Here is a 72,089-nt window from a genome sequence, read left to right as displayed (position 1 = left end):
TGTAGTTTCTGATTAGGGAATAATGAAATTAACCCTATAGTGAAGATTGCTAAACTTGATGGTTACCGAGTGAGATATGAAAACCTAAAGATGGAAGAAGATGAAAGGATTACTGCATTCATGGAAAGGGTAAATGAGATTGTTATGGGAATTCAATGTTATGGTGGAACTTAGAGCAAAGATGAAATTGTTTTTAAAGTCCTGAGAGCCCTACCACTGGCTTACAAAATGAAGGCTACAGCTATTAATGAGTTGAGAATAATGGCTAATACATCTGTCAACATAGATACTTTGGTTGGGAAACTATTTGCTTTTGAGCTTGAAGAATTTGGACCTTCTGGAGCTGTGAAGACTGAACCTTCTCTTCATTCATCTACATCTGCAACTGATAAGAAATACTAGAAAGATTTGTATGCAAAGGAATTGGAAGATATGAAGAGAGAAGATGATGAGTTTGAGCAAATTGAAGCACTATTTGCTAGAAGAGTACCTAAAGGACTGGTAGGAAGTAAGTATGAAGAAAAAGAACCTTTTAAATGTTTTGCATGTAATAAGATTGGTCATTTTGCATCTAGATGTCCTAAAAGGAATTCAAGATTTGAAGAAAGAGTTAGAAGATCATTTAAGCCTAACCCTTGATATCAGAACAAGTATAAATACAAGAAAAATAGAGACAATTCATGCTACATAGCAGATGAGGAAGGCATTACTGATTCAGATGATGAACCGACAGAAGACTCTACTAGTGTATTCAACAATGCGAAGGAATGGGTATTCCTGGCTATCAAGGAAGATGCTCTGGCACTGGAAGAGAATGTACTTGAAGAGAAGGATGAATGGGTAATTGACAATAGTTGTTCACATCATATGACTGGAGATAAAGGGAAGTTTTTGTCTTTGCATGAATTTGATGGTGGTCTAGTCAGATTTGGAGATGACAAGGCATGTATGATCAAAGGAAAAAGAACTATATGATTGGATGGTAAGAATAATACTGAAAATATTTATTATGTTGAAGGTTTTAAGAATAATATTTTGAGTGTAGGACAATTGGTAGATAAGGGATTTCAATTATAGTTCAAGGATGGGAAATGCAAAATCATTAATAGATCTGGCTTGGAGATTGCAATCGGTACATAGACAAAAGGTAATATATTTCATTTGAATTCCAGTGAGAAGACATGTTTGATTATGTGGATTGATGAGAGTTGGCTATGGCATAAAAGGTTGTGTCATGTGAATTTTGATTTCATTGTGAAGATCAGTTCAACTAAGGCAGTGAGGGATATACCTAAGATTATGAAGCCCTATAATCTGGTATGTAAAGAATGTCGGATGAGGAAGGCATTACTGATTCTGATGATAAACTGACAAAAGAATCTACTAGTGGATCTGGCAATGGGAAGGAATGGGTGTTCATGGCTATCAAGGAAGATGATCCGACACTGGAAGAGAATATACTTGAAGATAAGGCACTTGATGCTAAAATTGAAGACAAGGATGAATGGGTAATTGATTGTGGTTGTTCAAATCATATGACTGGAGATAAAGGGAAGTTTCTATCTTTGCAAAATTTGATGGTGGTCTAGTTAGATTTGGAGATGACAAAGCATGTATGACCAAAGGAAAAGGAACTATATTATTGGATGGTAAGAACAATACTGACAATGTTTATTATTTTGAAGGTTTGAGGCATAATATTTTGAGTGTAGGACAATTGGTAGATAAGGGATTTCAATTATAGTTCAAGGATGGAAAATGCAAAATCATTAAGAGATCTAGTTTGGAGATTGCAACTGGTACATAGACAAAAGATAATATATTTCATTTGCACTATGGTGAGAAGACATGTTTGATTACACAGATTGATGAGAGTTGGCTATGGCATAAAGGCTATGTCATGTGAATTTTGATTGCATTGTGAAGATCAGTTCAACTAAGGCAGTGAGGGATATACCTAAGATTATGAAGCCCTATAATTTGGTATGTAAAGAATGTCAAATGGGTAAATAGGTTAGAACCTCTTTTAGAAGTATACAAGATAAATCAAATGATGTTCTTGATCTTATTCATATTGATTTGTGTGGCCCTTCTAGAGTTAAATTTTTTCAAGGTGATAGATATGTCATGCTAATCATTGATGATTATTCTAGAATTATGTGGGTTACTTTTCTGAAAGAAAAATCTAAAGCATTTGAGAAGTTTAAAATCTTTAAGGCTAAGGTGGAAACTAAGACAGGATTGTAGATTAAATGTTTGAGATTAGATCATGGTGGAGAATTCACATCCAGTGAGTTTACTAACTTTTGTGAGAAGCATGGTATTAAAAGACAATTTTCTGCTCCCTGGACACCCCAGTAGAATGGAGCCATGGAAAGGAAGAATAGAAATATCTTGGATGCCACTAGAAAAATGATGATGAAAGATAGTCTACCTCATATCTACTGGAGAGAAGCAATAAGTATAGCGATTTATACATTCAATAAAGCACACATCAAAGGAGAAACGAGTAAGACACCTTATTATGTATTATGGTTTGGCAATACACCTACAGTTAAATATTTCAAAATATTTGGTAGTAAATGTTATATCAGGAGAGATGATATTATTAATAAATTTGATCCTAGATGTGATGAAGGCATATTTCTTGGTTATTCTAATGAAAGCAAAGCATATAGATGGTATAACAAGAGATTGCAGAGAATTGTGGAGAGTGCTAATGCCAAAGTAGATGAGCTGAACAAAAGTCAAATTAGAGTTTATGAGAAGGAACCGACAATGAAAATGATTATATCTGAACCGGTAGAACCTTTACTGGAACAAAGTATTGAACTAGTCACTCCAGCAACATCAAAGAATTCTATAGTAACTGAAGAATAGGGAAAAGGTACAGAAAGTCATAAGAATCCTACGTATGTGAGATTAAATCATTTTGAAGATCATATCATTGGGGATAAGAGCAATGGTGTGATGACAAGAAGAAGACTGGCAACTAATGATGTATGTTTCATTTCACAAGTTGAATCAGTATCAGTAATTGAGGAATGTAAAGATGAATATTGGTTGAAAGCTATGGAATAAGAATTAGATTAGATTGAGAAAAATAAAATATGGACCTTGGTTCCCCGACCTAAAAATAAAAATGTTATTGGAACTAAATGGGTTTTTAGGAATAAATTGAATGAGGATGGTCAAGTTGTTAGGTCCCAGAGACAACTCAGAAGGGGGGGTGGTGAATCAGTTGTCTAATAAATTCAAACCAAAAACCAATTAACCAATTTAATGCTTAATACCGATAAACTAGTTAAGTATGCTGGTAGATAGTGTTAACAATAAATTGCTATACCGGTAAAGATTAATGCATGAAACATAAACATAAAGTCATCCACAACACATAACACCAATATTTGTACGTGGAAACCCTGTAAGGGGAAAAACCACGGTGGGAAACCTTACCCACAATCAGATGATACTACTGCATATAGTAAGTGTACATAAATGGGGTTTGCACATGCAGAAAGGCCAACAGCCTAGAGCTCACTGCTCAATTACAAAATGGGAGTCACACTGACTACAGTTGGATGGTTAAATCCAATAGGAATGTACTGCACAAAATGACATCTTCATATGCTGGATTCAGTACTGGTGTAATGCTGATATGCTTATACAAAAACCTAGTTTCACCTTCAAATGATATCTTCGTGTATACCTCTTCTTGATCTTGCATATACCTTCACTCAATTCTTTTTCGCATTCCACACATGATCTTATAAATAAGATCTTACATTTATACCATACCCGAAGACCAATTTTAGTAGGTCGACTCTACAAGATATTACAATAAAATCATTTTACAAAAAATATAATATCCGATGCAATAACTGATTAAACATGTTGGCTTAATGCATTTACATCAATAATAAATCATCTTCATAGCATGCCATGTTGATCTGGAAAAGATAAACCTGCCGGTGTAACCCTAGATAGCCTCGACCTATTTGCCGGTAAAAGCAAATATGCAAATATGAATATACCAATGATTAATTCTTCAAAACAAAGTGTCCACACGATGTCTTCGACATTACCGAGTGTCTTCCATATCATTCCAAATACCGGTGAACATTATATCCTACCAATGAACCATATACCAGTAACTGTTGCACAGTTTACTTGCTTGCCGGTGAATGTTGCTGGATCTCCAAAGTAGGTGTTGACATCAATGAAAAAACGTACCAAAATACCAACAATCTCCCCCTTTGGCATTGATGGCAACACAAGATGGAAAAACCATCAAAGTGCCAAAATAGAAATGCCAAATACCAAAAACCAACAATCTCCATTTCTCCATTTCTCCCCCTGGGAGCAACATGTGTTTATCCAAAGATTTATTTTCAATACCAAATCTCCTTAAAAGATAATGTGTTTTTCCATAGATATCTCTCCCCCTTTGACATCAAATGCCAAAGCTACAAAATTTAAGTCCATACAAAAATACCAACTACTCCCCCTGAGAAGTAGCTTCCTCATCAAATATCGGAGTAAAAGATTTATTTTTTTAATTCTGCCGGTTGATGACAATCATCAATTGTCTAAGTCTCTTCTGGTGGTGGTATGACTCCAAGATGATCTCTAAGATATTCAAAAGTCTCCTTAGGCAAAGGTTTTGTAAAAATATCTGCAAGTTGTTCTTTAGTATTCACATAAACCAGTTTTATCTCCTTTTCTTCAACTTTTTCCCTTAGAAAATTCAGTTTGATAGAAACATGTTTTGTTTTAGAATGTAATACCAGGTTCTTAGATATATCAATTGCTATAGTGTTATCACAATATATAGTAATGGGTTCCTTGCATTTTACCTTTATGTCTTTTAACATTTGCTTAAGCCATAATACCTGTTTACAGTTAGTTGCTGTTGCAACATATCCTGATTCTGCTGTTGATAAAGATGTACAACTCTGTTTCTTACTCAACCAAGAAACTAATCTCTTTCCAAGAAAGAATTCTCCTCCAGTGGTACTCTTTCTATCATCTCCATCTCTTGCCCAATTTGCATCTATGTATGCACATAAGTCAAAATTTTCATCTCTAGGATACCATAATCCAAGATTTGTTGTGCCTTGTAAGTACCAGAAAATCCTTTTCACTACTGATTCATGATTTTCTCTAAGATTACTTTGAAATCTAGAAACAATACATACTACATTCATAATATCAGGCTTGGTTTGTGTCAAATACAGTAAACCTCCTATCATAGATTTGTGTCTAGTTGGATAAACAGGTGTAGATTCATCCCTTTGAGATAATTTGTCATTTGTAGTCATAGGTGTGCTTACCAGTTTAGAGTTCTCCATCCCAAATTTCTTTAGCAATTCTCTCAAGTACTTGGATTGACTCAAAAATATTCCTTTATTAGTCTATAAAATCTACAAACCTAAAAAGAATTTTATTTCTCCAATCATAAACATTTCAAATTCTTGCTGCATTTTAAGAGAAAATTCCTTACATAATCCATCTTCTCCTCCAAAGATTATATCATCAACAAATACTTCAATAATTAAGATGTCATCATTAGTTATTTTGTAATATAAATTGCTATCTGCATTTCCTTTAGTAAAACCAATCTTTAAAAGATACTTATCCAACCTTGCATACCAAACTCTTGGGGCTTGTTTCAATCCATATAGAGCTTTTCTTAACCTGCAAACCATATCATTGTCATCTGTTAAAGAAAATCCATCAGGTTGTTCAATATATACTTCCTCTTCAATATCTCCATTCAAAAATGCACATTTAATATCCATTTGATAAACTTTGTAGTCCTTGTGAGCTGCAAAAGCCAAGAATAATCTAACTGCCTCAATTATAGCTACTGGTGCAAAGGTTTCATTGTAATCAATTCCTTCTTTCTGAGAATATCCCTTACACACTAGTCTTGCTTTATTTCTGACAACCTTACCATCTTCATTAAGTTTATTTCTAAATACCCATTTGGTTCCAATTACATTTTTATCTTGAGGCCAAGGAACTAATGTCCAAGTATTATTTTTCTCAATTTGTCCTAATTCTTCTTCCATAGCTTTAATCCAAAATTTATCTTCACATGCCTCATTGATAGATGATGGTTCAATTTGAGAAATAAGACATACATCTTCATTTGCCAATCTTCCTCTTGTCATAACTCCTTTGAATTTGTTTCCAATTATCTGATCTTCAGAATGATTCAATCTTACATACTGGGGTGTCTTTGTTTGCTGTTGTTCTTCAATTACTGTGGAATCTTTTGATGGTACCAGAGTAACTGGATCTTCATTCTGTACTGGGGGATTCAGTATAGGTTCATTTGTCACAATTTTTGTTGCCGGTTCAGAGTCTATATACCTTGAAGTTCCTCTAAATTGTTCATCAATCTCTACATTTGTACTCTCAACAATTTTCTGCAATCTCTTATTAAAACATCTATATGCCTTGCTTTTAGATGAATAACCAAGAAATATTCCTTCATCACTTCTAGGACCAAATTTGCCAATATACTCATCTCTTCTAATATAACATTTACTTCCAAAAATTCTGAAATACTTAAGAGTAGGAGTATTACCAAACCATAGTTCATGAGGGGTTTTACCGGTTTCACCTTTGATGTGAACTTTGTTGAATGCATAGACAACAGTGTTAACTGCCTCTCTCCAATACACATGTGGTAGATTTTCTTCTGATAACATACTTCTTACTACATCCAAGATAGTTTTGTTTTTCCTTTCGACAACTCCATTTTGCTATGGTGTTTAAGGTGCTGATAACTGTCTTTTGATTCCATTCACTTCACATAATGTATTAAATTCCTTAGATGTGAATTCTCCTCCTTGATCTGATCTTAAACATTTGATTTTCTTACCGGTTTCATTTTCAACCATTTCTTTGAATGGTTTGAACTTCCCAAGAGCTTCTGATTTCTCTCTGAGAAAAGTAACCCAACACATTCTAGAATAATCATCAATAATTAGCATGAAATATCTATCACCTTGTAAGCTTCTAGTGCTAGCTGGACCACATAAATCAATGTGAATTAAATCAAGAGCATTATTGGATTTTTCTAGAATACTTTTGAAACTAGTTCTAACTTGTTTTCCAAATTGACATTCCTTACAAATTGTATTTTGAGGTTTCACAATTTTAGGTAGATCTCTAACTGCCTTAGAAGTATTGATTTTTATCATAAAATCAAAGTTTACATGACATAGTCTCTTATGCCGTAACCAACTTTCATCTATATGTGCAATTAAGCATGCCTTTTCACTGTTATTCAAATGAAAGATATTGCCTCTAGTCTAATTACCGGTTGCAATTTCTAAACCAGTTCTATTCATGATTTTGCATTTTCCATTTTTAAATTGTAACTAAAATCCCTTCTCAACTAATTGACCAACACTTAAAACATTATGCTTTAATCCTTCAACATAGTAGACATTGTCAGTGTTATGCTTACCATTGAGAGATATTGAACCCTTACCTTTGATTGAACAGGCTTTGTCATCTCCAAATCTTACTAAACCTCCATTGTATTCTTGAAAGTTCAAGAATTTACCTTTGTCTCCATTCATGTGATGTGAGCATCCTAAATCAATGATCCAATCATCCTTTTTTTCAACTTTAGCTACTAGGGCTTGTTCTACTGGTTGAGAAATAAGTGCTGGTTGATCTTCTATTATAGCAACAAAAACCCATCCATTGTCTACTAGATCCTCATCAGAATCATCAGTCACACCTTCATTAGTAATGTAACAAGATTTGTCTTTGTTCTTCTTAAATCTGTATCTCTGATATTCAGGATTAGGCTTGTATGTTCTTCTAGCTTCTTCTCTTAGTCTAGCATGTCTATTAGGGCATCTTGAAGCCATATGACCAATCTTATTGCAGTTAAAACATTTAAAGGGTGCTTTACCTTTATACTTACTTCCAATTGGACCTTTTGGCATTTTTCTTGCAAATAGTGCTTCAAGTTCTTCAAGCTCTTCATTCTCCTTCCTGGTTTCTTCAAGTTCTCTTGCATAAAAGGCTCTCCAATCTGATTTGTCAAATGATGGAGAAGATGATGTTGATTCTTTAAAGGCTAAATCAATTTTTATAGTAGCAACAGGACCAAATTCCTCAATTTCAAAGGCTGAAAGTTTTCCAATCAATGTATCCCTAGTTACTGATGTATTAGGCATTGTTCTCAACTCATTTATAGTAGTAACCTTCATTTTATATGCCAGTGGAAAACCTCTTAAGATTTTTGAAACAATTTCATCCTCACTCAAAGTTCCTCCACAACATTTAATACCCAAAACAATTTCATTTACTCTTTCCATAAAAGCAGAAATCCTTTCATCTTCTTCCATTTTCAGATGTTCATACCTGACTCAGAAGCTTTCAAGTTTTGCAATCTTGACTATGGAATTTCCTTCATTCAGTGTTTCCAAATGATCCCAAATAGCTTTAGCAGTAGACCTATTTGATAATTCCATGAATTGTTGATCTGATAATACACTCAAAATTGCTTCTCTTGCTTTGCAATCATTCTCTTCATCTTTGGCTAAGGTAGTTGGAGCAGTCTGACTAGCTACAATAGTAGTATAACCATTCTTTGTAACTTCCCAGATGTCTTTACCAATGCAATTCAAATGTGTCTCCACTCTGATCTTCCATATCCCATAGTTGGTTCTATCAAGTTTAGGACTGTCCTTCCTGAAGTAATTTGTAGACATTGGATCTCCTCAAGTTGTTAAACTTCTGCAAAAGAGGACTAAGCTCTGATACCAATTGTTAGGTCCCGGAGACAACTAAGAGGGGGGGGTGAATCAGTTGTCTAATAAATTCAAACCAAAAACCAATTAACCAACTTAATTCTTAATACCAGTAAACTAGTTAAGTATGTCGGTAGACAGTGTTAATAGTAAATTGCTATACCGGTAAAGATTAATGCATGAAACATAAACATAAAGTCATCCACAACACATAACACCAATATTTGTATGTGGAAACCCTATAAGGGGAAAAACCACAGTGGGAAACCTTACCCACAATTAGATGATACTACTATAGATAGTAAGTGTACATAAATGGGGTCTATACATGCAGAAAGGCCAACAGCCTAGAGCTCATTGCTCAATAACAAAATGGGAGTCACACTAACTACAGTTGGATGGTTAAATCCAATAAGAATGTACTACACAAAATGGCATCTTCATATGCTAGATTCAGTACCGGTGTAATGCTGATATGCTTATACAAAAACCTAGTTTCACCTTCAAATGATGTCTTTGTGTATACCTCTACTTGATCTCACATATACCTTCACTCAATTCTTTTTCGCATTCCACACTTGATCTTATAAATAAGATCTTACATTTATACCATACCCTAAGACCAATTTTAGTAGGTCGGCTCTACAAGATATTACAATAAAATCATTTTACAAAAAATGTAATATTTGATGCAATAATCAATTAAACATGTCAGCTTAATGCATTTACATCAATAATAAATCATCTTCATAGCATGCCATGCTGATCTGGAAAAGATAAACCTGCCGATGTAACCCTAGATAACCTGGACCTATTTGCCAGTAAAAGCAAATATGCAAATATGAATATACCAATGATTAATTCTTCAAAACAAAGTGTCCACACAATGTCTTTGACATTACCAAGTGTCTTCCATATCATTCCAAATACCGGTGAACATTATATCTTGCCAGTGAACCATATACTAGTAATTGTTGCACAGTTTACTTGCTTGTCAGTGAATGTTGCTGGATCTCGAAAGTAGGTGTGACATCAATGACAAAACCATACCAAAATACCAACACAAGTTATAAGGAATAAGGATAGATTGGTTTGTATAGGATATTCTTAGAAGGAAGGAATTTATTATGGAGAAACGTTTGCACCTGTAGCTAGGATTGAAGCTGTAAGATTATTTCTTGCCTATGCTGCTTATAAAAACTACAAGGTTTATTAGATGGATGTTAAATGTGCATTTTTGAATGGGGATCTTGATGAGGAAGTTTACATTGAGCAACTTGATGGTTTTTCACTATCAGATGATACAAATATGGTTTGTAGGTTAAAGAAAGCTTTATATGGATTGAAACAAGCACCTAGAGCTTGGTATGCAAGGTTGGATAAATATCTTTTGAAGATTGGTTTTACTAAGGGTAGTGTTGACAATAATTTATATTATAAGATCACAGATGATGATATACTGATTATTGAAGTATTTGTTGATGACATTATTTTTGGAGGCAAAGATAAGCTATGCATAAAATTTTCCAAGAATATGGAGAAAGAATTTTAGATGTCTATGATTGGTGAGTTGAAATTTTTCTTAGGTTCGCAGATTACTCAGATTGACAAAGGTATTTTCATTTGTCAAACTAAATATGCTAAGGATTTATTTAAGAAATTTGGCATGAGAGATTCTAAACGGGTAAGTATTCCTATGGTTATAAGTGATAAATTAACAAGAAAAGATATTTTTGCACCGGTAAATCCTACAAGATACAAATCTATGATTGGAGGTCCACTTTATTTGACTCAGACTAGGCTTGACATTATGAAAGTTTGTTTGTATTGTTTCAAGATTTAGAGTGATCCTAGAGAAAATCATGAGATGGTGGTGAAAAGGATTTTTAGATACCTACAAGGTGTTACTACTTATCAAATTGCCATTAGTTTTATATTCAAAGTCATACTATATATTCTAGTTGATTAGTATTACCGAATCATGTAGTCGGTACACACAGAGAAGTCGGTATGAACAGTCTAGTCGGTTATAGAAGAAAGTAGTCATAGAACACAATATTCACCGAGTTGTTTACCGAGTATTGTTTCATGGCTATCGAGCAGTAAAGTTAACTCACCAAGTTGATATTCACTGAGTGAAACGTTTTACCAGATACATTGAACCTGGACATGCACATGAAAAAGTGTTACAAGATCGAGGCACATCTAACCATTATTACATTGGAAATTGCACTAGAAGATTGTGTATGATTGCAAGGTCAATCTAACCAATGAAATATCTTGTTTAGTTATTCATTCGAGGAATCTTTTTGTAAGATCGAAGCAATGAATTAGATCACCGCTGTAAGAGATCTATTTATACAACATGGGAAGAAAGAAGTGTATGAATGTATGAATGAATGTGTGTATGTGTGAAGGAAGACTATTATAGAGACACAAAGAGGTCACCAAGGAGGTTTTCAAAGAATAGTCGAAGAACAGAGTAAATAGAAAGGTTTACCAAGTTACAATATGGGTTACCGAGGTATGCTATAAGCAAGGTAATCTTATTCTGAGCACATAGAATCTGCTATAACATTTTAGATGTAAAGTTGCAGATATTTGTAATGATTTTATTATAATATTGTGAAGTTGAAAGAGAAACCTTTAACAGGGTAAAAGACTCTAATCAAGTCTATAAAATGTAAAGCCTCTAACTAGATGTAACATTTATATAAAGTGTTGTAAAATCCTTTAGCAAGGTAGATCTAACAGATCTTGTTACTTCTAATAGGGTAAGCTATCAGAAATAGCTAAATGTAGCTCTAACCGAGCAATCTTTATTATTGCAGTAGTGAAGTTGTGGGTGCCATCCCCACCGCAGTTTTTCTCTTTAACCAAGAGTTTCTGCGTGACCAAAATATATGTGTTATGGAGTAAATCATGTATGATTGTTATCTATTTGTTTTAACTTTGTTTTATGTTACTGCACTATTTTGTTTTTGCATAACAGTAAGGTTATTATTGAAGAAAAGTTTTGGAGTACTGATTCACCCCTCCCCTCTCAGTACATTAGCTTTCCATATTGGGCCTAACACAAGGTACATCAGAATATGGCTTGTGGTACCCTAAGAATGATAACTTTACTTTATGTGCATATACAGATGTTGATTGGGCCGAAGATGTTGATGATTGGAAAAGAACTTCCGGTCGAGCTTTCTTTCTTGGAAATAAGTTGGTTTCATGGATCAGCAACAAGTAGTCATGTACTTCTTTATCTACTGTTGAAGCTGAGTATGTTGCTACTGCTACTAACTATACACAAGTTTTATGGATGAAGCAAATATTGAAGGATATAAAGGTGGATTGTGATGCACCAGTATTTATTCACTATGATAACTCTGCTACTATTGATATATCAAAGAATCCGGTATTTCATTCTAAAATAAAGTACATATCTATCAAGTATAACTTTCTGAAGGAAAAGGTGGAAGCAAATGAAGTTAGACTGGTTTATGTGAACACTAAAGAGCATATTGCAGATATTTTCACTAACCTTTACCCAAGGAATCATTTGAGTATTTGAGAGATAGATTGAGAGTTTCTACCCCTCCAGTTTAGACTTGATTGATGTGGTTTGGAATCAGTCCAACATGCATTATCATAGATACTATTCATTCTGACACTGATGTGGAATTCTACTACTCAGGGGGAGTAGTCAGCTTTATTATTCAGTGGTTTATGTTCTTGCTTTGATATTTTTGTCAAATTTATGGCATTGATGTCAAAGGGGGAGTGATATTGATGTGAAAAATAAAAAGAGAAAGAAAGAGAAATTCAGAGCTTTATAGAGATATTATTCATAGGGGGAGAGATATTGATATTTAGAGTTGTATGTGGGAGATTGTTGGTTGTCTTCCATTGGGGGAGACTTGTTTGGCATTTCTTGGTACTTAGATATTTTTCACATCTAGTGCTGCCATCAATGCCAAAGGGGGAGATTGTTGGCCATTTGGTGGAATTGATTATGTGTTGTATTGATGTTTTTTCATTGATGCCAACACTAGCTGTTTGAATGCTTTATGGACACCCTTCTAGTCTGGATAGGTTGAATGGTTTCTAGTTGATTTGGATCCGGCATGATTTGGTAGGCTCTAATATAGTCTGGTGATGGAATTGGATTATTCATGATACTCATACTCATATTTGGTCAGTTGGTTTTGGTCTAATGATCAGGTGCTATCCTTCTTAGAAGCTTGGTTTTTGGTTTTGGCCAGGCTTTCATCGACAAAGCTTTTGGTGAAGATCTTTGATGAATTGCATAAGTGGTGTTGGTGCAGCTTCTGGTGGAGTTTCAGGATGTTGTTGGTGATCATGTTTGAGACTTGGAGATTGGAGATCATTACTGTAGTGTGTGGACCTATACTTGGTCTCGGTTGATCCAGGTTATGGACCGACTTTAATGTAACATGTGGATTGGAACCATTGATGTATTTCCAAGATTTTTTATGTGTTGATATTATTTGTTTGGTATTAGGCCAACATAGTTTGTAATTATGTAATTGGTTTATTCTCTGGTGGTTGACTTGATTGTTTATGGTCGAGGGTTTGTATATATAGATATAAAATATCATTGTAGATCATCATGGTTGTTGTTAGAGGTCATGGTCAAGGAATGTAATGTGCGAATAATATAATATCATTTAGGCAAAGGAGTTGGTTGATCATTGGAGATCGAATTGGGTTTATGCAGAGGATTTAGTCCTTAGGCATAGGAGATGCTATCTTTTGCAGTTCAACACTTCTCCGAATTGTAGTTTGGATTTATATGTAGTCAGTGAGGCTCTTTTTTGTGATGAGCAGTGCGCTCTAGGCTGTTGGCCTTCCTACAAGTGCAGGCTCCTCAATTGTAATTCACATACTTACTACAAAAGTATTATCTGACTATGGGTAGGCTTCCCACCATGGTTTTTTCCTTTATCGGGGTTTCCATGTATAAATCTTGGTGTTATGTTGATGTATTTTATTTTGTGATTATTGTTTATGCTTAATTGGATTAACTACTATTTTGGTATTAATGTTTTGGGTTCTAGTAATCCATGACAACTAATTCAACCCCCCCTCTCAGTTGTCTTTTGGTTATTTGAATTGTCTAATAGTTAAGACATGACACAAACTCAAGTGATGCAGTGCACAACACAAGGAAACCAAGGGCGCACACCTTGCAACAATCCCCAATGATCTGATCTTTAGAATGATTTGGTTTCACATGCCTGGGAGTCTTTTAATTTTCTTGATTTACTAACTCTTTTTTTTGTTCGTCTGTCATAGCTGAGTTTTATGATGTTACCGGAGTGACAGGTTCACTATTCTGAGCAACTTCATGTATTACTGGTTTAGGTCTAACAAATTCATCTTCTGGTCCATAGTCATATGATCTGATCATATTACTGCCATGTTCATCTACCTTATTTATTCTCTCCTTTATCCTATTCAATATTTTATTATTAATATCTATATGCTTTTCTCTTGGTAGAATAACCCAAAAATATTCCTTCATCACTTCTAGGATCAAATTTTCCCAATACATCATCTCTTCTAATGTAACATTTACTTCCAAAAATTCTGAAATATCTGACAGTAGGAGTATGACCAAACCATAATTTATAAGGAGGCTTACTGGTATCACCTTTTATGTGTACTTTATTGAAAGTGTATACATCTGTATTGACAACTTCCCTCTAACAAATATCAGACAATTTAGCTTTTGTCATCATAGTCCTTGCCACATCCAATATGGTTATGTTCTTCCTTTCCTCCAATCCATTCTGCTATGGAGTCTTAGGTAAAGAAATTTGTCTTTTGATCCCATTCTTCTCACAAAAGTTGTTGAATTCACTGGATTTAAACTCATTGCCTTGATATGATCTCAAACACTTTATCTCCAGTCCTGTCTCAGTCTCAACCATAGCTTTAAAGATTTTGAATTTCTCAAAAGTTTCATATTCTTTTTTAAAAAATGCTACCCATATCATTCTAGAATAATCATCAATAAGTAACATGAAGTATCTATCACCTTGAAAATTTTTTGTCCTTTCCCATCCACACATATCAATATGAATAAGATCAAGAATTTCATTATATTTATCATGTATGCTTCTAAAAGAAGTTTTGACTTGCTTACCCATTTGACATTCTCTACATACTAGATTATGAGGTTTGACAATTTTGGGCAAATCTCTAACAACCCGTGTTGAACTGATCATCACTATGCAATCAAAATTTACATGACACATACTCTTATGCCATAACTAGCTTTCATCAATCTGAGTAATCAATCAAACTTTTTCACCAGAGTTCAAATGAAATATGTTTTCATTGATCTGAGTTCCAAAAGATATTTCCAATCCAATCGATTGATGATCTTACATTTTCCATCCTTGAATTATAAATGAAATCCTTTATCCACCATCTGACCTACACTTAAAAGATTATGCTTTAAGCATTCAACATAATAAACATTATCAGTGCTAGTCTTACCATCTAATGATATTGTTCCCTCGCCTTTGATCTTACATGCCTTGTTGTCTCCAACTTTGACTAATCTGCAATCAAATTCTTGTAGTGATAGAAATTTTCTCTTGTCACCAGTCATGTGATGTGAGCATCACTGTCTATAACCCATTCATCATTTTCTTCAATTTTAGCAGCTAAAGCCTTTTCCTCAGTATAAGTTGCTTCAATGATAGGTTTCAAAGAATCATCCTTGATAGAAATAAAAACCCAATCCTTACCAGAGGTAGCTCCATTACCGATTCCACTCATAGGTTCATCATCATCATCATCATCATCATCATCATCATCACAAGTAATACCAAAATCATCATCACCAACATAATAACATGATTTATCCTTATTCCTTGTGAATCTAGGTATGTTCTGATATTCTGGATTAGGCTTATAACTTTTCACAAATCTTTCATGATTCCTAGCAGCTCTTTCAAGGCATCTAGAAGAAAAATGACCAATATTATTGCATGAACAACATTTAAAAGGGAATTTTCCTTCATACTTACTTCTAGTTGGTCCTTTAGGAATTCTTCTAGCAATCAGGGCTTCCATCTCTTCAAGTTATTTTTCTTCTCTTTCAATATCCTCCATATCTTTAGCATACATCTCTTTCCAATCTATCTTTTGCTTATCAGAGGAAGATGGTTTAAATTCAGTTTTAGTTTTAGTATCACTTTGATCTCCAAGTCCCTCAAGCTCAAAAGCAATCAATTTCCCAAGCAATGTATCTTTGGTTATAGGGGTACTTAACATTTTCTGAAGTTCATTGATTGCAGTAGCCTTCAGCTTATAAGCCAGAGGTAGAATGCTCAGAACCTTTTACACTCTCAATCTCACTAACCGATCTGCCACAACATTTGATTCCCATAACAATATCATTTACTCTATCCATGAAAGAACTTATCTTCTTGTCTTCTTCCATCTTCAAAGTTTCATACCTTACCTGAAAACCTTCGAGTTTTGCAATTTTCACAGCTTGATCACCTTCATAAAGAGTTTGAAGATCTATCTAGATCAACTTTACATTATCTAACTCTATGAAATTCAATAGCTTTTAATCAGATAGGGAGCTTAACAATTTTTCTTTAGCTCTAACATTATTTTCAGCCTTGTTCTGTTCATTAGCAGTTGCTGATGTTCCAAAATTAGGATCATGAGGTATACACCCTTTCTCCACTATCTCACAAACTTTAGCTCCAAGACATCTGAGATGAATCTTCATTCTCTCCTTCCATACTTTATAATTTGTACCATCAAATCTGGGACTCTCCTTTCAATAGGGATTTAATGTAGAACTAGATATAGTTTCCATTAGATCTCCTCATGCGGTTTATAAGCTTCTACAAAGAGGACCTTGCTCTGATACTAATTGTTAGATAGATCTGATACTGGGAGTAAACTGAGAGGGGGCTTGAATTAGTTTACCATCATAAATCATAACTTAATACATATCAAAACCATTAAACTAGAGCACAAAGGAACCACCACAATGAAGAATAGAACATGAAATCTCAGTACACACAACACCAATATTTTGATGTCAAAAACCCAGTAAAGAGAAAAACCATGGTGGGAAACCCTACCCACAATCAAATGAACTCTGCAGTAGTATTGTTAACAATTACAATGGGGTCTGCACTTTCAGAAATGATAAAAGCATAGAGCGCATTGCTCATCACAAAAATAAGTCTCATTGACTTACAAAACATCAAACTACAATCCAGAAAGAATGAATTGTGAAAGTAGCATCTCCTAATGCTTGATATAGTTTCGATTAAGCATAGATGTCTTCCCTACAATACAAAAACCTTCACCGAATGATATATCAATTATTTCCACTTAAACCTTACTCTGATAATGCATACATAACCATTCATCCCATTGATATCTGAATTACATAAATAAATCACCTATAAATACAGATCATCAACCTTATTGACAAGGTCGACTAAACCCTAAACCCATCTACCCATAATAACAAAAATTACATTACGCGATATCATTGAACCAATATTATGATTTATATTACATAGCATGTACCAAAATTAAGTAACTAAATAATTTCATCCACCGGAAATTCCTCTAAGACCAAAATCCAACACGCTTCACCAACCGGTAGAAACCCTTAGTGAAGTAACATAGAAAGTCTAACCGGATCCAAATAGGACCACCATAACAACACACCAACCAATGCAAAGTCACCAAACTCTTAGAATATGATCAAGAAGCATCTTCAACATGATAGAAATAAATTCCATAAGTCAGACCAAGATCGTCTAACCAAAACACCAAATATCTCTTACCGATAAAGCTAACCTGGAAAGCTAGAAGCTATCTGGTACTGGTAAATACCAAAAGTGATAAAAACCAAAGCACCAAATCATGAACCAACAAAATATAGAAAATATATAATTATCTAGAGTAAGGATCCAAAATCGATTCTAGAGATCTAATCATACTAGATAAGAATCATAGCCAAAACCAAGATGATCACCAAGACTAACGGGGATAGTCTCTAACCAGGATACAGTGTTGACAGGATTGACTTGACACTTAACCAAATCAAGCATATTTCCAACACTGATAAACTTTGAAATCCTTGTAAGTAGCATAAGAAAGAAACAATCTAATAGCTTCAATTCTTGCCACCAGAGCAAAAGTCTCTTCAAAATCAATTCCTTCCATTTGAGAATATCCTTTGCAAACAAGTCTTTCTTTGATCTTAACAAATTCACCTTGCTCATTCAGTTTGTTCCAAAAGACCCATTTAGTTCCAATTACATTGTTCTTAGGTCTGGGAACAAGAATCCATGTATTGTTCATTTCAATATGCAACAATTCTTCTTCCATTGCTTTTACCCAATGTTCATCTTTACATGCTTCATTCACATCCTTAGGTTCAATCTTTGAAATCAAATAATACTCAACCTATTCTTTTGCAATTCTTCTTCTAGTTTGAACACCTTTATTTCTATCTCATATATTCTGATTTTTAGAATGATGCAATTTTACATACTTGGGAGTCTTAGGATTTTTGTGAACTTCTGCTTCTTGTATTCTCTCTTCTGCACTTGCACTAGCTCCTTCTCCTTGATTCAATGGATTCACTGGAATGGTATAAACTTGATTCTGAATCTAAGGTTGCTTCCCTTTGTTCTTGCTATCACTCTGATCATCCAAATCATATCCTCAAGATCTGTACTATCTCTCATTGCTTTCATCAACCCTAACATTTGCACTCTCAACTATGTTCCTTAATCTCTTGTTATAACATCAGTAGGCCTTGCTTTAGCAGAATAACCAGGAAATATTCCTTCATGACATTTAGCATCAAAATTTCCTAGATCTGCATCCCTTTTAATATAACATTTACTATTTAATAGTAGTAGCATGACCAAACCACAATTCACAAGGAGTCTTATCAGTATCACCTTTGATATGCACTTGGTTAAGAGTATATACAATAGTAGTGACAACTTCTCTCCACTAGACATGTGAAACACTTCCTTGCAACATCATTGTCCTTGTAGCTTCTTGAATGGTTATGTTCTTCCTTTCTATAACTTCACTTTGTTGAGGGGTTCTCAGAGCAGACAACTATATTCTTATCCCATGTTCTTCACAAAATGCATTAAAGTCACTAGAAGTGAATTCACCATCTCTATCAGATTTCAGACACTTCAACTTCAAACATGTCTTAGTCTCAACCATAGCTTTGAAAATATTGAATTACTCTATAGCTTCAAACTTCTCCCTCAAGAAAGTAACCCACATCATCCTATAATAATCATCAATAAGCAACATGAAATATATGTCTCCTTGCAAGCTTCTAACTCTAGAAGATCCACACAATTTAGTATGCACAAGATCCAATAATCCATTTGAAAAATTCTTCTTACTCTTGAAGGAAATTCTTGTTTGTTTCCCTAACTAACATTCCTTACACATAGGGTTAGCAAGTTTTATCAACTTAGGAAGATCTCTCACAACCTGAGTAGAAATTATCTGAATAATGCTCTCAAAATTCACATGACACATCCTCCTATACCATAACCAACTTTCATCAACTTGAGCAATCAAACATCTTTTACAAGAGCTATTCAAATGAAAGATAATAGCTTTAGTCTTTGTACCTAATAGAATCTCTATTTCAACGCTACCCAAGATTATACACTACCTATTCTTGAATTGAAGATCATGTCTGTTGTCAACCATCTATCTGACACTCAAAATATTATTCTTTAGGCCTTATACATGCAATACATCATCAGTATTGTGCTTACCATCAAGAGAAATAGAACCTTCACCACAGATTATACCAACTTTGTCATCACCAAACCTCACAACTCCACCTTCATACTTTTCCAAGCTCACAAAATTACTCTTATCTCTTGTCATATGATGAGATCATCCACTGTCAATCACCCATTCATCTTTCTCTTCAACTTGTGCAGCCAAATCTCTTTCCACATTCATGTAGCTAGTAGAATCAGTAGGTATTGGACCATCTTCCTTGATAGCAATAAACACCCATTCATTATCACTTGTATTTCCTTTATCCGATTCATCATCTGACACACCTTCATCAGCAACATAATAACATCTCTTCTAAAATTTAGGCTTGTAAGGCTTTCTAGGAACTCTTTCTAGACACCTTGAGGAAAAATGACCTATCTTGTTGCAAGAAAAACATTTAAGAGGCTATTTTCCTTCATACTTACCGACTCTTTTGGGCAATCTCTTAAAAGTCAATGCTTCAATTTCCTCAAGATCTTTCTCTTGTTCTTCAATTTCCTTCATCTCCTTCTCATATCTGGACATCCACCTTGAAGAACTTTCTCTCAAATCATATATCTACTTATCCTTTCCGAAAATAGTGGCTTTGAATGCAAATTCTATCTTAGGAAGGGAATCACCAAATTCACTCAACTCAAAGGCTGATAGCTTACCAATCAACATGTCTCTAGTCACATAAGTCATTTCTTGGATCTCCTCAATAGCGACAACTTTGTGTTTGTAGGATGTAGGTAAGGATCTAAGTACCTTAGCAACAATCTCTGATTCTTCCAACTTTCCACTAGCACATCTGATATTGCAAACAAGTTCATTCACCTTCTGCATAAAATAAGTGATGTTCTCATCTTCTCCCATTCTCAACATCTCATACTTTCCTTTTAGGCTCTACAACTTAGCAATATTCACATAACTATCTTCTTCATACAAGGTTTCCAATTTCTTCCAAATCTCATGAGCAGTTTGCAAATCCATAACATTTGTCATCTCAAAATTAGTCAGAGCACTTAACAATGCTTACTTAGCCATAATATTGTATTCAACTTCCTTTATCTCATTCGGAGTCGAAGGTTCATTTGCAGGAACAATATACTTGTTTTTTGTAATAGTCTAGTAAGATTCGCCCATGCATCTCAAATGACACACCATGCAACTCTTCCAAAGATAGTAGATCGTACCATCAAATCTCAAATTGTCCTTTTTGTAAGTCTCGATCTCAGATCACCTCAAGTGGTTAAGCTTCTTTGGAGGAACCTTCTCTAATACCAATTGATGAAATAGCTCTGATTCTGGGCAAACAACTAAGAGGTGGGGGGGGTGGGGGGGAGGGGTGAATCAGTTGTCTCAAAAACTTACACAGCTTAAACTTATTCTTTGATCTGATAATTAAGCATGAAAGCATAAATCAACAACACATCAAGAACACACATAACACCAAGATTTTTGATGTGGAAAACCTAGTCAAGGGAAAAATCATGGTGGGAACACACCCACAATAATATGATACTCTATTAGAAGTATTATAAATATTACAATGGATAATGCACATTCATTCAGGAACACTGCCTATAGCTCACTACTAAAAACAACAAGGGACAGAACCCAAGCAAGACTCACTATCTTACAAAGAGATTCAGATCATATCGAGAGATCATGAACTAAGAAATAGCATCTCCTTAAGGCCTGGTTACAATTTTGGTTAAGCACATAGAAACTTTCTTCTTCTCACACACTTCTTTTTCTCTGAAAGATGTATAGATTCAACACACATACATTCAATTACAAAGATATTACATTTATTTATACATGTCATCAACCTTGTGAAGATCATCAAGGTTGGCTCAATACTCACCATCTAATTATAAAAAGGTAACCACACATGTTGAAATATCACATGCGGACCAAGCAATCTTGGTCAAGACATATCAAAGACCCATATCACATGCATCGAACATGAAACACCTCTAAGAATTATGTATAGAACATCCGCAACATGCTACAAGCATTTGGTGAGACAAAAACATTAAGAACAATAATAAACTAGAGAAAAATCAGCAATTATGCACACAATGATCAATGCGGACCATCAACACAAGCATCATGAGTTACCACCACAATATCTACACTAACACAAATTACTAGAATCATCAACATCTTCATACCGAACTTCAAGAAAACAAACTACTAACTTGAAGAGCTCCAAACCATGAACCAATTGAATTGGAGATACACATCAACATCCCAAACATATCTCCAAATCCATAGATAAAAAAATTACAATGTAGAGAAATGTAAATCAAAATACTAAACACTGTGTCACTACTGAACAACTGAAAAAACCAGCCACAACATAGATACTCATAACTCACTCAAATCTTCATGTGAACCTCTAAAAATTACACTGAATCATCTAAACACAATCCTCTATAAAGCCTTTAATCTGCAAACTCTGACCATCATCATGTTGAACAAACCAACTCACTAAACTTCACTATATCACTATCACAGAGAGAGAAATAGGTTGACATCAATGACAAAACATCTCTCGGATATCTCGCAAGCTCATATTTGCAACATTCTTCCAATAATCTTCAATAGTATTACCATTGGATAATCATTTTTTTATATATATATGAGGTGACATGTGATTTTGGTGGTGATTTATTTACTGTTGTACTTACTTATCATGAACTATGGTACATTTGATGATGGATTCATAATGATGCATGTTGATGTTTATGTGATGATTATTATGATCTATTAATGATATGTTTGTGATGCAAGGTGGATGTATGCATGCATGATGTTTATGATGTATTGATTTTTATTATGATATGTAGGTGTTATGATTTTATGCATGAGATGTTCCTAACATATTGTGAAAGTAGGATAGATGAGGTATATGATGTCTATGTGATGTGTGTGCTATTAAGGATATGGATGTATATAATGATGTTTAACCTATTGTGTGTGTAGGGTGGACTGTGGATGCAAAATATGATACATATTGATGATTTACAAAATATGGATGATGAATGGTTTATGATGTATTCAGAAGCAAGTAATGCAAAACAATTTATGATATGGAATGATGTGTATGTATTATTGCGATGATAATTATGATGTGAATGGAATGGTTTTAATATACTGTTATCAAATAAGATGGAATGCAATGATTATGAACTAATATAATAAGATGTAAAATTAAATAGCTATGATAATGAGATGATAATGATGCATAGTGAAATGAATGGGCCTTAAATGAAATGTAATGATATGAGAAATGAACCCTAAAGGAGAAATGATATGCAAGAAAATGAACCCTATAGATAATTTATATATGTAATGCAAGTGAAAATGAAGTCTAGAATGAGAACACAAATGAGTTCTAAAATTATTATGAGATGAAATAAAAATGAAACAAAATGAAATGATAATGCAAGTGAACATGAAATGAAATGAGGCTTATAATGATACAAAAATAAAATTGAATCCTACAATGATAATGAAAATGAACCTAGGGATAAATGCAAATGATTAAATGCTAAAATGGTTAAGTACAAATGAAGTGATGATGCAAACATCAAAGTGGATGAGTTTTTTGTGATGTGCCAATCATAACACAATGAAATATATAGGATAGAAGAAGAAAAATGGGGAAGGGTGAATAAATTGGAGTCTCTAGGAGAAATGGATGATAAGTGAGGTGAATGGATGGATGAGATTTTTGTTGTGTAAATGTGGAGAGAAAACCTAGTTTTGATATTACCACAAATTATCTACTATTGGAATCAGGGATCACTAAGAGGAGGGGGGGTGAATCAGTGATCTACCAGTTAGCAAATTTTCAAACTTAACTTTACACCATTGGAATAATACAAATGCAACTGAAATGCAAAAACATAGAACAAACAACCACAAAAGCATAACACCAAATTTTTACATGGAAACCCAAATGGAAAAAATCACGGTGGGATTTGAACCCACAATATTATTCTGTATTCACCTAAAAATGGTCTGAAGATAATTAATTGAATAACAATTATTTAATTAATCCTTCTTCCCAATTTAATTGAATTCATCAACAATTTGATTAAATCCCCCCTTTTCATCTACTTATTAATAAATCTAAGGATTTATTTAATAGGTTCATTTCAATAATCCCCTTTGATTAATTAATTCAAATTATTTAATTCTTCTCCATCAAAATCATTTCTTCTAATCCTTTAATTAATTAAAACAAATCAATTATGAGTTGTTGAAATTAATTAGCCTTTTCTTATTATTTGAATTTTTAAATTCAAATTCTCCTAACTTTTAACCACCTAACCCAACCATTCCTAAACCTAACCCATTCTATTTACCTACATGTCCTCTTTCCTTGAGCACTTTACCATTTCATCTAACCTCTTCAAGAAACTTTGTGACACTTGTCACTAAGTGTTCCCTTTCATCTAACCTCTTCTAGAATCTTTGCGACACTTGTCACTAAGTGTTCCCTTTTATCTAACCTCTTCTAGAATCTTTGTGACACTTGTCACTAAGTGTTCCCTTTCATCTAACCTCTTCTAGAATCTTTGTGACACTTGTCACTAAATGTTCCCTTTCATCCAACCTCTTCTAGAAGCCTCTTGACACTTGTCACCATAGAGATGACAAATGTTCCCTTTAATCCAACCTCTTTGCCAACCTCCTCCAATTTCACCATTGATATCTTCAAACTTAATATTGACCATTCATTCCTGCCACCTCACCCCTAACCTTGGAAATCCTATGAATAGACCCCATTTTGGAGAAATAATCATCCCATCTCATTTGCATTCAAGCATTGTTATTATAGTCATATAGCTCTTAGCAAATCATTCTTAGCATTGTTATCATGTTCAATTTTAGCTTAATTGCATCTTCATTCTAGCTTATTTTCTAGAATAATCATGAAATCATTTAGCTTAATCATGCTATCATTGCTAGCTTATGCATCTTCATCATTTAAATCCTGCATTTAAGTGTAGTCAAGTCACTGGAATTCGCATAACCAGATCTGAGAGCAAAATTTATACTCACATTTACTAGGAGGCAATAGATCAATTAGCTATGGTTTATCTTTCTTTGTTTTAAATTTTCTAACCATGCTTGTAATGATTTATTGAGTATTTTGTGTTGCAGCTGCAGGTATAATAGGTACACTTCACAAGCACAACATATTCCACTATGGCCAGTAGCAAAACAATATACAGTATGGGAAATGCACATGCATTTAGGCGCATTGCCTAGAGCTCACTTCTCAAATACAACAAGGGCTACAACCCCAGAAGGATCACTACCTTACTAATTAATCCAATAAAATTAACTCCAAAATAGCATCTACAATGCTTGGATGAGTTCTGGTTGAGTGCTAAATAAAGTGACTGGATCACCTTTGTTGTTTTGCTATGTTTGGCCCTATTACTGTCTCAGTCAACTACCAGATCAAGAATGTACATGTGAAACTATGCCAAAATGGATTCTTGATCACCACTCACTCACATACAATCATGCCATACACCAAAAAGATCATCTATACTCGTCTTATATATCCACAATCATAAAATAAGTCATTTACCATGTCGACATGCTAGTGTAATGTGTAGTCACATGTTTCCTTGACCGGATCACAAAGGATAAATACGGATTACTAAAATAAAAATAAAATGATGTTTCTATGTCAGCCCAATCATACCAGACATGATTTAATCATCTTGAAATATCGGTTAACTGGCTACCGGTTGACATCCACTTCCAGTTAAGAATAATTATGGCTACCAGATTGAATCTCCATGAAGAGTTTCCATCAATGACAACTCTAGACCAATAATAAACCATAAGAATCCATCAGATGAGTGTCAATTGCCAACATATACACCACTACCTATTAAAGTCAGGATGTAAATATCTAAGGTATGTACTAGACTCTCAAACAATAGGTCATCTCAGTGTACACAAGCTCACAAAAATCAATGAGGGTGTAAATATGAGACTGCTGGATCGTACAAGAGAATCCTTCAAGCACACCATACCACAAAAAGATGCCCCACTATACACCAATCCAAGACATACCATGATACAAAGTGATCAAGGAAACCCTAAATACTTATAGGAATAGGGCACAAAATGAAAATCAAATAAAAAATAACAAATCATGTAAACAACATACACATGGCCAATTGACATCTCTTGCGAAGAGTAGGACACAAATCTAGATAAACTATTGGACATGGGAAGGATGCATCCTAATAGGCAAGGATAATGGATATGATTGAAAAGGGTGGCAAATGGACCCACTAGGTGTGCAAGATATGCAGACAAGGATATGTGTCATTGAGATTTGATTAACACAGTGTGGATGGGTTTTTGGTTGATGCACAAGCCAAGAAAAGCTTAGATTGATGAGAAAATCTTAGAATGATGGGGGAGAGATCAGTGTCATGGGATAAAGCTCAGTGTGATGGGATGATCCTTATTCATATTTGAGACCATAGCTCACCATCTCAACATGAGGGAGGTGAGGTAGGATCAATGAAGAGGCTAGAAATGGAAACAAATAGGGCAAAGAGTGCCTTCATGGATTGGTTCAGTGCTAGTGAATGACAAATTAAAGGCTTACATTACTAAAGAAAGGTGGATGGAGGAGATGGTTGGAGTAGGATGAGCATCCACAAGAGATTATTGATCTGGCTTATTTACCTTGATTCTTGAAAATATGTTTTCACCATGGTACTTGACCATAGCGTGATAGAGTGGTTTTCACTGATGGATGAAAAGATTTTTTTCTTTACTCTTTTTGCTTTTTAAAAAAAAATATACTTTTAAAAATTTTTAATTTTTTTTATTATTTTTTAAATTGGGACTCTGAAGATCAGGCAAAGAATTTCTTTAGGTGTAGGATGTTCATGGGCTTAGATAGGGGTTCTCCTTTAGGTGTAGCCAACTGATAAGCTTTAGAACCATATTTGGAAGTGATAACATAGGGTCCAAACCAATTAGGCTTGAATTTGCCCCTTTTCACGATCTTTAAGATTCTTTTGATTTTTCATAAGGACAGGGTCATCGATGTCAAACTCCTAGGTCCTGAACTTATTGTTATAGTTGAGTTGGAGGTTATTTTGATAAACCCGTAGATGATCCAAAGCTTGAAGATGTTGCTCATCTAACAATTTGAGTTCTTGTAATTTGGCCAATCTATATTCCTCATTAGGAAGAATATTCTATTAGGACACCTAAATTGAGAGGATCTTGATCTCAAGGGGGAAGGATGATTTTGAAACCAAAGACTAGAGAATATGGGGTGGTGCCTATTGGTGTGTGGATTCTTGTATGGTAGGCCCAAAGGGTAGGATAGAGTTGCAAGTGCCAATCATGGGTAGCTTCATTAACTATCTTTTTGAGGATTTTGATAAGTTTTTTATTCAAAGCCTCAACTTGATCATTACATTGTGAGTAGTATAGAGTGTAAAAGCCACGTTGGATGGAAATTTTTTGGCATAGTTCTTTGACATCCTGATTCTTGAAAGATCTACCATTGTCTATAATGACCTTATCAATTCCACATCGATAGATTAAGTAATTTAGGATAAACTTTGTAATCTATTTGCCAATGGTAAAGGTGATTAGAATGGCTTCCACCCACTTGGTGAAGTACTTTGTGGCAATTATTATGAATTTATGGCTATTAGATGAGGTGGGATAGATTTTACTGATGAGATAGAGCCCCCACTATGAGAAGGGCTAGGGTATAATGAATGACTACAGATCTTGAGATTGAGCATGAATTTTGTCACCATGTTTTTGATACGGTACATAGTTCTTGACATAGTGATATGCATCGTGTTCCATTATAGGATAGTATTAACCTATGCACCAAAGATTCTTAGCCAGAGTGAGGTCACTTGAGTGTTCCCTATAGATACCTTCATGCACTTCATGTAATTCTCATTCAACCTCCTCTTTTTCTAAAAACCTTATGAGGGTTCCATCTAAGTTCCTTTGGAAGAGAGTATCTCTAAGGATTGCGTAACAGGAAGATTGGCGAATGAAATTTTCTTGCTGGGTTTTGGTTTGGTGAGGGAGAATGGTATTTTCACAGAGGCAGGAATAGGTTTATTGATACTAGGGAAATTTGGGACCAACAAGGACACACACCATGTCTAACTTAGGGACATCATATGCTGGGACTAGAAGATTCTCAACCCATAATTCACACTTTTGACTATTTTTCAGCATCTGCAAGAGGGAACTAATAGTAGCCATGGTGTCTACAACTCTATTGTTTGTCTAATGGATCTACTCAAACTAGATGAAGGTGAAGTGCTACTTAAAGTCCTCCACCATAGAGTGATATGGGAGTAACTTGTCATCCTTTTTTTGGTACTCATCATTTATTTTCTTGATGACAAGTTGGGAATCTCCATAGACATGCAAGTCAGTGATCTTCCATTAAATATCTAGGTGAAGATCAGTAATGAGAACTTCATACTTTGGAATATTATTTGTGCATGCAAAGGCTATTTTTCAACACTTGGGTATACAATCTCCTTGAGTTGTGATCAATACAATTCCTACCCTTCATCCATGTTGTGTATAGGAGGCATCAAAGTAAAGTTGCCATTAAGTAGACTGTGTGATTTCTATGATAAAGTCATCTAGAAATTTTGCAATCAGGGGGTGATCTAATTGTAGAGGGGTGTTAGCCAGTTTATTAGCAATGACTTATCCTTTAATTATCTTCTAATCTACATACTCAATGTTTAACTCACTTAGTATCATAACACACTTAGTCGTGCATCCTATAAGAGCGACCCTTGATAGTAGGTATTTGAGGGGGTCGATCTTTGCAATGACATTAGTCTTATGATTGATCATTTAATGGTGAAGCTTCTGAGTACTGAAAAAAACTGCAAGGCATGCTCATTCTATTAGAGTGTAATTAATCTCATAACCTACCAATGTATGGTTGATGTAATAGATGGCACACTCTCTACCTTGATCATCCATTTGTGCAAGTAATGCCCCTAGGGCCACTTAAGTACTTGAAATTTATAGAAGTTGCTATACAAGGAATAGGAGGCATTAATACTCAAGGGATGCCAAATATTCTTTGAGTTTGTTGAAAGCTTTTTGGCACAAGAAATCCTATTGAAGCTTGGTGTCCTTTTGTAGGAGGTGAGTAAAGGGATGCCATTTATTTGCAAGTTGTGTGATGAACTGGTGAATGGACTAGAGTTTATCTTGTAGACCGTGAAGCTTCTTGAGAGTCCTAGGAGGAGGCATTTGCATAATTGATTTAACCTTTGTTGGATCTACTTAAATTCCTTGACATTAAAAAATGAAATCAAGAAGTTTACTAGATGTTACTCTGAAGACACATTTCTTGGGATTGAGTCTTAGCTTTTACTTTTCTAATCTTTCAAAGATCTATCTCAGGATTGCAATATGTCCTTCACATGTCTTTGATTTACATAGGAGATTGCCCACATATTCCTCCATAATATCATGTAACAAATCATGGAAAATAGTTGTCATTTCTCTTTGATAGGTAGCACCTGCATGTTTCAATCCAAATGACATAACCTGATAGTAGAATGTTCCCCATGGAGTGGTAAAGGCTTGCTTGTGTTGATCTTCAACATCAATCTTGATTTGGTTATAGCTTGAGAAACAATCCATGAAGAAAGCATCTCATGTCCATCTGTGAGATAAACAATCATGTCAATGTTTGGTAGGGGAAAATCATCCTTAACACATGCTTTGATAAGGTCTCTAAAGTTTGTGCAAATGTGTATACCCTTGGTAGGCTTTCCAATGGGTGCAATGTTTGAGACCCACTTTGGATAATCGATGGGTCATATGAATCCCACATCGAGCATTTAATATAACTCTACTTTGATGAGAAAAGCAATCCGGGGGTGCATCTTATGAAATTTTTGTTTGACTAGTTTTGCATCTGGTTTGACGACAAGGTTGTGCACCACTAACTTTGGACCTAAGCTTGGCGTGTTAGCATAGGAACAAGAAAAGTTGATTTGTGTCTATAAGGAAATTGACAATGTTTTTCTTTTTTTAGTCTATTAGAGACTTAGAAATAGGGACATTCTTTGGATTGCCTTCTGTACCCATGTTCACTGTGTTGATCTCTTCAATCAACAACAATGATGTTTCTTATAGTAGGGGAACCATGGTAGGCAAGTCAAGTCTATTGGATATGGTTTTTCATTGTTGCTGCTAGGATATGTTGTTGTCATTGATGTCAATATATTCCTGTGATTTATTCTGGTGTGATTGGGAAGTTTTTTTGATCTAGTTTTGTAGTTTGGTTTTGCTCATCACTATTTTGCAGAATCTGGTATTTTCTCTTGTATATTCTCATGTGATCAGATTTGGTGCTAAGAGTTTAGGATATTGTTTTGGTTGGTCTTGTGTATCTTCATTTTAGATTATTCATGATTTGGTGCTCTGCAAGTTATCTTTCTTCGTGACAGTTGTTTATTGGTTATGTTTTTGAGCTTCTAAACGTTGATAGGTGAAGATTTGATAAGTGGTGTTGGTGCATCTTGTTGTTCTCTATTTTGAAAACTTTAGTTCCTTCTCTTTAAAAGTGAAAACTACTACCTATGTGCTGCAATAGAAGAGAACAACAAAATTTTGAAATAAAGACAACAATATGAGGTTCTAGACTTAGGAAACCTCCTACACTTTAAGCTTATAAAAGCTTGGGTAGGTGAACCCTTTAAGACTATTTTCTCACAAAAATATTAAATGATTTTTAGAAAACCAGTGTAAATTCATGCAAACTTTCCTTACTGACCAGTACAACTAACCTAAATGGAAAATTGATTTTGACTTTTTAAAAAGAGGATCACAAAATGCAACAAAACCCAATAGATAAACCAGTGCCTTATCCGGGCAACAAAGTCATCTACAACAGATTGCAACCTGACAAGAGAAACTAATACACAAATCACAAATTCTTGATCTATCAACTCTGAATATGCCTAACATATACAGAGTCCTAATCTGCACTTGACTTCATCATCCAATCCACACCAAAAGTATTGATATCAATTATTTTATTTCAAGTATATTTATATTTTCCTCCTTGAGGAAAAGACTAAAAATGACCTCATTAGATGCCTAGCAAATCATTCAAATAAGCGATCCTTGATTACTTAAATGGAATAAATACTAGTGCAATGACATAGAGATAATACAAGTTTGAGTTTAAATTCTCTGGATTGTATATTTCATTCCTCTATTAGAAGGTTACAAGTACTTCATATTTGACTTAGAAATTGCTAAGACAAAGGCCTGTATAAATTTTGCCAGAGTTTAGCTACAAAAAATTGTGTCCCTTTTCTAGGTAGCCTTGGTATCCTTTTATAGAAAAATAGGATGCAACAAGCTTCAGACCACCTAGAAGAAAAATCTTACCCTAATAGTCATTTAATGCAAAAGTTACATATTTGTGCCATTGCAGTTGAGGGAGAAATCTAACATTCCTTCTGGGATGCGTGCATCATTAATTCATTGGGCATTCACTTGGAAAATGGTTGAAAAGGCAGGCTCCTATTGCCCAAAAATGGTTGCAACAATCGATAGCTTCATAATGCCGGTGGATCATCTTGTGCCAAAGCATTGATGAGTTTTTATCACAGAGTGACACACCATTATGTTCTTCACATATCTCCCTGTAGGTCTCCTGGGTACCTCTCACCAACCCATTTTCATCTTGAAGCAATTTCATATGCAACTTGCATAGCTCTGCTAATATTTCTTTTGAATATTTAAAATTCTTTGGTGCCAACGGATCAGGAGGCCTTCTCTCTAAGAACTTTTTCTTTAGTCACCAAGTCGTGACCTTTAAAGTTCAGATGTATTTCTATTGTGGTATAGTGACAACCATTCGATCATGGGAAACTAACACACCTTTTAACTTCCATGAGTAATCCATTTAGAAATAGGCCCCACCACCTGGTCACTGGCTATTAAAACCTTAACCACTACCGCACTTGGCCTATAGAAAATCCAATCTTTTTGACTGAAGAATAAACCATGAGATCCTAAGGTTACTACCCCAAAAATATTTGCTGTGGGTTGCATTTGACTGCAAAATCAGATTCCTCGGATCGAGAGCCACCCATCATTACTTGACAAATCCATATCTAGGCAAAATTTAACCCTCACAAATCTCGGCCACATGTCACCTCCTGGTTTGCTCGTGAGTCCCTTTGGACTCCACCTGTCTTGCCACTTCATCAGTAGTCATGTCATGACCATTAGCCATTGCACATCTTTTCATTGCAACTTGGCGACAACCATTGATCTTCCTTGGATCACCGTCGATCTACCCTAACTTATCTGACCTTTACCTTGCCTGAGTGGCTCCCTCTATCACTTTCTCTTTTATCAGGTCCAACACGTGTCACATCCTGATACACCTTTGGATCCATCTACCTGCCACCTTGTAATTTCCACTGGACTTGGGCTCGCCCCGATTCTCCTTATACTCCTGCTACATGGCATGTCCTGACTCTCCCTGAGCCCACTTGGACTGCCACCTTAACTGCCATATGGTCAATCACTATGTCACATGTGATAACCATCAGGCATCTTCACCTTGCAGTATAGTGACGGCTGTAGATCTTCCTTGGACTTGCTAGATCCTTATCACCTGGGCTACTTCACATTTGGCACACGTACCTTGTCACCAAGTCGCATGGGATATTTGTTGAGCACCTTTGCATCACGACATGGAGACAATTGTTAGATCATCTTGCCTAACCATTGATCCTCCTAAACCCCCTCGGCCTTTAGCTTCATTAAATGGCCTTTGCCTAAGCCATGGTGTCACCACTTGGTCTTCTGGATTCACTCTGAGATCTTCCTGGACTCCACCTATCTAGTCAAGCTTGCCACTTGTCAACCTCTGGTTCACCACCTGATCCACCTAGACCACCCAGTCATTACCACTAGACCCACCATCTCCTTTATCTTGTTTGGCATCAGCCTTTCAGCCAATCTTCCTCTTCGGCTAACCATTTTTGTGTCTCATTGATACCTTCACTTTTCAATGAAACTAGTTGAAATTTCTTCGATGTGCCCTCTATCGATGGAACCAAGATTTTGGCAAACTGCTCTCACATCTTATTGACACCTTTGTTTCATCAAAACCTCTTCTTTCGATGAAACTGATTCCTTCGGTGAGTCCCTTCAATGATCCATCAAAGTCATGGTTTGCTTGATATACACCTTGATGATATGCCACTTGTGTGCCACATGGCATCCTTTAATTGGCTCCAGAGTTTACAACTGGGTGCCACCTCATCAACTATGTGTCATCATGCGGCACCTCATGACTTGCTCAGTTCTTACCTCAGTGCCACCTAGCCTTCCAGCTCATTAGTCGCCAAGTTGCTGCCATTAACAGTCAATCACCTTTGCATGGCGGCATAGTGATGCCTATGGATCTGCATTCAACCTTCTCACTATTTAACTTGCCCTTTTGCTGAAAAATAAGGCTATTATGAGATGCACACGCACGCGGGGGCCTATTGCTTTTGAACTGCCACTCTGCCAAAATCGTTTAAGCTTTGACACTTAGGATATATGCACCCTTGTACATAAATAATGAAATTCTCATCCTTGCGGCCAATGTGGGATAAAACATTCGCCTTGGCCCTTTCCATCGGGTCATCGGGATAGTCTGGAAACCTAACTTTCAATGGCCAATAATGACTTTCTGTGCTCAACACCTTTCTCATGGGTCCCACCACTTAGTCACCATGTCACAACTGTTAACCATCGAGAACTTTTGGGTTGTGGTATAGCGACAACCGCGAGATCAACAGGAACCTGTTCGATCTTTAGGAAGATCAACAAAGACATAGGAAAAGACTTAGGACTTGGGAAAAATTAAAATCTTATCAGAACCCACCCAAGCCTAGACTTAAAAGGGGCCCCCTCTTGACAACACACAAACCCTTCTGCTTAAGTGGAAAAAGGAAATGAGCAAAGACCTTGGATAAATGGAAAGGGACATTTTGAAATGTGAACCTTGAACCGATTTGCAAATGGTTCAAAATAGACATAACACATTCTCACTTGCTTAGTAAAAAAAATATTACAAAGTCACGTCTCACGCAAGAGAAATGATTGTACCTTGAACTTTGAAGCAAAAAGGTTGAAAGGTTTAAGTTCAATATGAATTATAACAATGTGCTACAAAGGTTTAATTTTTTCAAATGTTTTCACGGAAAAGCAAAAACCCTAAACCCTCAAAATTTTATGGGTCCCAACACATCTTTTTTGGATGATTCTAACATGCTTGCCAGTGTTTCCTGGTCATCTCCTATTTGTTTTGGTGATCTGCATTGATCGTTGTGTGATTTTTTGGTGGTTTTCATCAGCCAGTATTGATTTTCATGTTATGTGGTATTTCTGGTGGAGTAGCGTGTTGCGGTTGATCTTGGCATGATTTTCGGTGGAGTTGATCATTGGGGAATTTAATTTAGGTCCATGCTATGTAATATAAATCATTATATTGGTCCAGTGATCGATCTTTGTATCATGTGATGTAATTTTGTAATTGTGAGTTAAGGGTTGAGGGTTTAGACGACCTTGTTATCAAGGTTGATGGTTTGTATATATAGTTGAGATATTCATGTAATTTGGGTATCAATATTGTGTCTATATTATCAGAGAGAGGTGAATGTGTGAATAAGATATTTATCATTCAGTGAAGTGTTGAGGTGAGATTGGTGTTGCAGAGAAGACAATTATGCTTAATTGGAACTGTCATTAGGCATTTGTAGATGCTATCATTGCACTTCATTTCTTCCGAATTGTAGTCCAAATCATATTGTAAGTTAGTGAGACTTCCTTGAGGGTTGTAGCCTTCTAGGTAAATATCTTTTGAGAAGTGAGCTCTAGGTAGTGTGCCTAAATGCATGTGTATTCCCCATTGTAATATTTTCACATACTATTGCAAAGTATCATCTTACTGTGGCTAGGTTCCCACCATGGTTTTTCCCTTAATCAGGTTTTCCATGTCAAAAATCTTGGTGTTGTGTGTTGTGCTGTTAATTTTCTTATCTGTTTATTGCTGCAGTTTGTTAGATCTTTTTTTGTGCTTAAAGTTTTATCTTCCAGTGAAGACTGAATCACCCCCCTCCCCCCTCTCTATCTTCCTTCTTGGCTGCTACTAACAATTGGTATCAGAGCTAGATCCTCTAGTAGAAGCTTAATCTCTTGAGGAGATATAGGATGGAAGCTCAAGGTATTCTCTTTAAGAAGGACATTCTAAGGTTTGATGGAAGAAATGGATGGAGGTGCACTTGAAATGTATTGGAGAAGATTACTGGAAGATCACAAAGAATGTATATGTTGTTCCTCAGAATGGACTATCTACTTCTGATGAGGTAAAGGAAGCATTGCTTAGTGCCCTGGCTAATTCAGAGATGACAAATGTTATGGGACTTCAGGCCTCACATGAGATCTGAGAGAAGCTTGAGATCCTATATGAAGGTGATAAATAGGTGAAAGTTTCTAAGTTGGAGAGCTTGAAAGGAAAATATGAGACATTGAAGATGGGAGATGATGAGAACATACATACTTTTATGGCTAAGGTGAAGGACCTTGTCCTACATATTAGATGTGCTAGTGGAAGCATTAAGGAAGATGAGATTGTTGCTAAGGTGTTGAGATCCTTGCCTCCTACTTATAAACATAAGGTTGTTACTATTGATGAGATCCAAAGTGTGACTACAATGACAAGAGATGTGCTGGTTGGAAAACTATTGTAGTTGAGCTAAGTGAATTTGGAGAATCACATGGAAAGTATGAGTTTAGAGCATCTATGTTTGTATCCAGTAAGAAAAAGTATGATCTTGATGAATGCAGAATAGCTAGATATGAGAGAGAGAAAAGAAATTGAAGAGAAAGAAAGAAAGCTTGATGAGCTTGAAGCACTGATTGCCCAAAGCTTTCCTAAAGGTGTCAGTAAGTATGATGGAAAGTTTCCCTTGAAATTTTTCTCTTGTAATAAGATAGGACATTTTTCTTCTAGATCCCCAGAGAGAATGGCTAAGTATGACATGCATTATAAGTTTGATAAGCATAATAGGAATGATAGATATGATAAGCATGAGAAGTATGATAAGCTTTATAAGTCTAACTGGAAGTTTAGGAACTAGAAGAACTATTATTATGCTACAGATGAAGGTGTTAAAGATGATGAATCAGAAGGAGATGAAGCTATGTTCATTGCCATTTAAGAAGATAGACCTATACCTATTGATTACACTAGCTATTATATTGAAGAGAAAGCTTTGGCTACTAAGGTAGAAGAAAAGGATGAATGGGTGATTGACAACAGTTGTTCACATCATATGACTGGTGATAAAAGAAAATTTGTAATCATGGAAAGGTATGATGGTGGAATAGTTAGATTTGGAGATGACAAGGTGTGAGTCCCTACCCCGACCCATCCTAGCAATTCAGTGTTTTTCATGTTTGAACTATTATGGATGCTTTATTTTTATGCATTATGGATATAGAGCTTTATATGATCCCAAGGATTTGATAACATTGATATATTGATGCTTCATTTCTATGCATTGTGGATATAGAATTTTATATGATTCTAGAATAGGATAACATTGAGATGGTGTAAGTCATTATTTGATTTGCAGGACTTTATTATGATGTTAGAAATATGATGCATATCTTATGAGTGGATTAAATTTATGAGGATTATGATAATTGCTTATGTGGATTTGCTTTGATATATGGAAAATTGAATTGTATGATGTCAATTGTATGCAGAGTGATTGATGTGTATTCTTATTTGTGTGGTTAATATTATATGAGGCTATTGGAAAGTACTAATGTGTAATTGAGATGCGCAGGAAAATTATCCATGTGACCATGGAAACATTATGAAGAATCAAGCCTAGGCCTATGTATGTTCGTAAAACAAGGGGTTGTCTATTTGGAGAGACAACACCCCGTATGTATTGTATTTTATTTGTAAATGTAAATGTTTGCATGTGTGTAAATTATATTTATTAAATTGTTTAAATCATTCAAGGGACAATTGCCATGTGTGTATTTGTGATGTGGAATTATTTTGTAGTGTCACTTGACACATATGTTGTATGTTGTGTTGGCAATTGTCATGTCACCTTTTTGGGAGATTTATTTTTTTGTTTAATTGATATATTTCCAAATTATCCTTGAAGGTTCCAAGTAATCTAGGATAGTGAGCCATAAGGAGGGTCAACTCAGAGTTGACCCATAGGTTAACTTTAGGTGGACTTTCAAGGGGTTAAATCAACTCCTAGAGTCAGTTTTGGAGCATTTTTATTGGGCCTCATGGGGTACCTATGGGTGAAGGCCAAATTTGGCCGTGTCTTTCCCCTAGGGCTTTTTTAACCACCCAAAAAAGTGGGTTTTCCTAGATGACTAAATTTCATCTTTAGGAGTGCCATCCTTGGTTAGATAACCTTCTTGATATGTGTCATTCCTCTTCCCCATTACATTCCTCTTCTTGAGGTGCCTTGGTTAGGGAGTGTGTAAGACCTAGGGAAGACCAACCAATGGGAGCCTCTCACTCTATCCAAGAGGTTGGAAGGAGTGAGAGAAGCCTTCTTAGGCTAGAGAGGGAGACTTAGTGGGTAATCACCCACTCTCCATCTTTGGAGATCTTGCATTTTTGAAAAAACTAGTTTTAGGATAGAAATTTTGGCTAAGTGTTGCAGAAAAGTTTCTAGAATTGGGCTGCTCTTCTCCAAGCTATCCCTGCAATACCCTTGGCAGATTCAAGGTTGGTGTTTCTTTTTCTTACTTGTATGTTTGAAATCTATTTGTAGGAATTCTTGAATGTAAATGTTGTTTTTCCTTGCTTTTTCCTTTGTGAAAATTTATGTGATCTTCCTCTTATTTATGTTTATGCACTTTCTTGTGTTTTGGGAGTATCCAAGGCCTTCTTACCCTTGGGAGGGTAGGATGGTCTTGGGGGTGGAAGGAGTTTGATAGCCTTAGAGTGAGAGGCTCTCATTATGAGAGTGATCTCAAGGGCTTGTTTATGTGACCCTTGCTGCATAGTTTTGTTTATACATTTGAGGGTCATAAGGGGAGAAAATATGGCATGTATGTCTTGGGGGTCATAAGGATGTGGGGTTAAGATGATTTTTGTTGTGTTCTTGGTTTCCATGAGTTGGCTGTGATCTACTATCTTGCAGTTCTCCTACAAGGTATTTGGTCCACTTCCACCCTTGTAAACACATTATGTGATGAAGTTTCAGCCTTGGGAGGGGGATGTGATTGCTTGAGTTTATCCCTTGCTTCTTGTGTTTTCTTGAGTGTAACTCATCTAGGACTTGGTTCTCTGAGCTCGGGGGTGGCTTCTAGGAAGCCTACACTGAGAGGTGAGCACCCCATGGTCATAGCCTTAAGTTTTGAATGCAGGTTGCTTGGAAAAGTAAGCTAGGAGATGCTGATTTTACTTTAGTTGCAGAAAGAAAAAGAATCTAATATTGTATTTTGTTGAAAGGAAAAGAAGGGAAAGGAAGGAGATTTTTTGTTGTAATGATATTGTAAATGATTTAGAAATTTGTATTATTAACTGAGCCTTAAGATGTATTTTATTGATGTATGGATCATTTAAAATGGATTAAAAAAAAAAGAGTGCATTTGGTTAACTCCGTTTTGTATAAATTGCAAGGGAAAGGAAATGTATTATGCTGCTGTCTTTTATTTAAATCTAGCTTTTATTTAAATTTGTCTCATATTGAAATTGGTCATCTATTTATCTTTGTAATTATATTTATATAAAAAGAAATGCAGAAAGAGAAATGAGAATGTTTTAAGTGTTTTTCTAGAATATTTAAATGTTGTTGTAGTTGTGTTTATTGCTGTCATTTTTCTATTTCAAAAAAAAAAAAGAAAGCTAAAGTAGATAAATTTAATCTCTTCCTATAGATGACTATATGACATAGAAAGTAAAATAGAAATGCATTTATCCCAATATGCCTTAATGTTCTTAGGAAAAATATAAGAAAGAGGCTAAATAGCCCATATTGACTTGTTTAAAAGAAAATCTAGTATATGTTTAATAGATATATGCATTTCTACTTTTGTTGAAGAAAATAAACTATTTAAAGTTTTAGCTTGCTGTTGTTATTTACTGTCATAATATTTATTGTTGTTAAAAAAAAATATACAGATTTAGTCCTAGATAATGAGAATAAAATATCTTCACTATGCTAAGTCTATTTTGAAAAGAGAATGGTTAGTTTAAATAGCTGATATTAGGGATAAAATGAGGATATAAGTTAATATATTCATGTTAAAATAAATCATTCAAAAAAAGAGAGAGATTCTAACCCTACAGACTGATATATATATATATATATATATATATATATATATATATTACAAAAAAAAGGGGTTACCGTGTTGCGGCACGGTCGAACCACTGTGGTTAAACACAATGGATAGTGGTGTCAAGCCACCGTGGTTAAACACAGTGGACAGTGGGCGGCCGAGCCATTATGTTTAAACATAGTGGACGACATGGCTAGGCCACTGTGTTTAAACACAGTGGACAGCACAGCGGAGCTGCCACTTTGCTTAAACACAGTGGATGACATGGGGGCCGCCACTGTGTTTAAACACAGTGGACGACATAGGAGCCACCACCATGGGTTCCCTCTACCGCCCCTTCAAACTACTGCCCTTCTTCCATTTTGGCCCCCACCAACATGGTCACCACCTCCATCGAACCCTGCATCACACACAAAACACACACACACAAAAAAAATATAATAAACCCTAACCCCATTTTGGGTTAGGGTAAAAGCAATAAAGAAAAAAGAAAATAATTCTAGTTGTTAAAAATGCAACCCTAACCCAATTTTGGGTTAGGGTTAGCATTTAAATAATAAAGAAAATTAGAAATGCAACCCTAGCCCACATTCGGGTTAGGGTTAGAAAATAAAAAGAAAAAGGGATTGTTAAGTAGTCTTCATTAATTAATGTCGCTCTAATGAGTGAGTTGATTAATCCAATCTTAGTAAACATTCCTATTTACATCTTAGTTAAGACAAAACTCAATTGATTTCATTTTAATGTAGGCTATTTTGTGAGTTTATGTTGTTCAAAAAAAAAATTGTTGTTCTATTTTTGCCCAAAAGTTTGGGCACGACACAAAGCCTGTGTAATTTGCGGGAGAGGTTCAATTTATTTTGATGGTAAGAATAACACTGATGATGTCTTGTGTTGAAGGTTTGAAGCATAATCTTTTGAGTGTTGGACATATGGTTGATAAGGGTTATGATCTACAATTCAAGGATGGTAAATGCAATATCTTAAATGCCTCGAGTAAAGAGATTGCATCTAGGACTAAGACTGGAGGTAACATTTTTCATTTGAATGCTGGTGAGAAAAGTTGTTTCATTGCTAAGATAGATGAGAGTTGGTTGTGGCATAGGAGAATGTGTCATGTAAAATTTGATTCATTGATCAAGATCAATTCTACAAAATCTTTTAGAGATCTGCATAAGATTGTTTAACCTGTTAATCCGGTATGTAAGGAATGTCAGTTGGGTAAGCAAACAAGTTTTTCTTTCAAGAGTAAACAGTATACATTTGATGAACTGCTAGATCTTGTACATACTGACCTATGTGGACCTACAAATGTTAGAAGTGTGTAGGGTGATAGATACTTTATGCTATTAATTGACGATTATTCTAGGATGATGTGGGTTGTCTTTTTGAAGGAAAAGTTGGAAGCATTTGACAAATTCAAGATATTCAAAGCTAAAGTTGAAATCGAGTCTGGATTAAAGCTAAAGTGTCGAAGATATAATAGAGGTGGAGAATTCTATTCTGGTGAGTTCAATTCATTCTATGAGATGCATGGAATCAAAAGACAACTATCTGCTCCTAGAACCCCACATCAGAATGGAGTTGTTAAGAGAAATAACCATACTGTTTTGGATGTTGCAAGAACTATGTTGATTGAAGGAAATATTTCTAAGATATACTAGAGAGAGGCCATTAGCACTGATGTTTATACATTAAATAGAGTTTACATAAAAGGTGATACCAGTAAGACCCCTTATGAGCTATGGTTTGGTCATGTTCCTACTGTAAGATATTTTAGAGTATTTGGTAGCAAATGTTATATCAAGAGAGATGAGGATATATGAAATTTTGATGCTAGAAGTGATGAAGGTATTTTCTTGGGATATTCAACTAAGAGCAAAGCCTACCAGTGCTATAATAAGAGACTGAGAAATATAGTTGAGAGTGCAAATGTGAAGGTGGATGAGAACCTTGGGAAGGAGATAAAAGCATGTGATTATGATGATGTTCAACATGTTGTTTTGACTCATGTTCAGTCTGAAGAATCTAAACGAAATGATCTAGTAGAGACTGCTAATCTAGATGTTGCTTCTGTTGGTGAGGAACCTGAGAATCAAAACAATTAGAAGACTTCGAGGTATGTAATATTGAATCATTTTGAAAATCAGATTATTGGTGATAATAATAAAGGTGTGATGACTAGAAGAATGTTAGTTGTTGAAGTATGTTTGATTTCTAAAGTTGAACCTAAAGATGTTGTTGAAGCTTGTACAGATAAAAATTGGATGAGAGCTATGGAAGAAGAGTTAGATCATATTGAAAAAAATAATACTTAGGAACTTGTGCCTAGACCTAAGGATAAGAATGTTATTGGTACTAAATGGGTGTTTAGGAACAAGCTAAATGAAGCTGGTGAAGTTGTCAGAAATAAAGTTAGACTAGTCTACAAAGGATATTCACAACAATAAGGAATTCATTATGAAGAAATGTTTGCTCCAGTTGCCAGAATTGAAGCTGTTAGACTTTTTCTTGCTTATGCTACTTATAAAGATTTTAAGCTATATCAGATGGATGTCAAATCTACATTTTTGAATAGTGATCTAGAGGAAGAAGTTTACATTGAACAACCTGATGGATTTTCACTGTCGAATGATGGAGACATGGTATGTAAGTTGAACAAAGCACTTTATGGATTGAAACAAGCTCCTAGAGCTCGATATGCTAGACTAGACAAATATTTGTTGAAATTGGGATTTACTAAAGGTGTGGTTGGTAGTAATATGTACTTTAAGATTGAAAATGATATCATCCTAATTGTTGAAGTGTTTTTTGATGAAATTATTTTTGGCACTGATGATGATATGAGTATGAAGTTTGCCAGTGATATGCATAAAGAATTTGAAATGTCTATGATTGGTGAGATGAAGTTTTTCTTAGGTTTGCAGATTGCACAGACAAGAAAGGTATATTCATATCTCAAACTAAGTATGTGAAGGAATTTTTGAAGAAGTTTGGATTAGATGATTCCAAACTGGTTGGAACTCCTATGGTGACTGGTTGTAAATTGTCTAAAAATGATGAATCTCCAAAAGATAATCAGTTTGTACAGATCTATGGTTGGTGGACTACTATATCTTACTCAGACTAGGCCTGACATTATGCATGTCATGTGTATGGTTTCTAGATATCAAGATGATCTGAAAGAGACTCATGTCACTTCTGTTAAGAGGATATTCAGATATCTAAAGGAAACTGTGGATTATGATTTATGGTATTCGAGGAATGATGAATTCATGTTGTGTGCCTACATTGATGCAGATTGGGCTAGCGATGCTGTTGACTGAAAGAGTACTACCAATGCAGCATTCTTTTTGGATAAGAAGTTGGTGTCATGGGCTAGCAAGAAACAAGATTCAGTGTCCTTACCTACTGCTGAAGCTAAGTACATTTCTACTACTAGTAATTTCACTCAGATAGTTTGGATAAAGTAAATGTTGAAAGATATCAAAGTTATTAATGATGACGCTACTATCATTTATTGTGATAATTCTAGTGTTATAAACATGTCAAAGAATCCAGTGCAACATTCAAAGACTAAGCATATATCAATCAAATATAATTACTTGGGAGAGCAAGTCAGTGAAGAGAAGGTGAAGCTGGAATATGTATCTACAAAGGAACAAATTGCTGATATTTTCACTAAGCCTTTTCCTACAGATACATTTGTCTATTTGAGAGACAAGTTAGGGGTATCTACCCCACTTGATGAAAACTAGATGCATTGAGTTGCATTGATCCGGTGAATTTCAGAGCCTTATCTTTTATCGAGATTGATGTGTTGGTGTTGCTCCTCTACTGGAGTAGTCTGTGTTTTGAGGAGAGAAATTTATGTTTCATATTCAAAGGGGGAGAATAAGTTTGGTTATCTAATTTGGGATCTTTTGCATTGTTGTCAAAGGGGGAGAGAGATCATGTGAAAAACTTCTTTATCTATCTTGATCTTAGGGGGAGTTTGTTGGTGATATCTTCTTTCTTTGCATTGATTATTTTTCACATTCATATGTTGCCATCAATGCCAAAGGGGGAGACTGTTGGATATGGTTTTTCATTTCTGCTACTAGGATATGTTGTTGTTATTGATGTCAACATATTCCTTTGATTTATTCTAGTGTGATTGGCAAGTTTTTCTGATCTAGTTTTGTAGTTTGGTTTTGCTGATCATTGTTTTACAAAATCCGGTATTTCCTCTGGTATATTCCCATGTGATCAGATCTAGTGCTGAGACTTTGGGATATTGTTTTGGTTAGTCTTATGTATCTTCATTTTAGGTGGTTCATGATTTGGTTCTCTGCAAGTTATCTTTCTTCATGACAATTGTTGATTGGTTGTGTTCTTAAGCTTCTAGACATTGATAGATAAAGATTTGATAAGTGGTGTTGGTGCAGCTATTCCAGATGATTCTAACATGCTTGTTGGTTTTTCCTAGTCATGTCCTATTTGTTTTGATGATCCACATTGATTTTTGTGCAATTTTTTGGTGTTTTTCATCAACCGATGTTGATTTTTTGTGTTACGTAGTATTTCTGGTGGTGTAGTGTGTTGCAATTGATTTTGGCGTGATTTCTAGTGGAGTTGATCATTTGGGAATTTGATTTAGGTTCATGCTATGCAATGTAAATCATTATATTGGTCCTATGATCGATCTTTGTATCATGTGATGTAATTTTGTAATTGTGAGTTTAGGGTTGAGGTTTTAGCCAACCTTGTTATCAAGGTTGATGATTTGTATATATAGGTGAGATATTCATGTAATTTGGGTATCAATATTATGTCTGAATTATCAAGGAGAGGTGAATGTGCAAACAAGAGATTTATCATTCAATGAAGTGTTGAGGTGAGATTGGTGTTGCAGAGCAGAACAATGTGCTTAACCAGAACTGTCATTAGGCATTTGTAGATGCTATCATTGCAATTCATTTCTTCTAGATTGTAGTCCGAATCATATTGTAAGTCAGTGAGACTTCCTTGAGGGTTGTAGCCTTTCGGGCAAATATCTTTTGAGCAGTGAGTTCTAGGCAGTGTGCCTGAATGCATGTGTATTCCCCATTGTAATATTTTTATATACTACTACAGAGTATCATGTTACTATGGGTAGGTTCCCACCGTGGTTTTTTCCTTAATTGGGTTTTCCATGTCAAAAATATTGGTGTTGTGTGTTGTGCTGTTAATTTTCTTATCTGTTTATTGCTGTAGTTTTTTAGATTTGTTGTTGTTCTTAAAGTTTTATCTTCTAGTGAAGATTGATTCACTCCCCCTCCCAGTCTTCATTCTTGGCTACTGCTAATAAGTCCCTCATCTTCTAGCACCTGTTCCAGGTTTTCACTAGAAGATACACTCTTTGTTTTTACTTTTTCCATGTCTGAAGGTTCCTTAAGGAGGTTTTCATTAGGGGACTTTTGATTTTTCTTTTTATTTTATTTTTGTGACTAAGGGAGTTGACCTAACTACCAAAGTATGCCTCCCTATTGAGTTGGATTTCATTCACAGTCTTGTGATCTTCAAGGTTTCACACGTTTAGTAATGGTAAGAGGGAATTATCATTAGCACAAATATCAAGTGCAGGTAGCCCTTTTTGTTCCCAGTTAATGAGTTCTGAGTATACAAGTGGTAGGTCAGATGGAGTGGAAGGAGTGATAGGGGTGATAGTGTTTACGTAGGTGTCATTGAAAAGGTCATCAAAGTATTTGAAGGGAACTTCATGGAATTCCTCCTCATTAGAGTCATTGACGTCAAAGAGAGGGTTTGTCAGAGCACCAACAATGGTAACTAGAGAGATGGGAAAATTTCTTCTTATTGTCTTTGTATGAAGCTGGTGAGATGGGAAAATTTCTTCTTTATTTCTTAGATCTAAGACCATGTCCTTTATAACCCATCTTTTCTACTATAGTTGATGCCTTAGGATACATGTCTTTGGGAATGTTTGTAGGTGCTTCATCTTCTTCTCTGTAGAGCCAAGAGATGACATTAGTTTCAAGAATTTCTTCATCAAGTGGTCCCCACTATAGGAAAGTGGTTTTATTACATTGAATGGCAAGCTTCTTCTGAATCTCAATTTATTTGGGTCTACCATAAGACTTTGGAGGAGGGAGATGTCCCCCATAGAATGCATGTTCTATATAGTATATTATCCATAGTCATTATCAATTATCTTTACCTTGATATCAAGTTGAGTGGAGGTGGATGCAATGTTGGAAGTGTCAGATGGTGGTGTTGAAGTTGATGTGTTGAACAAACAATGGTAGGGATGATTTCCTTCAAGGTGTTTGCAGTATTGGAAAGGTTGTGGATCAATCAAGATGGTAATTTCTCTACCATTGTATGGTAATTTCAGGCATTGATGGTAGGTGAATGGAACAAATAGAATGGAATGGATCCATGGGTAGCCAAGGAGGATATTATAGGGGAGGTCAAGGTCTAAGACTTGACAGGTGGTTTCTATTATTGCAAGGCCCACTTGAAGAGGAAATGTGATGGTACCTTTTGAGACTCATCTACATCATCATATGCATATATTTTTATCTTTCTAGATGCATCAACCAAATCTTTAGATATTCCCAATTGTTTGATTATCTTATATGTACAAAGGTTTAGGCTAGATACACCATCTACAAGAGCTCTCTTTATTTTTTTGTTTTGTATAATGACTTCAATGTGAAAGGGTTTATTATGGGAAGGATCAATGGATGGAGCATCTTTAGAGGTGAAAATCAGGTAATGTTGTGCAACAAGATAACCTATCAAGGCCTATAATTGAGAGACATTTATGTTGTCAAGGACATGATATTCTAGAAGGGCATGTTCAATGATATCTTTATGAATGGGTGAGGTCTTGAAAAGCTCAAGGATGGAGATCTGTGCAGGCATCTTGTTGAGGTGGTCAAGTATTTTGTAGTGATTGTAAGATGACATAGAAGTTGGAGGAGGAGGAGGAGCTCCTTGGATAGTTACTCTCCCTCAGTGGGTAGTTACATTACAATAATTTTGGGAAGGTGAATTGGAGAGTAAAGCACCTTAGAGGACTAGCTTAGGTTGAGGTGGTATGTTGGATTGTTGAGGTGGAGGGGAACCCTGAATGGTTACCTTGGGTCTACAAGTTGTTGATGTGGGGTCAACTTCTTGGGTAGTGATGGTGTTAACATTGTGTTAACATGATTATTAGTAGGTTCAATGCAGCCTACCAAGGAGTTAAAACCAATTATATTGTTGGTGTAGTCATCAAGGACTGAATGAGATGATGAACCTTTGTCCTTATCATGCTTGGGGAAGGGATCGTAATACATCTTAAGCTTATCATTGGAATTATTGGGCTTAGAAACTGCAACATCAACGTCACCGTTGTTAATAAGGTCCTCAATGTAGTTCTTGAGTTTCATACACTTTCATGTTGGCAATTTGGAGGAATTGATTATGTTTTGCATTGATGTTTATCATTGATGTCAACAATAGTTGTTATGTTGTCTACCAACTTCCGATAGAGTGGTTGGATTATCATGTTGATCTGGAGATTTGTCTCTGGTTAAGGTCTGGCTATTGGAATTGGTTATTCATGTGTTCCTGATGTGTATCACATTCAGTTGGTTTGGGATTTGATGATTTGGATGCTATCATATGTTCTAGTAAGCCTTTTAGTTATCGGTAAGGCTTCTATCAATAAAGCTTTGATGAAGATATTTTGGTGAATTCGATAAGTGGTGTTGGTGTGGCCTCTAGAAGGTTATTAGGATACTGATGGTTATCATGTTTGTGTTCTAGATGATCGTGGTGTTTCATTTGGCTTATGGCAACCTTTTTTGGGTCTAGTGTTATTCTGTTAGGTTATGGACCAGTTTATGTAACGTGTTGGATGATGCTCCCGATGTGTCACTGGAATTTTTGTTTGGTATATGTTGCTTTGGCCTTAGGCCAACTTGGTTTATCATTGGTTTGTAGGATTATGTAATGAATCTATTGTATTATCTTATAGGGGGCCAACCTAATTGTTTAGGTCCCGGGTTGGTATAAATATAATTTAAGATCTCTTTGTAGATCATGGTGTGTGGATTATAAGATTATTTGTGTTTGAATAAAGTTGTAATCTTATGCAGAGGTTTTGGTTGATCATAGGTGATCAAATTGGGTTTGTGAAAGAGGTTTAAAACCTCTGGTATTGAGCTTAATCGAAACTATACTCAGGCATAGGAGATTTTATTCTTGCATTTCATTCATCTTTCCAGATTGTAGTCTGGATTTATTTTTAGTCAGTGAGTCTCCTTTTGTGATGAGCAGTGCGCACTGGGCTATTGGTCTTCTTGCATGTGCATGCCCCTCTTATTGTAATCACATACTTTCTGCAAAAGTATTATCTAACTGTGGGTAGGCTTCCCAGCATGTTTTTTCCCTTTACCAGGTTTTCCACGTACAAATCATGGTGCTATGTGTTATGGATGGTTGGTAATTGTTCTATGATTTATGTTTACGCTTAATTGTTATATCCGCTATTTCAATATTTGATTTATGCATTTCGGTAAAAGGTTTTGTGTGCTTAAAATTTTATAATATGTTGACAACTGGTTCACCCCCCTCTCAGTTGTTCACCAGTTATCCTAACAATTGGTATCAGAGCTTGGTCCTCTCTGTATAATCTTAACTACTTGAGAAAGATCCTATGGCAAGTAATAGTTCAACTGCATCTATTACAGGGTATGGAAGATTCAGATGGAAACTTGATTCAACAAATTATAGGGTATGGAAGATTCAGATGGAAACTCATTTGACAAATTACAGGGTATGGAAGATTCAGATGGAAACCCCTAATCTTGATTCGACAAATTACAGGGTATGGAAGATTCAGATGGAAACCCCTAAGCTCGACTTGACAAATTATAGGGTATGGAAGATTTAGATGGAAACTCATTTGAAATGTATTGGGAAAGAGATTTGGGAGGTCACAGAGAAAGGCTATACTCCTCATAATCTTGCATCTGGCAATGTAGTGTCCACCCTTGATTTGACTTATTTTGAATAGAGTTGACTTTTATATTATGCTTGGTAGACTTATCTAGACTATATTTTGATGATGATTACTCATGTGCTTCAGTGACTTATGATTGATGTTAGACAATATTGGACATATGCTATTTTGATTATCTATATGGATGTTGGTACTATCATGATTGATCATGTGATTTGATGATATATGTACTCGATGGATTTTATATGGTCACTATGTGATGGATTACTGATATATTAGATTTATCATGGTTTTGATGATGATTATGATTATGCTAACCCTACTTTATGTTTACATATGATGAGATGTTTATGAGATATGTTTGACTATTGTTTGACTATCTTCGTGATAGAGAGGATTCCACATCACTCATTGCGAGCGGGATGTGTCATCGTGATTCTCTATCAATTGATTGTTCTATATATGTATATGTATATGTTGTATTGTCATTTTGTGGTTGTAGGATTTTGCAGGTACCAGACATGGACTCCACCTGGCTTCACAGGTCTGAACGTGTCTTTAGTGTTAGGTCCTGGAGACAACTGAGAGGAGGCGGTGAATCAGTTGTCAAATAAATTCAAACCAAAAATAGTTTAACCAACTTAATGCTTAATACTAGTAAACCAATCTATTATAGCAGTAGATAGTTTTATTAGTTAATTGCAATACCGGTAAGGATTAATGCATGAAATAGAAAGACAAAGTCATCCACAACACAACATCAATATTTGTACGTGGAAACCCTGTCAGGGGAAAAACCATGGTGGGAAGCCTTACCCACAATCAGATGATACTATTGCAGATAGTAGGTGTATACAAATGGGGTATGCACATGGAGAAAGGCCAATCACCTAGAGCTCACTACTCAAACATAAAATAGGAGTCACACTGACTACAATTGGATGGTTAAATCCAATAAGGATGTACTGCTCAAATTAGCATATTTCTATGTTGGATTTAGTACTAGTTTAGTTCTGACTGTTTTCAAAAAAACCTCCTTCAACCTTCAAAGGATTTCTACATGTATAGCTCTTCTTATTCTCACATATATCTTCACACAATTCTTTTTCACCTTCCATATTCGATCTTATAAATAAGATCTTACATTTATACCATAACCTAAGACCAAATTTAGTAGGTCGGCTCTAAAGGATATTACAATAAAATCAATTTACAATTAAAACAATATCCAATGCAATAATTGATACAATATGTCGACTTGATGCATTTACAACAATAATAAAACATCTCCATAGTGTGTCATGCTGATCTAAAAAAGATAAACCTGCCCATGTATAATCTGGACCTATTTGCCGGTAATAGTAAATATGCAAATACGAATATGCCAAAAAACAAATCTTCAAGATGAAGTGTCCAAATGATGTCTTAGACATAACCAAGTGTTTTCCATGCCATTCCAAGTGCTTGTGAACATTATATCCTGTTGGTGTACTAGATACCAGTGATTGTGCATAAGTCATTTACTTTGCCGGTGAATGTTGTTGATTCTCTAAAGTGCCAGAGTTGATAAGGTTTAGTAGGTGTTGACATCAATGACAAAACCATACCAAAATACCAACAATTTCCCCCTTTGGAATTGATGGCAACACAAGATGGAAAAACCATCAAAGTGCTAAAACAGAAGTGCCAAATACCAAAATCCAACAAAAACCAACAATCTCCCAAAAGAGATCATAACCAGAAATCAAAATACAGATACAGAGAATAACAATCTCTCCCCCAATGAATAATCTCTCCTCAAAAGATAATGTGTTTTTCCATATCAATCTCTCCCCCTTTGACATCAAATGCCAAAGTAAAAATAAAAAATTTCAGATACAAAATACCAACCAATTCAGTATACCAACTACTCCCCCTGAGAAGTAGCTTCCTCATCAAAGCTGGAGTAAAAGATTTCTCTGTTAATTTGGATGGTTGATGAAAAACATCAACTTCCTAAGTCTCTACCGGTGGGGGTATGACCCCAAGCTGATCTCTGAGATATTCAAAAGTCTCCTCCTTAGGCAGAGGTTTAGTGAAAATATATGCAATTTTCCCTTTAGTATTCACATAAACCAGTTTTATTTCTTTTGCTTCAAGATTTTCCCTTAGAAAATTTAGTTTGATAGAAACATGTTTGGTTTTAGAATGTAATACTGGATTCTTAGATATATCAATTGTTGCGGTGTTATCACAATAGATAGTAATAGGTTCCTTGCATTTTACCTTTATGTCCTTTAACATTTTCTTAAGCCAAAACACTTGTGTACAGTTAGTTGCTGCTGCAACATATTCTGATTCTGCTGTTGATAAAGATATACAACTTTGTTTCTTACTCAACCAAGAAATTAATCTACTTCCAAGAAAAATTGCTCTGCTAGTGGTTCTCTTTCTATCATCCACATCTCCTGCCCAATTTGCATCTATGTATGCACATAATTCAAAGTTTTCATCTCTAGGATACCATAATCCAAGATTTGTAGTGCCTTGCAAGTACCGAGAAATCCTTTTTACTGTTGATTCATGATTTTCTCTAGGATTACTCTAAAATATTGAAACAATACATACTGCATTCATGATATCTGGTCTTGTTTGTGTCAAATACAGTAAACCTCCCATCATAGATTTGTACCTAGTCGGATTAACAGGTGTAGATTCATCCCTTATTGATAATTTGTCATTTGTAGTCATAGGTGTGCTTACCAGTTTAGAACTTTCTCCATCCCAAATTTATTTCACAGCTCCTTCAAGTACTTGTATTGACTCAAGAATATACCTTTATCAGTATGAGAAATCTGCAATCCTAAAATGAATTTTATTTCTCCAATCGCAGACATTTCAAATTCTTGCTGCATTTCAATAGAAAATTATTTACATAATCCATCTTCTCCTCCAAAGATTATATCATCAACAAAAACTTCTATAACCAAGATGTCATCATTTGTCATTTTGTAATATAAGTTGTTGTCAGCATTACCTTTAGAAAAAACAATTTTCAAAAGATACTTATCTAATCTTTCATACCAAGCTCTTGGAGCTTGCTTCAACCCATACAAAGCTTTCCTTAACCTGAAAACCATATCTTTGTTATCTGTCAAAGAAAATCCATCAGGTTGTTCAAAGTAAACTTCTTCTTCAAAATCTCCATTCAAAAATACACATTTAATATCCATTTGATATACTTTGTAGTTCTTGTGTGCTGCAAAAGCTAAGAATAATCTAACTGCCTGAATTCTAGCTACCGGTGCAAAGGTTTCATTGTAATCAATTCTTTCTTTCTGAGAATATCCCTTACACACCAGTCTTGCTTTATTTCTGATAACCTTACCATGTTCATTAAGTTTTTTTCTGAATACCCACTTTGTTCCAATCACATTTTTGTCTTTAGGCTGGAGAACTAATGTCCATGTGTTATTTTTCTCAATTTGTTCTAATTCTTCTTCCATAGCTTTAATCCAGTGTTTATCTTCACATGCCTCATTAATTGATGATGGTTCAATTTGAGAAATAAGACATACCTCTTCATTTTCCAATCTTCCTATTGTCATAACTCCTTTATACTTGTTTCCAATTATCTGATCTTCAGGTGTTTACTTTTGTTCCTCAGTTACTGTGGAATTTTCAGATGATTCTGGTGTAACTAGATCTTCATTTTGCACAAGTGGGCTCAATGTAGGTTCATTTCTTAGAATCTCTACTGCTGGTTTAGAGTCTATGTACCTTGAAGTTCCTTTGAATTGTTCATCAATCTTCACATTTGTACTCTCAACAATTTTCTGCAATCTTTTGTTAAAACATCTATATGCCTTGCTCTTAGATGAATAACCAAGAAATATTCCTTCATCACTTCTAGGATCAAATTTTCCAATATACTCATCCCTTCTAATATAGCATTTACTTCCAAATATTCTGAAATATTTAAGAGTAGGAGTAATACCAAACCATAGTTCATGAGGGGTCTTACCGGTTTCACCTTTGATGTGAACTTTGTTGAATGTATAGACCGCTGTACTTACTGCCTGTCTCCAATACACATGTGGTGGATTTTCTTCTGATAACATAGTTCTTTTTGCATCCAAGATAGTTATGTTTTTCCTTTCAACAACTCCATTCTGTTGTGGTGTTTGGGGTGTTGATAGTTGTCTTCTAATTCCATTCACTTCACATAATGTATTAAATACCTTAGATGTAAATTCTCCTCCTTGGTCCGATCTCAGACATTTGATTTTCTTACTGGTTTCATTCTCTACCATTGCTTTGAACAGTTTGAACTTTCCAAGTGCTTCTGATTTTTCTCTGAGAAAAGTAACCCAACACATTCTAGAGTAGTCATCAATGATTAGCATAAAATATCTATCACCTTGCAAACTTTTATTTCTAGCTGGGCCACATAAATCAGTATGGATTAAGTCAAGAGAATTATTTGATTTTTCCGGAATACTTTTAAAAGTAGCTCTAACTTGTTTTCCAAATTGACATTCCTTACATACTGAATTGTGAGGTTTGACAATTTTAGGTAGATCCCTAACTGCCTTAGTAGTACTGATTTTTACCATGCAATCAAAATTTACATGACAGAGTGTCTTATGTCATAGCCAACTTTCATCAATATGTGCAATTAAGCATGTCTTTTCACTATTATTCAAATGAAAGATATTACCTCTAGTTTGATTACCGGTTGCAATTTCCAAACCAGTTCTATTCATGATTTTGTATTTTCCATTTTTGAATTGTAACTGAAATCCTTTCTCAACTAATTGACCAACACTCAAAAAATTATACTTTAAACTTTCAACATAGTAGACATTGTCAGTGTTATGCTTACCATCAAGAGATATTGTACCTTTACCTTTGATCAAACAAGCTTTATCATCTCTAAATCTTACTAGACCTCCATTATATTCCTGAAAGGTCAAGAATTTACTTTTATCACTAGTCATATGATGTGAGCATCCTGAATCAATGATCCATTCATCTTTTACTTCAACTTTAGCTGCCAGGGCAATGGTAGGTGCTGGTTGGTCTTCTATTATAGCAACAAAAACCCATCCATTGTCTATCAGATCCTCATCAAAACCATCAATCACTCCTTCATCAGCAAGATAACAAGATTTGTCTTTATTCTTCTTAAAACTATATCTTTGATATTCAGGGTTAGGCTTGTATGTTCTTCTAGCTTCTTCTCTTAGTCTAGCATGTCTATCAGGGCATCTTGAATCCATATGACCAATCTTATTATGGTTAAATCATTTAAAGGGTGCTTTACCTTCATACTTACTTCCTTCTGGACCTTTAGGCATTTTTCTTGCAAGTAGTGCTTCAAGTTCTTCAAGTTATTCATTTTCTCTCCTTCTTTTCTCGAGTTCTCTTGCATAAAAGGCTTTCCAATCAGACTTGTCAAGTGATGGTGTAGAGGATGTAGATGCTTTAAAAGATAAATCTATCTTTATAGTAGCAACATGACCAAATTCCTCAATTTCAAAAGCTGAAAGTTTTCCAATCAATGTATCCCTAGTTACTGACTACAATTGGATGGTTAAATCCAATAAGGATGTACTGCTCAAATTAACATCTTTCTATGCTGGATTCAGTACTGGTGTAGTTTTGATTGTTTTCACAAAAACCTCCTTCAACCTTCAAATGGTGTCTGTGTGTATAGCTCTTCTTATTCTCGCATATATCTTCACACAGTTCTTTTTCGCCTTCCACATTCGATCTTACAAATAAGATCTTACATTTATACCATAACCTAAGACCAATTTTAGTAGGTTAGCTCTAAAGGATATTACAATAAAATCAATTTACAATTAAAACAATATCCGATGCAATAATTGATACAACTTGTCGGCATGATGCATTTACAACAATAATAAAACATCTCCATAGTGTGTTGTGCTGATCTGAAAAAAAGATAAACCTGCCGGTGTATAACCTGGACCTATTTGCCGGTAATAACAAATATGCAAATACAAATATGCCAATAAAAGAATCTTCAAGATGAAGTGTCCAAACGATGTCTTCAACATACCCAAGTGTTTTCCATGCCATTCAAGTGCCTGTGAACATTATAAACTGTCGGTGTACCAGATACCAGTGACTGTACATAAGTCATTTGCTTTGCCAGTGAATGTTGTTGATTCTCCAAAGTGCTAGAGTTGATAAGGTTTAGTAGGTGTTGACATCAATGACAAAACCATACCAAAATACCAACATTGAGTTCCAATGGCTTATGTGGTTCGGAGATGGCATGAGTTTCCCCTCATATACTCTAGGTATAAGTTGTTCACCGTGAGTAGTCAGCATCTTGGCATAATTGACCATGTCATTTAGTAAGCTTGGTTCTTTGGTATTGTTAGTCCAGTTTATGCCAGTTGATTTACTTGATTATGTTAGAGTAATTATGTGGCTCTTGATGTGCAGTTTTCTATTTGGAAACGTTTATTTTAATGTATTTAATTTATAAGTTTTGAATATTTAATTTTTTGATATTTATATTTATTTGACGATTAACATTGATTGATTTTATGATTATTTTAATATTTGATAAGCTTTATTGTTGTTTAATATTTATTTAATATTTGCAATTTAATCTTTAATGATATTTGATTATTTAATTATTTATTTGACTTTCTATGGTTTAATATTTATTTGATATCTTATATTTATTTGGTTCTTTAATTTATTTTATTAGATTTTGATTTATTTGATTTTAATCCCCATTTGGATTATTTATTTACAACTTATATTTATTTAATATTTTGACTTTATTCCTGAGTGGGGTGTATGAACACATTAAATTAAATAAAGAAATAAAACAATCCCACTTAGCTAGATAAGTATATTTTATTTATTGTACCTACCCTTCACTCTCATTGGTCAAATTCAAAATACGTGAATAAATTATATTATATGGTGGGTTGGTAAAATATACTCCATAATGAAATATTTTGATTGGTTGAGATTGAGGCTAGGGTTTTTGGATTATTGTTGCTTTTTATTTTCTTTCCCGTGAGGTTTTTCGTGTTGGTTTTTGCTCTACTCTGGAAAATTTCTTCAGCAAGTTTCTGCTTGGTTTTGGATTTCTTCTCTCTTGGATTTGGCTGGAGCTTGGATTAGATTTGGTTTGGCTTGTGGGAGCTCTTCTTCAGCTTCAATCCATTACTTCAAAGTTGCAGGTTGGAGTTCTTCACTTTGCATTTTGGTTTTCAATGGCTTCTCTGTGTATGTATTGTGTCTGCATTGTTTTTCGGTATTGGATTGAAATATTATTTACTCTATAGTTTTAATATCGTTAAAGGAAATATTTGGGAAGGAAACTTTATGTTATGAGAGTTTTTATATAGTTATTCAGAGATATTTATTTTGGTTTTCCTGTGTATGCATTTCATGGCTCTGTGAGAAATTGTTTTGAAGTTATCTGTTTAAATCTTGGTTTATAGGTTGAGTTATTTTATTGTGTCTATACCCAAGAATTCCTTGTTTCTAGGTGTTTCTTTTCATATGTTTTTTGAGCCCATTTGTTAAGTCTGTATTTTATTATTTTACCCAAAAATTTTCTAAGTTTCTGTAAGTTCTGTGCAAAAGCGTTGTTTCTGCAATAGCTTTGTTCTATATTGCATTTGTGCTGATCTGTGCAACATAAGTGTTGTCTTAGGATGCATAAGCGTTGTTTCAAGATGCATATGCATGATTCTCAAATGCATAAGCATTGTTCTTCTTGACATAAGTGTTGTTCTTTTTGGCAAAAGCGTTGTCCTATGGAGAAAAAGCGCTAACTTATATATGTTTTATATTTTCCTAGTTATGGTCATTTTTGAGGTATTTCCCCGAATTGATTTTTTTGCCAGAGGCTTTATTTGAGGTCTGTTAATATTTCCTAGTTTTGTGTTGATCAGTTTTGATGCATTTTGATGGTTTTGAGTATATTTGTTTCTCTATGTATTATGGACATTTTAGACTCTCTTCCATGTGGATAGGCCATGGATGATTGAGTTGATTTCTATGCTATTTTTGGACCAGCAAATGAGTAGGCCTTGCTGTGATGTTATTCTTTATTTGATGGCAGCATTTGATGGCTTGATATGCCTTTTTTATTGCTAGCCAAGAGGCTCATTTTTCTATATTGATGTTGTATATGTTGTTGTAGCCTTGTTTATGTTGTAAGAGTATGTATGGAAGTTGTTGGTTGCATTGAGTACTATTTTCATGTCATTGTGTTGGTAGAGCCTCTTGTGATTTATTGTTGGGCCATGTTAGGAGGAGTGGGATTCCTTGTGATGACCAGGGTCATGAGAGATAGGCTTGCATGATAAGTGATAACCTAATAATTGCACATTGGAGTTTTCCCTGATTTGTAAATATGTGATAACCTAATAATTGATGGGTTGGGTAGTTAGATTAATTAATAATATGATAAATTGATTTGTGCCTCATGACTTAGTCCTACGGAGGATGTTTAAGGATAACTATGAGAAGGATGTGAAGACGGTAAGTTAATCTCCCTTAGTTCTCTCATAGGTTGAGATGGCTCCACATGTCCATCTGGCTAGTGCCTTGTGTTATTATGTTATTATGTTATGAGGATGGCATGTGATGACACTCCACTCCTACATGTGTTTCCCCTTTATGATTTGTGATTATGCTTATTGGATGCATTTATGTCTTGATGATTTTTATGCCTCTGGGAGTTCATGCTTGTTGTATGTGCAAGTTCTTGCTTAAGAGTCCTTGTGTTGTTAGTCTCCTTGGTTATAGGTGCTAGCTTAGGTTTAAAGTATGTGTTAAGACTTTGTGTCATCTCCTAGCACAGGGGTTGGTTCCTTTGGTTCCACATGGTCGGGAGGTTGGTGCCTTTTAGCCATTGGGGCATTCTCTTGTATTCTTCTTGCGTGGATGTGGATTCTTCTTTATGATGTACTATGTGTAAGGAAGTTAAGTAGCGGAAACAACTTCCTACACTAACCTTGAGAGGAGGGTAATGCAAAACTTTTTCAGATCATTACAACAGTTACAAAAAATAGAAATAGATATAATAGCAATCATACCACAACACAATGATTTACGTGGGGAAAACCCTTTCGGGAGAAAAACCCCACCCTCCAAAAGCAGCTCAATATTTTATTCAGCAATCAAAAACAGATTACAAAATACTTGCAGAGCAAGCTCTTCGCAGGAGTACCACTAATCAGAGATTCAGAGGCAACTCAATAGCCATAAGACTCTTACACACAACCTCTATCTCACACACCTCATAAATAGGAGATACAATACAAGAAACCGTCAAACGGTATTACAAAACCATGGGCTAAAACCACCCAATAAGGTGTAGCCGACCTTATCTCCCTTCTAGATTCCCTATGACATGTTAAAGCACACATCAACACGTGTCGCTCCCTTTTACAGCTCATTTATGTATTCGATACAAATTATTTTTCCTATTTCAGGAGTACAAACTTTCGGAGGCCATAACTTGAGAACCGGGTGTCCGATTGACGAACCGTTTGAAGCGCCGGAAAGCTCGCGAAGTGCTCTATCACCTCGTAACCGGCTTCGCCGGTTACGGCAACTTTTCAGGGCATTTCGGAGCCTATAAAGTCCCCAAAATTATGTTTAAACATTTTATTGCACCCCTCCAAGATGAAAACTTTAATATCTTCAAAACTAGCTGTGACCTTGCGACGCAACTTTACCGGAATGCTTATCTAGCCAACCAGAAGCTTCAGGGAGAGTTTCGCACCATTTCGTGCTCAAATAAAAACTTACTATAAATAGTAACCTCGCATAAATGCAAGGTTGAGACACCATTTTTCCCAACAAATCTCCCACTTGTCGAACACCTTGCATGAGCGGAAGGGAATGTCAACACAATGAATCAATTGCTAGGGGCCATAAGGCCCATAGACTCTGAACACCATCTGAACTTCTCTGTGCTCACAGCCTTAGTTAAAGCATCTGCAACATTCATCAAAGTGTCCACCTTAACCAGCTTCACCCTACCATCTTCGACCATATCTCTAACAAAATGATACTGAACATCAATATGTTTGGTCCGGGCATGAAATGTCGGGTTCTTAGCTAGGCTAATTGCACTCTGACTATCACAGTAAACTGTCACTGTACCTTGTTTTATTCCAATATCCGAACACAGTCTCTTAAGCCAAATGGCCTCTTTACAAGAATGAGTAGCTGCCATATACTCTGCTTCAGTAGTGGATAAAGCAACCACAGCCTGTCGCTTACTCATCCAACTAATTGCACCACCAAACAAAGTAAACACATAAGCACTGGTGGATCTTCTGCTATCAATATCACTTGCCCAATCTGAATCTACATAACCATGGATATCAAGGGAAGTCATGTCTCCAACTGAATTACCATGATAACACAAAGAATACTCTGAAGTACCCTTCAAATATCTGAAGACTCTTTTGACTGCATCCCAATGAACTCTACCAGGATTAGACATATATCTAGAAAGTACTCCCACTGCTTGGGCAATATCTGGTCTAGTACAGACCATAGCATACATCAAGCTTCCAACTGCACTCTGGTAAGGCACTCTGCTCATGTCTTCCATCTCCAATGGGGATGTAGGACAATCTGAAACAGATAGTTTCGTTCCAACTGTAAAAGGAACACTCAATGGTCTACAATTCTGCATGTTGAACCTCTGTAACACTGAATTCACATACTTACTCTGGCCTAGCCATAGCTTTCTGTTTGCCCTATCTCTTCTAATTTCCATCCCAAGAATGTGCTTTGCTGCACCAAGATATTTCATTTCAAATTTAGCAACGAGCTGAGACTTCAGTTCTAAAATCATACCTTTCCCTTTACCAATGAATAACATATCATCAACATACAATGCAATGAATAAGAAATGATCACCATAAGATTTATAATAAACACAGTGATCTGATTTAGAACGTTCAAATCCCAAACTCAACACATATGTATCAAATTTCTGGTACCACATCCTAGGACTTTGTTTGAGGCCATACAAAGATTTCTTCAATTTACAGACCAAATTACTTTTGCCTTTCACCACATAGTGCTCCGGCTGTGTCATATAAATATCTTCCTCCAAATCACCATGAAGGAAAGCAGTTTTCACATCCATTTGCTCAACCTCTAAATCATAAGCAGTAGCAATAGAAAGCAAAAATCTAATGGACGTCATTTTTGCAACAGGAGAAAATATCTCACCGTAATCAACACCCTCAACCTGAGAGTAGCCTTTTGCAACCAACCTTGCTTTATACTTCTCAATGCTTCCATTTGAACCAATCTTTTTCTTGAACACCCATTTACAACCAACAGGTTTTCGTCCTTCAGGCAATGGTACAAGATCCCATGTATCATTCTTTTTCAAAGCTGCCATTTCTTCCTCCATAGCAATCTTCCAGGATTCTGCATCATTCATACCTAATGCCTCTTCTACAAATTTCGGTTCATCCACACTAGTATTCAGAGAAAAAATACATCTCCAATCATCAGGTGAATACCTTTCAGGTGGTTGTCTATGTCTTGTAGACCTTCGAACAAGCTGAGTTGGAGGTTCTTCCTCCTCTTCTGAAGATTCAGAGCTAGACGAGCTCTCCTCAAATTCTTGCCTATCTAGGGGTCTTGATTCAACTCTTTCAGGTGTAGAAGGAAGTTGAATCACATCTTCTCTTTTAGTCTGTTCTGGCTGCAATGTAACAGAAGGAGACTTAATTTCTCTAAAAATAACACTTCTACTGTGAATTACCTTTTGTGCAACAGGGTCCCAAAGCTTGTATCCTTTCACACCATAACTATACCCGATGAAGATACATTTCACAGCCTTGTTCTCCAACTTTGTTCGCTTCTCCTTTGGCACATGTGCATATGCCTCGCAACCAAAAACTCTAAGATGTCTCAATGAAGGCTTGTGACCTGACCATGCTTCCATAGGCGTTTTATCAACAAGAGCTGATGTAGGAGACCTGTTAATCAGGTAGCAAGCAGTGGCAACAACTTCAGCCCAAAACTTTTGTTCAAGACCAGCACCACTCAACATACTCCTAGCCTTTTCCATCAGTGTCCTGGTCATTCTTTCTGCAACTCCATTCTGCTGTGGAGAATACGGAGTTGTCTTCTGCCTGTTAATTCCACAGTCTTTACAGAATCTATCAAAATCATTAGAGCAAAACTCACCGCCATTATCAGTTCTCAAACATTTTATTTTCTTTCCAATCTGCAACTCAACCATTGCTTTAAATTCTTTAAAACGACTAAAAACTTCAGATTTACTCTTTAGAAAATAAACCCATGTCCTTCTACTAAAATCATCAATAAATGAAACATAATATGTGGATTTTCCAATCGAAGAGACATCTACTGGACCAAACACATCAGAATGGATAAGATCCAAAACACCACAAGTTTTATGAGAACTCGAGTAAAACTGAACGCGGTTTTGTTTTCCATAAATGCAATGCTCACAGAAATCAAAGTCAAGGTTACAGTCATTCAAACCTTCAACAAGGTTTTTATTTTTCAAAGTCCTTAGACCCTTTTCTCCAATGTGGCCAAGTCTCTGGTGCCATAACATAGTCTTCTCTGCAGGTAACTTTGCTTCAGACGAAAGAGCACCCTTAGGTACCCAAAAACCATTTCCATCTGCTGAAGGTGAAACCTTCAAATCTTCCAGTGAAGTATCCGCAGATTTGCTTTTTACAGAAGTGCTATTACACTCAACAGTGTATGCTTCAAGCTTATACAAAGTGCCAAACCTGACACCTCTAGCAACTACCATAGCACCCTTAATCATCTTACATCCTGTTTCAGAAAAGACTACCTGCACACCCGCATCTATCAGTTTGCTCACAGATAATAGGTTTCATTTTAATCCAGGGATATGCAGCACACCATTAATCCCTTTTATTCTACCATCAGAAAACCTGATTCTAACCTTACCTCGACCAACAATGTCTAGAGGTGAATCATCACCCAAGTACACCTTACCTCCATTAAATCCTTCATATTTAGAAAACCAATCTCTATTGGAAGTCATATGAAAAGATGCACCTGAGTCAATTAGCCAGGCATCATTACCTCCATGAGTCGCCAAAGCCGCAATAAATGCATCGCCATCTTCCTTGTCGGACTCAAAATCAGAATCGAACTTTTTCTTTTTCTTCTTCTTTTCTTCTTTGCAGTCCTTACGGATGTGACCCGGTTTACCGCAATTCCAGCAAATGACTTTGGACTTTCCAGGAGATTTCGATCTCCCTTTGGATTTGGACTTGCCGCGCTTCTCATTCTTCTTGCCTTTCTCCTTAGGTCTTCCACGAACGGTTAGGGCTTCCTTTGAACTGATGGATACCTTCCTTCGCATCTCTTCACCGAGTAGGGCACCCACCACGTCTTCAGATTTCAAAACAACAGAAGTACTACCGATAGCCATAACAAGAGAATCCCACGAATCAGGCAAAGAACAAAGCAAGATCTGACATTTCTCCTCCTCGTCCATCTTAACACCGACGGATACTAATTGAGCCACAATCATATTGAATGCTTCTAGGTGGTCTGCAATTCGTCCACCCTCTTCCATCTTCAAGGAATACAATTTCTTTCTTAAGAAAATTTGATTTAATAAAGATTTCACTTGATACATCTCACCAAGCTTAGTCCATAGCTTCTTTGCAGAGTTCTCTTCATGGACATTGATTAGAACAGAGTCTGCCAGGCACAGTCTGATTAGACCCTTGGCTTTTCGGTCCATAACATCATACTGAGCTGCCGCAGTAGGATCTGAGGGCCTTTGGACATTCGCATCAATAGCATCCCAAAGATCTCGATCTATTAGCAGATCTTCCATCTTCAGCTTCCACATCTCAAAATTACTTCCATTAAATTTCTCCACCTCTATTCTCCCTGACGAACTCGCCATCTGAATATTCCTGCAACAAGATCAAAAAGTGTCTTCTGCACAAGCTCCCACTCAAATCTGGATTAGTTCAAAAAAAAAACCCAACTGCCCACAATTGAAACCAAAGGTGATCAGGCTCTGATACCACTTGTAAGGAAGTTAAGTAGCGGAAACAACTTCCTACACTAACCTTGAGAGGAGGGTAATGCAAAACTTTTTCAGATTATTACAACAGTTACAGAAAATAGAAATAGATATAATAGCAATCATACCACAACACAATGATTTACGTGGGGAAAACCCTTTCGGGAGAAAAACCCCACCCTCCAAAAGCAGCTCAATATTTTATTCAGCAATCAAAAACAGATTACAAAATACTTGCAGAGCAAGCTCTTCGCAGGAGTACCACTAATCAGAGATTCAGAGGCAACTCAATAGCCATAAGACTCTTACACACAACCTCTATCTCACACACCTCATAAATAGGAGATACAATACAAGAAACCGTCAAACGGTATTACAAAACCATGGGCTAAAACCACCCAATAAGGTGTAGCCGACCTTATCTCCCTTCTAGATGCCCTATGACATGTTAAAGCACACATCAACACGTGTCGCTCCCTTTTATAGCTCATTTATGTATTCGATACAAATTATTTTTCCTATTTCAGGAGTACAAACTTCCGGAGGCCATAACTTGAGAACCGGGTGTCCGATTGACGAACCGTTTGAAGCGCCGGAAAGCTCGCGAAGTGCTCTATCACCTCGTAACTAGCTTTGCAAGTTACGGCAACTTTTCAGGGCATTTTGGAGCCTCTAAAGTCCCCAAAATTAAGTTTAAACATTTTATTGCACCCCTCCAAGATGAAAACTTTAATATCTTCAAAACTATCTGTGACCTTGCGACGCAACTTTACCGAAATGCTTATCTAGCCAACCAGAAGCTTCAGGGAGAGTTTCGCACCATTTCGTGCTCAAATAAAAACTTACTATAAATAGTAACCTCGCATAAATGCAAGGTTGAGACACCATTTTTCCCAACACTATGGATGTACCTTGTAGCAGATTTATGGAATGGATAAGATGGAATGTATGTAATGTAACATTTTTGTATAGGGTAGATGCAATATTTTAGTAGAAAGAGCTATGCTCATAATGTATTTAATGTACTTATATTTGTAAGATGAATTGTAGTTGGAGATTGGAATTTAGAGACATTGTATTTGTACTATTGTAGAGATGCAATTTTATGAATCATGGAAATAAAGTGGATTATAGTTGGAATAGAATGGAATTGCTTTATGGATTAGTTGTATTATTGCATGGAATGTTTATATGCTAGTTAGAATGTTAAATAATCTTGAAAGAGGAATATTCGTATATTAATAAGTGAATATGTTAGAATATGTTAATTGGATCTAGTAAATGGTAATGATTCACATAGATGCATTGGTAGAAAGGAAATTATGCATATCATGAGGAATAAGTAATGTTTTAGGTTGCATATCTCATGGTTAAAGAATTAGAATATGATGCATTAATGAAGGTGAAATATATCTATCGCGTGTGTAGTATGTTATTGTGGAAATGAATTAAGTAATGATGTTAAAGTACCCTAGAGAAAGATTATTGATGTTGTGTTATTTCCACTTTTGTTATTTGATGAAATGAGCAATGATGTATGTTCATATTGGTTAATTGGTTAATGAATGTAAATAGAGGGAGAGGTTTTATGTTGCATTATTTGTTATTAGATGATAATTTAGAAAAAAAAATTATCTCCATTTGTATATTATTGTTTAGTTTCTTTAGGGTATTTTGGCGGGTATTACAACTTGGTATCAGAGCCCATGTTCAACACTGGGTACTCTGGTTTCAATTGAGCCCATTGTGCTTTTTGGCATTTGGCATGGGGTAGCCCAACGGTTTTAGCCCTGCTATTTATTTTCCTTGTTATAGTTCCCTTAGATGTTTATCTTATAGCTTCCTTTGCATCTGCTTAGATAAGATGCCTGTTAGGGGTAGAGATTGTTGTCATGTTGGTCGCATGGTTACTCGTAGGAACCCATGCCTTGAGGTTTCTGAAGAGTCACACCATGAGGAATAAGAGAAGGAGCAACCTAGAGATGATCTGATTCCACAATTGGTGAACATGCTTCAGGAGCTTCTCAGTCACCTAGGACCACGATATGAAGAGAACTAGTAGGAGGGATCTTATCATTTAGAGCATCGAGAGAGAGAGCAGTTGTGTTCTCCTTGGAGGAGAATGGAGGTGGATTAGGAGGTGCTTGTAGCTAGTCACATTAGAGATCTGAATAGGACTCATCCTCCTACCTTTGATGGCTTAGGTAGTGGCATGGAGGCAAAGACATGGTTATTGGACTTAGGTAGGTGTTTTGCTATGCATCAGTGTAGCAGTAGCACTAAGGCAAGATGTGCAATTTTGCATCTTCATGGTTTTGTGACGACATGGTGACACATGGAGGAACAAAAGTTGGATTTGGACATAGAGACGATATCATGGGAGCTATTCTTGGAGTGGTTTCATTCTAGATTTCATTTAGATCATTGGAGGTAGAGGAAGGCTGATGAGTTCCATGATTTGAGACAACAGAGGATGACTGTGGAATAGTATGAGCATAGATTCTTCGAGATTAGATAGTATGCTGGATATGCAGATGATGAGCTGATGTTGATTCAACACTTTGTGAGAGGTCTTAATGATCATCTTGGTGGATAGGTTCAGATGCACGACCTAAGACCTTAGAGGCAGCTGTGGAGAAGGCAAGACTGGCAGAGGAGAACCTCTCTTTAGCATCAGGAGGAGAGACTAGAGGACAGATAGTTAGTGCACCTATTTCAGGATCTATGACGAGAGGACCACAACAACAGTCTTCAAGATATGCTAGGAGCCATTCTTCTTCTTTTTGTAGTGGCCAGTGGTTTAAGAAGAGGTTTTCTTAGGGGCAGAGCTTTGCTCAAGGTGCCAAATTTCAGGTTGATAGGAGTCACAATCATCAATGTGACATGAGACCTACTCCTTCTCAGCCAATGCAGAGTTCATAGCCAGCTTCTAGTAGAGGTAGTGTTCAGCAGTGGAGTACCACACCATGTAGTAGAGTGTTTGTTAGGAGAGATTGCTTCGCATGTGCACAAATAGGTCACATTGTCATTCATTGTCCTTAGTGTACTTCTTAGATGTTAGGGCAGCAAAAGCCATCTACTTCTGAGCCTACAACTGGAGATGCGGGCAGGTCACATCATATTTTTATGGTGATTTATAATCGTCAGGTTGATCATCATGCCACTATTGTAGAGACATCGGGTGTGATAGGTGGTTTCTCTTATTCAATATTATTTGATTCTGGAGCATCAAACTCTTTTATTTCTCCTTTTCTAGTAGAGTTATGCGGTTTTACTACGACAAAGCAGGATGATAGGTGGTAGGTAGAGTTAGCTATGATGTCCAAAGTGGTAGTGGATTCCCTTGTGCTCAATTTTCCTTTGGTTTTAGGAGATTTCCATACTTCTATGGATCTTTGTATTATGTCTTTGGGATCTTATGATGTGGTTCTTGGTATGGATTGGCTTGGATCTCACCAAGGACAGATAGATGGTAGAGGTAAGAGAGTGTAGTGGAAGGATGATAGTGGGAAGAGTGTGGAGATTGTAGGTATTCAGAGACATATGTCTCTTCGCATGATTTTTGCTATGCAGATGAAGAGGTGTGCATGTAAGGGTTTCTAGTTGTTTGCGGTTAGAGTGAAGGATGTGGATGAGGGAGTTAGCTCAGAGGATTTATTGCAGTAGCATCCCATTCTTTAGGAGTTTGCAGATGTTTTTCCTAGAGAGATTCTAGGTATGCCCCCTCGGTGAGATATAGATTTCAGGATTGATTTGGTGCCAGAAGCTGAGCCTATTTCTAAAGTTCCCTATCAGATGACCATTTAGGAGTTGAATGAGTTGAGGGTTTAGTTAGAGGAGTTGTTGGTGAAGGGGTTTATTTGTCCTAGTGTGTCCCCTTGGGGTGCACCTGTATTGTTTGTGAAGAAGGATGGATCTCTTCGATTGTGCATTGATTATAGACAACTTAATAAGGTGACGGTGAAGAACCGATATCCCTTGCCTCGGATATATGATTTATTTGACTAGATTAAGGATGCCAAGGTTTTCTCTAAGATTGACCTTAAGCCTAGGTATCACCAGTTGAGGATTCAGGAGGTGGACATTCATCGTACAACTTTTTGCACTATATATGGTCATTATGAGTTCACAGTGGTACGTTTTGGTCTCACAAATGCACCTTCAGTTTTCATGAGCTTGATGAATGGTGTATTCAGGTTGTATTTGGATAGATTTGTATTAGTATTTCTAGATGATATTTTGATTTATTCAAGATTGGTTGAGGAGCATGAGGATCATGTGAGGCATGTTTTGTAGTGTCTTAGGGAGAATCAACTATACACTAATTTGGCAAAGTGTGATTTCTTCCAAACAAAGGTGAGGTATCTTGGTCATGTGATTTTTGGAGAGGGTACCGCAGTTGATCCCTCAAAGATTCAGGTGATTGTTGATTGGCCAACACCCACTAATGTGTGAGACGTGTGTAGTTTCATGGGTTTAGCAGGTTATTATCATAGATATGTTCAACATTTCTCTAGGATAGCTCATCCTATCACTTCTCTTCAGAGAAAAGGAAAGAAGTTTGTTTGGACAAAGCAGTGTGAGATAGCATTTCAGATCCTTAAGGAGCGTTTGACCAGTGCACCTATTTTAGCAGTGCCAGATCCTTTGGGGAATTTTGTGGTGTGTACAGATGCTTCTTTGGAGGGTCTAGGAGCAGTATTGATGTAGGATGGTCAGGTGATTGCATATGAGTCATGTAAACTTAAGAATCATGAGCAGAATTATCCCGCCCATGATCTTGAGTTAGCGGCAGTGGTTCATGCTTGGTTAGATGGAGGCACTTCCTTCTTGGACATAGATTCAACTTGCATAGTGATCATCATAGTTTGCAGTATATCTTCATGCAACCAAATTTGAATGCTAGGCAGAGGCGTTGGATGGAGTTCTTATGAGAGTACGACTTTGAGGTGAGATATATTTAGGGTAAGGATAATGTGGTAGCAGATGCATTGAGTCGCAGGAGGCATGAGATCTCAACAATGTCTCTTAGTGTGGATTTGAGGAGTCATCTTCTTAGTGCCCTTACTTCAGATGTATGGTATAAGGAGATTATTATAGAGGTTGTCGCAGGTAGAGCTCTTGAGGGAAGACATGCAGGTTAATCTATAGAAACATATGGACTTCTTAGGCATTTGGGACATATTTATGTTCCACCATCAGATGGTCTTAGATATTTGATCATGTTGGAGGTACATTGTGCACCTTACTCGGCACATCCAGGTGTCAAGAATATGCACGTAGATTTGAGACAAATATATCATTGGTCTAGTATGAGGAGAGATATTGCAAATTTTGTGGCATGTTGCCTAGAGTGTCAGCGAGTGAAGGCAGAGCATCAACATCCCGTAGGATTATTACAGTCACATTTGGTTCAAGGATGGAAATGGGATATTATATCTATGGACTTTATAGTTGGATTTCCCATGTCTTCATGTCATCATGATGCTATTATGTTCATTGTAGATAGAGTGACCAAAGTAGCACACTTTTCTCTGATCAGCATTTTGGAAAGCTCTTCAACATGATTTGGGTACGTAGTTGAACTTTAGTTGAGCTTATCACCCTGAGATAGATGGATAGACAGAAAGGGTGAATGAGATTCTGGAGGATATATTGAGGATGTACGTGATGGATCAATAGTCTCATTGGGAGTATTATCTCTATTTGGTTGAGTTTGCATACAATAATGGTTACCATAGCTCTATTGGTATGTCTCCTTATTAGGCGTTATATGGTAGACCATGCCACACGCCCTTGAGTAGGGACCGTTTAGAGGATAGAGTTCATATTGGATCAAAGATGTTGCAGGTGGATCACATTAGAGAGAATTTGTTGGCCACTTAGGATATACAAAAGAAATATGCAGATGCTCATCGAGTGGACAAACAATTCTCTATTGGTGACAGGGCATTTTTGAGAGTTCGCCCGCAAAAGAGTCCGATCCGTTATGGAAAATGGTCTAAGTTGGCACCTCGATTTGTTGGACCTTTCAAGAATTTGGAGCGGATTGGTCTTGTGGCTTATTGCCTTGCCTTTCCGCCTAGCTTGTCCCGCATCCATGATGTCTTTCATGTTTCAATTTTGAGATTATATCATCATGATATTTTGAATGTGTTAGATTGGAATGCTTTACAGGTCAAGGACGGGCAACTTTCTATGGAGCCCATGTGCATTCTTCAGCATAGAGAGATGTCCCTCAAAGGTCAGAGGGTAGAGTAGGTAAGGGTCCAGTGAGATCCGATTGATGATTCTTTAGCTACATGGGAGGATGCAGTGCAGATGAGAGAGGTATATCCCTATTTATTCTCAGGCTTCCAGGAGTAAGCCTAGGCAAAGGGGGGGAGAATGTAGTGTCCACCCTTGATTTGAATTATTTTGACTAGAGTTAACTTATATTATTCTTGATAGACTTATCTAGACTATATTTTGATGATTTGGATGATGATTACTCATGTGCTTCAGTGACTTATGATTGATGTTAGACAATATTGGGCATATGCTATTTTGATTATCTATATGGATGTCAGTACTATCATGATTGATCATGTGATTTGATGATATATGTACTTGATGGATTTTATATGCTCACTATGTGATGGATTATTGATAGATTAGATTTATCATGGTTTCGATGATGATTATGATTACGCTAACCCTACTTTATGTTTACATATGATGAGATTTTTATGAGATGTGTTTGACTATTGTTTGACTTTCTTCAGGATAGAAATGATTCCACATCACTCATTGTGAGTGGGATATGTCATCGTGATTCTCTATAACTTGCTTGTTCTATATATGTATATGTATATGTTGTATTGTCATTTTGTGGTTGCAGGATTTTGCAGGTACCAGACATCGACTCCACCTGGCTTCACAGGTCTGAGTGTGTCTTTAGTTCCAATGGCTTATGTGGTTTAGAAATGGCATGAGTTTCCCCTCACATACTCTAGGTCTAAGTTGTTCACCGTGAGTAGTCAGTGTCTTGGCATAATTCGCCATGTCAGTTAGTAAGCTTGGTTCTTTGATATTTTGAATCCAGTTTATGCTAGTTGATTTACTTGATTATGTTAGAGTAATTACGTGTCTCTTGATGTGTATTTTTCTATTTGGAAATGTTTGTTTTAGTGTATTTAATTTATAAGTTTTGAATATTTAATTATTTGATAATTAACATTTATTAATTTTATGATTATTTTAATATTTGATAAGCTTTATTGTTGTTTAATATTTATTTAATATTTGTGATTTAATCTTTAATGGTATTTGATCATTTAATTATTTATTTGACTTTCTATGATTTAATATTTATTTGATATCTTATATTTATTTGGTTCTTTAATTTATTTTATTAGCTTTTGGTTTAATTGATTTTAGTCCCCATTTGGATTATTTATTTATAGCTTATATTTATTTAATAGTTTGACTTTATTCCTAAGTGGGGTGTATGAACACATTAAATTAAATAAAGAAATAAAACAATCCCACTTAGATGGATAAGTATATTTTATTTACTTTACCTACCCTTCACTCTCATTGGTCGAATTCAAAATGGGTGAATAAATTATATTATATGGTGGGTTGGTAAAATATACTCCAAAATGGAATATTTTGATTGGTCGAGATTGATGCTAGGGTTTTTGGATTATTGTTGCTTTTTATTTTCTTTCCCATGAGGTTTTTTGGGTTGGTTTTTGCTCTTCTTTGGAAAATTTCTTCAGCAAGTTTCTGCTTGGTTTTGGATTTCTTCTCTCTTGGATTTGGGTGGAGCTTGGATTGGATTTGGTTTGGCTTGTGGGAGCTCTTATTTAGCTTCAATCCATTACTTCAAAGTTGCAGGTTGGAGTTTTTCACTTTGCATTTTGGTTTTCAATGGCTTCTCTATGTATGCATTGTGTCAGCATTGTTTTTGGGTATTGGGTTGAAATATTATTTACTCTATAGTTTTAATATTGTTGAAGGAAATATTTGGGAAGGAAATTTTATGTTATGAGAGTTTTTATGTAGTTGTTGAGAGATATTTATTTTCCATTTTCTGTGTATGCATTTCACAGCTCTGTGAGAAATTGTTCTGAAGTTATCTGTTTAAATCTAGGCTTATAGGTTGAGTTATTTTATTGTGTCTATACCCAAGACTTCCTTGTTTCTGGGTGTTTCTTTTCATATTTTTTTGAGCCCTTTCATTATGTCTGTATTTTATTATTTTACCCGAAAGTTTTCTAAGTTTTCGTATGTTCTGTGTAAAAGCGTTGTTTCTACAAAAGCATTGTTCTGTATTGCATTTGTGCTACTCTATGCAACATAAGCATTGTCTTAGGATGCATAAGCATGAATCTGGAAATATAAGCATTGTTTCAGGATGCATATGTGTGATTCTGGAATGCATAAGCATTGTTCTGCTTGACAAAAGCGCTGATCTTTTTAGCAAAAGCGTTGTCCTGCAGGGGAAAAGCACTAACCTATCTATGTTTTGTATTTTCCCAGTTTTGGTCATTTTGAAGTATTTTCCCGAATTGATTTTTGTACCAGAGGCTTTATTTGAGGTCTGTTAATATTTCCTAGTTTTGGGTTGATCAGTTTTGATGCATTTTGATGGTTTTGAGTATATTTGTTTCTCTATGTATTATGGACTGTACGTTAGGAAATAGGAAATCATCACAAGACAAGATAAACGTAATAGCTCAATCACAAAAGCATTCATTGCAATGAATCTATCCTAAGACACATTCAATAAAGACATGAAAACAAAGCATACAAAACTAATGATTGTGCAAACCAGATGACGATTTGAATGCTCCTTCCATGCAGCTCCATTGTTCTTCTTTCCTCTTCAAATGGTTGTGGATCTCACCTACAAGTGCACATACATGATTGAAAGAAAGATTGACATTGATTATTGATCAAGAGTACTAGAAGCATAAATTCGATAGCCTGATTAAAGATTATTAGTTAAGGGTTATTAGCCTTGATTGATGAAGATCATCCAATTTATAGAAGAATTGGAGAGATGACAAGATTAGCATGATTCAATTCAAATGGAAATTGCAAATCAATTATGTCAATTATGAAAAATTATGCACTTTCTATGCACAATTTGTTGATTGATAATTCATGACAATTTATGACAAATTTCTATGTCAAGAATTGATTGATTGTCAATTATGACAAATTTACATGTCATTTCCATGAATTTAGGAGAGAAATAGGAGGAATTTGAAATTAGGAATTAAGAAAATTAGAAAATTGAAATTGATGAAAATTAGGAATTTGAAAATAGGTAAATTAATTAATAATCTTTCATTTATTAAGTAATTCACAAAGAGGAATAATTAGCCAATTAAATGAAGATTTAATTGTAATGAGAAGACTTAGGATAAATAAGTAATTTATTAATCCTAAAGGAAGAAAATGATAAGAAAGGTTAAATGACTAAATCACGAAACCCTAGAAGGTGAATTAGTAATGCGAGGATGACAATTAGGTCTTGATTGAAGATAATTAATGTCGATCATGATTTTGATTTAACAAAGGACCAATGTGATAAATGATTTGATTGATAAATGCGCCAATTGATGAGGAACAATGACAAATTGATCCAAATTGACATAATTGAGACAGACAATGATCGATAGCGAAATGATCGCAAAATGACAAAATTGACAAGAGGACAAGGATTGATGACAAAATAGATTGCAAGATGACAAGATTGAAAATGACCACAATCGATGACAAATCGATCGCAAAATGACAAGATCGAACATGACAACGACTGATGACAAATCGATCGCAAAATGACAAGATTGAAAATGATAAAGATTGATGACAAATCGATAAGAGGACAAAACCCTAAATAGGATTGACGATATCCAAAATGATAAGATTGATGATAAGATTAATAAGAGGACAAAACCCTAATTAGGATTGACGATGTCCAAAA

Source organism: Cryptomeria japonica, chromosome 11, assembly GCF_030272615.1.
Source record: "Cryptomeria japonica chromosome 11, Sugi_1.0, whole genome shotgun sequence".
Lineage (NCBI taxonomy): Eukaryota > Viridiplantae > Streptophyta > Pinopsida > Cupressales > Cupressaceae > Cryptomeria > Cryptomeria japonica.
Note: the sequence above shows the minus strand (reverse complement) of the source record.